This window comes from Muscardinus avellanarius, assembly GCF_963383645.1.
Source record: "Muscardinus avellanarius genome assembly, chromosome: 7".
Lineage (NCBI taxonomy): Eukaryota > Metazoa > Chordata > Mammalia > Rodentia > Gliridae > Muscardinus > Muscardinus avellanarius.
The window spans coordinates 75,174,086-75,246,174 of NC_137793.1; positions in this window are offsets into that span (position 1 = coordinate 75,174,086).

A 72,089-nucleotide genomic window follows, 5' to 3' on the forward strand; every position below is an offset into this window, starting at 1 on the left:
AACAGAAGAGTATACAAACTCCCTAAAAAATAAAAAAAAAATATTGTATATCCAAAGACAATGTAAACAGAGTTAACAGTTACTAATAGAATGGGATAAAATATTTCCAAATGCTATATCTGAAGGTACATTAATATACCAACTAGAAATCCTAAAAATTAACAACAATAAAGGCAAACAATACCATTTAGAGATAGGTAAAAGACTAACATAAGTAATGAATCTCCACAGATAACCAATCTTAGTTGTCTGTTGGATGGAAACTCTTGTTTCTCTGGTTCTGGTGTGTGTTATCTATTTCTTCTTTGTAGTTAATCTCTTTGAGTATTTTCTCTAGTGCTGGTTTTGAAGACAAAAATTTCTTCAGTTTCTGTTTGTCATGAAAGCTTCTTATTTCCCCATCTAATTTGATAGAAAGTTTTGCTGCGTAGGAAATTTTTGGCTGGAAGTTGTTTTCTTTCAGAGTTTGGAGTATGTTACTCCAAGCCCTTCTGGCTCTCATGACTTGGTTTGGGAAGTCTGGAGTGATTCTAATTGGTTTGCCTCTGAATGTCACTTGGCCCTTTGTTTTTGTTGCCTTTAAGATTCTCTGCTTGGCTTCCACATTGATCATTTTGACAATTATGTGGCGTGGTGATCCTCTTCTCTGATCCTGTCTAAAGGGAGTTCTATACGTTTCCTGGACCTGTGTATCAACCTCTTGCTCTATGTTTGGAAAATTTTCTGCTATTACTTCCTTGAAGAGATTGTTGATCCCTTTGGTTTCACTTTCTTTTCCCTCCTCTATTCCAATTATTCTTAGGTTAGCTCTCTTAAAATGGGCCCATATTTCTTCAATATCAGATTCCTGCTGTCGCATATTTTTTCCTAGATTAGAAACTATGCGTTCATTTTTGGAATGATCATCTTCTAAGAGCGAGATTCTGTTCTCCATGTGGTCTAATCGGTTGTTTGTGCTTTGAATTGAGGCCTTTACTTCATTAATTGCATCCTTTATCTCTTTTTGGCTCTCTCTCTGAGTTCTTTTCGAAGCACCTCTATTATTTCTACAGTTATTTTCCTGATTTGATCTTCTAGAAATCCCTGAATTTCTGTGTTATCAGGTTCTGATGTTGTGGGGTTGTGGGCATTCATTGCTCCAGTGTTATTCCTCTTTCCCATGATTTCGGAAGTTTGTGCCTTCTCTGGGTGCTTCCCTTGGGTCACTATGACTTCACTTAAGGTGTTCTGGATCTCGAGTCAGTAGTATCTCAGACCCCACTACTCCTTTACTGTGTTGTATCACAGAGTCTCCGACCCAGAGAGTCGATAGAGGCTGCTTTAGACTGTGGGGGGTGCCAGGTTGCACGTTCTCCTATGGTGTGATATCTTTGCCACCGCCCCTCCCCCACTGGGTCAAGTCCCAGGGAGTACAGTACTGGGATTTCTCCTCTGTGGCCCGCAATTTGACTCACTGTTCTTGAGTATGCAGATGTAGCTGTACTGGATTCAGTGAATTCTCTGCTGCTGCCGCCGGTGGCAATATGGCGCCGCTGCTACGCCCTTGGCCGTGAGGCTGGCGTATTTCTTCTTGGTTTTGATTTCCACTCTGAATCCCTGCAGCGTGTGCTGAGCTCAGCCACTGGGAGCTTTAGATTTTACCTGATGCAGGAGAAATCCCTGCAGCGGCTCACCTCAGCTTGCTGTAGCTGTCTGGTGAATTTGCCGCTGCCGCCGGCAATATGGCGCTGCTGCCTCGTGTGTATCTCCTCTGTGGCTCTGAGCTCTGTTCTCAGTTCGCTTTCTCTCTGGAGCCTGGTGATTTTTTTGTTTCTCTGGTGATGGTGTTTTCTGGCTATGAAAGGAGCTGATTTTGTGGTAATGGCGATTGGTGTTAGCAGGGCTCTTAAGCCCCGCTTTTCTCGGTCGCCATCTTCCCGGAAGTTTTATTCCATTAATTTTATATGAGAGCTTTTCTGAAAATAGCAATTTTGGTTAGAAATTTTTTCCTTCATATCTGTTCCTCCTAACATTCATGACTTGGCTTGTGAACTCTGGGGTGATTTTAATGTTTTTCTCCTTAATGTTAACTCTTATTTTTTCTTCGCTTCTTTTAAAATTCTTTCCTTGGGCTCTACATTAGCCATTTTGATTATTACAAGGCATAAAAGAGGTACTTTTTTTATCTTGTCCTAATGGTGTTCTGTATATCTCCTGTGAATGGATGTTCAAGTATTTTTCCATGTTTGATAATTATCTGATAATATTTCTCTGGAGATTATGGATACCCTTTGCCTGTGTCTTTATTTCTCAATGCCCTTTATCCATAAGTTAGAACATTTGTACAGTCCCATAATTTTGTTGGATGTTTAGGTTTTGTTGCTGTAATGTCTTCTGTATATGGTTGGCTATGTTTTTGGTCTTGAATGAACTATCCTCTAAGAGTGATATTCTGCTTTCTATTTCATCTAGCCTTTCAGAGTTGTCTTATTATAGTCTTAAATTTATTTATTTACTCCTTCATTTTATTCAAGTCCTCTTTATAGTTTTTCTTAAAAACTCAATTTCCTCTTTTATTTCCTGTATACTTACTATGAGGCCTTTCATCATATTGAAGATCAAAATTTAGAATTTTCATTCTTGCATTTCTTGTAGATTAGTATTGGTGATCTCCCTTCTTGTTGAGTTGTGGGGATTTGTTGTTCACTGTTTCTCCTCATGTTTTCTAAGTTCTGAGGTTTGTATTTCTGTTCTCTTGTCATGTTCTTCCTCTTTGTGTATAACTCATTGTTAATAGTTGCTGCTCCAGATCACTGCCAAAAAAGATGGGTCCAGGTGTTGCTCACACTTTGATATTAACCTTGAAGTCTTTGTCTACTATCACCCCACTGTTGTTTTACCTGTAGATCATCAGTGCTTGATGGTGTTTACTCTAGGATTCCTTCTGCCTACTGTTATAATGGTGTTGATGGGTTTCAAGTTTAAGGTCAGGTACTCTGTATGTCACCACCTTTATAGAAAATTGGCTCAGAGGTGTGTGTAGAAGAGATCATGACCTATGTGTTTATAATCCTTAATATGTGGGCTATTGTGTGTTTTATTCTATCAGTTGTGGTTAGTTTATCCTTAGTGTCTGGTAGTCCTTTCTTGTGGTTCACCTCTCTGGTCCAATCTTAGCTGTAGGTATTTAGAGGTATCAGCAGGTATATAAAAGTGGATGTTATGTTATTTTCAATGATGAATGTTGGGTGAAGAAGGAGAAGATAGAGAGATAGGTGCAGGAATAGGGTAGAGAGTATGATCAAGCTGAATAAGAGTTTAACTGTAGTAAGGTAATATATGGTAAAGATGAGAGAAAGTGAATATAGGAGAATTCTATTAATCTATATATTTAGGTATAGTGATATGAGATAGATTGACTACAGACAAAGGCAAAAGTTTAAAGGGAAAAGAGTAGATAGGAAAGAAGTAGCTTATAAAAATTATGGGGAAGAAAGCAAACAAACACAGAAAATAACAAAACAACCAACCAAACAAATAACAACAGCTTCAAATCAAATGTTTTAAAAATCCTGAAAAAATACAAGTACAAAGTAGACTTGGCCTCTGCAGTCCTCCTGGATCTGCATGGATACTTTCAGCCATTTAATGTCTACTTGCTATAGTAAGTTCTTGAGCATGTTCCAAACCCTCTCAGTTTCTCAGTAATCTATAGTAGTGATATCAGTTTACAGCCCCACTTTGGGTCTCCTGCAATGCTTAGGGCCCTGAGCTAGTGTCTCTCTGCCAGTGCCAGTACCAATGTACCTGAGTCTTGCTGTTACCTCTCACCACTGCACGCTTGGGTCTCCAAACTCTTCAGGGGACCCAATTCTAAGTCTCTATCTATGCAGGCAGCAGATGTCACTAGGAATGGACTCCATGTAAGCACTGGGCTTTGTGCTTTCCTCAGGCCCTAAGAAAAAGCACCTTTTTCTCTCTCTACCCACACTGGTGGTGTGTGTCCAGTTTCATCTCAGGGCAATCTCCAGAGACTCTGTGTGGGTACTGTGTTCTGATCACAATGGATCTCTACCTCACCTCTGCTGTGTTCAGTAGCAGCTTGTGACCTGACGTCCTCAGGGGTGGACCACCAAGTCTCAGATCCCACGAGTCTGTTTGCTGTAGGAGTCCCTATGGCCACTTTCACAGGCTCCTGCTGAGAAGTGCAGTTAACCTACTCTCAAGTGCAGTTCTGGGTCTCTGGAGGACAATGCACAGTGCTGCAGGTGCAGGTTCTGGACAAGTGTGCGAACTATTGGATCCCTGAAGCAAGTTGTTGACCACTTAAGATCCTGAAGCTTTGCAGTTGTTTACTTTACATCAAGTTGTTGGATTCTTTACTGGGGTTGCTTGGGGCCACAGTGATGGCAGTCCCAGCTTGAGTGGATGGGTCAAGATGGTGTGGCTAGCTATAGCAGTGGTGTTTACCAGGTCAGGTGTGCACACAGGCACTTTGCTATTCCTTGTTCTATCTTCTGGTTTTATTACACTGTGGCTTAGTGTTGCATTGTTTAATTTGTCTCTTCATTGTTTTGTTTCTCTTGTCAAGAAACTGCCTTCACAGTAGTTGAATAACATTTGTTACAGTGACTGAGATGTGCCACATCCCACAGTAGCCATCTTGCCACTTCTCAGAAATAAATTTTAATTTACACTATACTATTCTAGTTGAGTATAAAATTAATGAAAAAATAGCACCATATTCTCTTATTTTATTTTCTATACATGTCTCAGTAAAAAAAACATAGTAGCACTTAACATCTGATGAAAGAATGAATACGCAAGAAGGAGAAAAAGTATGATTAGGGGTTAACTGATGGGATACTAGTCCTGACCTTGCCACTAACTTAATGTGTGACCTCAGATGTTACACGTAACCTCTCAATTTATATTAGGTGAAAAGTTGATTTTTAGGTAACTTCTCTATTACATGCTTCTGCTAGTATGAATTTTAAAAGGTATTTGTGTGCAATTATTGTAAATAGACAAAATTTATAAGTAAAATTATCCATTACTCTTGTTACAAAAGCTTTGTCCTATGTCCAATTTAGTGAATTGGAGAGTTCAAAGTTTGAAAATAATTGGGAGAAAAATCTGTTTTCCTCAAAGGCTGATTCTCTGTGAAGGTGGTCATTAGTTTTATTTTTATTTTTTTCAATTATTTTCTGAGTATATTTCAAATAGTTTTGATCCTCTTAATTACTTGAGTAAGAAACTTCATTATTCTGAAAGTGGGGTAATGATTCATCCAACCATACCATGCTGGAGAGAAATTTTCTGATATGTGCAACATGGTGATCAAAATAAGATTGCTACTTGTTATGGTTAGAAAGAGAACATCCCCTGAGAAGCTCATGTATTAATGCTCAGAGTTGATACAATTAAGTCATGAGAGTTGTAATCTAATTGGTAGACAAAACCATTGTAATGGGTTTATTGAGTCTTATCTAGTCTGGTGGGGTGTGGTTGGGGAAGGTGATTCCCCAGGGGTGTGACCTTAGGGACTGTGCTTTTGTGATTGGATCCTCTTGCTTAGTCTCTGCTTTTGGCCTCTGTTAAGTGAGAGCAGAGCCCTTGTTCCCTTCCTCTCTTTCTGCTTACTGTGACCAACACTGAGATCTGTAGACCCTGATCTCAAATAGAACCTAAAATCTTAAAAAAAAAACAAAAAACAACTGTGAGCAAATAAATGTTCCTTCCTACAAATTATGTGGTTAGTTTTTTGGATTATATCAGTGAGAGTGTAGACAAGAGACACTAATAATCTCAAAAATTTAAAAGGCAAAATTTGAATTACCCTCTTAATTTGTTTATTTATTTTGTTTAACAGAAATCAGGTTGTTTTATTTATTTATTTATTTATTTATTTATTTATTTATTTATTGTACTTGGGATTGAACTCAGAGGTATTCTGCTTCTGAGCTATTTATGAGACCTATTTTATTTTTTAAATTTGAAACAGAATCTCACTAATAGCTAAAGGCCTTACTAAGTTGCTAAGGCTAGTCATGAACCTATGATCCTCCTGCTGTCTTAGCCTAAAAAATGCTCTTCTAAACATAGACTTTAGACACTGTCATTTTTCTTGAGAACATTCAGCAATAAAGCCTGCCTGAGTTAAGATTCTGAATTTGCTTTCCAGAGATAAAAAGAAACAAAGATATTTTCTGCTCTAAGTTGACCTCCTCCTGGAACAAAACATCAGTAATGAAGTTCCCCAGAGGCAGAAGAGCATCATCTCTCAATGACTTCTTCAATGTCTGCTACTGTGCTCATTATCTGACTAACAAAACTAATTTTGTTGCAGCCATTGAGAGAAGTTAATATGAGTCCCTGAAACCTAATAGATGATCCTAAATTCAAATGTGTTTTATATACAGAGCAGCTGTGACCCTCTTGGCTATCACTGAGATGTATGAATCTGAAAAATTTATTTCTTTAGATAACATGAAATTTTTATCTCAACAACAATTTACAAATATGATGCTTAGCTCCATAGCGGGAGAGCATACAATTACTCAACATACATATAAATAACATGACTAAACCATTCTTAGTCCTTCATGCAGTGTTCATATGGCCCATGGTGGTTGTTTGAACCACAGCTAGTGTGCAACATGGTATATGACCAAAAAAGCCTTTTCTCTATCAGTTGATCAGATGTGGTACTTTCATTTGTGCTTAACAATATAACAGCTCTATATACTGATTTCATATAATGATTAAAAGTGAAAGACACAGTTCTATATATACTTATTTATTCCTAACATCATTTTATAACAATCATATAATGAATTTAAAAAATACTTTATTCTAAAAGAAACATTTATTATCTCTCATTTGATGATAAAAACAGTCTTTATGAAATGAGAATTGTGAGAGAAGAGGAGCATATCATTCCATAAATTGAATGAATTTATTTAAACAAACCATGAAAGTGGGTAAAACAAAATACAAGTGAATTGAATCATAAAACAGCAAATCTACCTAAACCTCTCTCTTTCCTTTGTTCATCTCACCATCCTTCTTCTCCTCCTCCTCTTTTACTGTCTATATATAGCTCAATATTTTTGCCTAGCCTTTACTGTTACATAGGATGCATTTTTTTGAAGTAAAATTACTGAGTCAAAGGAAAAATAACAACTTTTGGAAATTTTAGCAATTATTTTATTAAGTTTGCCAGTAGAAACTATACCTCATCAGCCATAGAACATATACACAAGAGCCAGAAATCATATAAAGTCTATATTAATAAGAAAGGCAATGATTAAGAACTCTTTTTTGTCTGATATAATATCAGGTATTGTGGTAAATTCTCCTGGAGAAAGTTTGATATCTCCAGATGAAATAAACTGAGAATATCTCAATTGAAACATTCTGGCATGATATGTTTGGGCAAATAAATACCCTACTTTTAGCCCAGTGGAGTTTCCTATGCAGATTATAAATAGGCTGAAAACTTTATTAATTATGCTAAGGAATCAATTGATGAAATAAAAATTAAAGTTATGACTACTTCCACAAAAAAATAAACAAAAATATCAATAAAAGGGTGTTATTTACCATAATGTCTCCACTTCTTAGCCTTAAATTCGGAGGATACAAAGAAACTTTTATGCTCAAGTCTGAAAAGTGCTAGGAGGTTTTGTTATTATTATTATAGCTAAGTAGAAAATCTTAAGAATCAGTAACTCTACCTCGGCACCCAGGTAGCACTCAGACCTGGAGCGACCAGCTCAGCCTCACTTCTCCTCTGGAACCTGTGCCAGATATAAATTGCTCTAAAACCTCAGCCACAATGCTTGCCTCAGATTTCTCCTTTTCTTTTTTCTCTCTTTTTAAAAAACAAAAAACAAAAACAAAAAACAAAAAAAACCCTTTCACTAGCCTTTACTGAAAAATCAAATTAACATTCTTCTATAAATGTAACCTCCTTTCCATCTTCTCAACCCCCATATTCAATTTGTCAATTTATTTCCAACATGAAGATATTACATAATTTGGCACTATTACATGAAGTAAAATATCACATTTGCTATATATATTCAGAAACATCAGTGAAGGTTGGAATCATCTTGGAAAGTTTAAATGAAAGTATAAGTGTGTTAAAATTAGTCTGTCACAGAGACAACTCCTAAGACCAATTGATCTATTAAAAATTATGAGAAGGGTGAACTTCATAGACAGTAGGTAGATATTACAGAAGCCATACATATTGACTCACTTTAGCTTCTTCCCATATTTGCATAATGAATGAGGAACTATCTTTAAATGGTATATATACCATTTTATGATATCTATAGCTAGGAAGAAGTTAATTGAATTCATTGAAATTCATGCAAAATAAGATTTATTGTATATGTGTATAAAATATAATAATTTAGTCAAAAGTTTGATATAGCCTAATTTAACAGATAAACATAATATCAATTTATCAAGGGGCTTATTATTAGTGTACTTCTGAGATTCTAGCTGTGCAGTAATCCCAAGTAGGATATATATATATATATATATATATTTTTTTTTTCCATCCTGGCATTTGAAAATCCACACAGATTTTTAACTTATTTTTCTTTTTTTAGTGAGTATTTTATATATTTTAAATAATAATTTAGCAGCAATTTAAGGTTGAGTACTTTTGTTCATTTTTAACATTTCATTGGTTTCTGGAGTATTTATATATAATAAAACTTACCAATTGTACATACATAATTTTATGAAATTTTTAAAGGCAGTCGTGTAACTACTACCAAAATCATTATATAAAACAACTTTATTAGGCATAAAAATGTTAATTGCACTTTTTACTCAGTGTTCTCCACCTCCACTCCAACCTCATAGTAATAACCATTACTTTATATGCTTTTCTATCCACTATAGTTTTGCATTTCATAGAATTTTAAATGTAATTGTATAATATAAGGGTCTTTCATGATTAAGTTTTTCCAATGAGCATTGTGCTTTTGATGTTCATTCATGCTACTCTGTGTACTGGTAATTTTTTTTTATTACTTAGTAATGTGAAAATATGAAAAATTATGCTAAAAAGTATATATAAAATGATAATTTCTGATGACAGTTTTGGAGTAACTATACTCAGTACGGTAAAAGAGTTAATTCATAGTTCTACTTGCAACTAAATAGTCAAATGAGAAATGAGCTTATTGTTTGGCAAGGAAGTTATCAAAAAGATCAATGTGTGAAGCGGGGCATGGTGGCGCATGCTTTTAATCCCACCATTCAGGAGGCTGAGAATGGAGGATCACGGTTCAGGTTCACGGACAGCCTCAGCTACTTAGTGAGGCCTTCTGCAACTCAGTGAGATCCTGTTTCAGAATAAAGAATAAAAATAGGGCAGGGGGTGTGGCTTGGAGTTGAAACGCCCCTGGGTTCCATCCCCAGACCCACACACACAAAAAAAAAGATCAACATGACTTAAACAAATTTATCTTAACTTCTATTATTTCTCTAGAATAGACATGTCTGGGTTTTTTTTTTTTTTGTTACTGAATTAATTTGAAAAGGTCTTTAATGCTTCCAATAAGTTTATGTTTTACTTCTAAAGGTTTAAAGCAGCTTTTAGGAAATTCTTTTCATAAATTGAATAAAAATGCTCTTCCTAGGAATAATAACAAACACTTTTACCTTTTTCATGGCTTATTCTGCTGTGCATGTTAATTAGAATAGATATCTGTGCTTACCTGTGTTAGCTTTTCTATCACTGTGACAAGATACCTGGTATAAACAACTTAAAAAGAGAAATTATTTATTTTGGCTCATGGTTTCAGAGCATAGTTGGCTAGCTACACTACTTTTGGGCCCATGCTGAGGCAGAACATCATGGTGAAAGGCAGGGCAAAGGTACTCACCTCATAGTGGTAGGAAGGAGGGAGGGAGGGAGGGAGGGGGAGAGAGAGAGAGAGAGAGAGAGAGAGAGAGAGAGAGAGAGAGAGAGAGAGAGATGAAAAACCCTTCAAAGGCACATCTCTGTGAATTACTGCGAAGTACTCTTTTTATTTCCTAATGTTTCTGATTCCTCTTAATAGTGCCATCAGATGTAAACCAAGCCTTTAGCACATGATCTTTGAGGAACATTTAAGATTCAAACCATAACACGGACATTCTAGTTTTCTTTCTTTTAATATACATTTTTATTGGTACATTGTAATTGCACATCACAATGAGGTTCAGAGTGATAAAAACACATACACACAGCAGTTGGTGTGCTTCCTTCCAGATGCCTCCCCCTCCCATATATATTATTTAGATTAGTGTTGATAATCTACAACACTACAACTTTCCCCCTACAACTTGCTCCCTTAATCTCTTTTACTATTTTACTGAAATGTCTCCTCATTTATCTAAAGTCTCTTTTGTTTCCCAATTACCTTCCACATATGAGTGAAAACATACAACCCTTCACTTTTGGAGACTAGAAAATTTCACTTAGGATAATATGTAGAAGGTGCTGGTGACATATGATCTGTACAAATATTAAAATTCATCTGATTTTTTATCCTGATTTTGTATCCTTCCACTTTGCTGAACTGAGCTCCAGTTGTCTTTTTTTCTTTGTTTTTTTTGGGTTTTTTTTTTTGTTTTTTTGGTCTTCTAGATATAGGATCATGTCATCTGCAAACAAGGATAATTTTAATTCCTTTTATCCTATTTGAATTCCTTTGATATCCTTCTCTTGCCTTATTGCTCTGACAAGAGTCTTGAGGACTATATTGAAAAGGAGTAGTGATAGTGGGCATCCTCATATCGTTCCTGATTTTAGAGGGAATTCTTGCAGTTTTTGCCCATTCAATATGATGTTGGCTTTCAGCTTATTGTATATTGCCTTAATGATATTGAGATAAATTCATTCTATTCCAATTTTTTGCAGTGTTTTTAGCATGAATGGGTGTTGGATTTTGTCAAATGTTTTTCCAGCATCTATTGATATAAGTATGTGGTTTGTGCTCTCAGTTCTATTTATATGGTGAATAATACATACTGATTTGTATATGTTGAACCAGCCTTGCTTTTCTGGGATGAAACCAACTCAGTCATGTTGTACAATTCTCTTGATAGGGTTTTGAATAAGTATACCTAGTATTTTGTTTAGAATTTTTGCATTTATGTTCATCAGATATTGGTCTATAATTATCTTTTCTTGAGGTATCTTTATTTGGTTTTGGTATTAATGTTATACTGGCCTTGTAGAGGAGTTGGAATAATTCCATCTCTTTCAATTTCCTGGGACAAGTTGTGAAATATTAGTATCAGTTCTTCTCTGAATATATGCCATTGTCAACATGATCCACATTATAACATGAGGCTATAGTGTACCAATTAAAAAAAATAAGTTTTGGGGAAAAAAGAAATGAAAAAATTTTAATGAATGTTAACAAAATAATAATAGAATAAGCAATGGGAGCACATACATAAAACAATAACTAATGAAAGTACTTGTAAATGTCAAAAAATAAAATTTATCTGATTATACAATTTAAATGTCTACAATGTGCCATATATAAATTATGCACCTATAAAGTTAAATTAAAGGTGATAAGATGGCTGGCTGAATATATACTGAATTATCCTTTATGGTTAAAACATAACAATATTCAGAAACAAGAAAGGGGTATTTTAGAAATGGAGAAGCCTTACAAATAAATAAAAGAAAACTGATGGGAACCAAAATAATAATTGAGAGAAAGACACAGTGATTCAAAGACAGGAAAATCTTTTATGGGATCTATGCCAGTCAGGTTATATCAGGGCTGGTGTCTTAATGTCTTTGTGCATCATATAGTCTAAATGTGATATTGTAAAACATGGGGAGGAGAAACTGGCAATATTTACTTGAGAACAGACACACTCATTTGCTCATAAGTGTAGCAAGACATCAGGCTCTATTCTAATACAGGTAGCAAGATAAATATGGCTTACATGTAATTATGACTCAGACCTGTGTTAAAAGTTCAGTTTGGGGTCCAGAATTTTCTCTACCAATAAGTAGCAACCACCCAAAGCACAGTTTCCAGAATATAATGGTCTTAAATCTGTGTCCCACAAAGACTAAAAGACTCACTCAAAAAATCTCTATTATATCAGTATGCATACAAGTAAGTGAGATGGAAAGCCACAGTTTAAGATAAGCCAGTACAAGAATCAACAAATGGGAGAAACATATCAAAAGAAAAGATAAAAAATCTTTCAATAAAGGCTTAAAAACTATTTTTTAAATATTATATAAATTACAGGAAAAACAGTATCTATGAAATGTGATGATATATTTGGTAGTCATCCTCAGATAACAAAACTACTAGCAACAAGTATGGAGAGAATTTCCAAAATAATATAATATTTTATTTATTTTTTATTGGTGCATTATATTAATACATCACAGTAGGATAAAAAAAAAACTTGTATAGACATGCATGCACATATCACCCAGTCAGCCTCCATTCAATCCCCACCCCCTTCCCTCCCTAACCCTCCCTCCCATGCTTGGCTTAATGATTGATATCGATACATTTGTCTAAATACCTCATGTGCCTCAGAGCACTAACCTCCCCTCCCCTCAGTCAGATTGCCTAATTTGCTCCTCTATAGGTTCTCCTTTTCACCTGAAGCTCCTCCTATGACCCATTTCATTTTAGCTTTCACATATTAGTGAAAGCATCCAATTTCTTACTTTTTGCGACTGACTAATCTCACTTAGCATAATGTCCTCCAGTTCCATCCATTTCCCTGTAATTGTATTTTTTTTATGGCTGAGTAAAATTCCATGTGTACATATCCCACAGTTTTGTAATCCATTCATCTGTTGATGGACATCTTGGTTGGTTCCATATTTTGGCAATGGTGAATTGCACATCTATGAACATCGATATGCATGGATTAGTTTGAAAGTTTGGTTTGCTTTCTTTTGGATAGATACCCAGAAGTAGTATTGTTGGGTCAAATGGTAGATTTGTTCCCATGCTTCTGAGGATCCTCCATTCTGTTTTCCAAAGTGGTTGCACTAATTTGCAATCCCACCAACAATGTATTAGAGTTCCCACTTTTCCACATCCTCACCAGTATTTGTTGTTGTTTGTGTTTTGAATGATTGCCATTCTAGTTGGAGTTAGGTGGAATCTCAGAGTAGTTTTGATTTGCATTTCTCTGATTGCCAATGATGTTGAACATTTTTTCATGCATCTATTGGCCATTTGAATTTCTTCTTTTGTGAAGTGTCTATTTAGTTCATTTGCCCATTTTTTGGTTGGGTTATTTGTTTTTTGTTTTTTGTTTTTTTTTTTGGTGTTGAGTTTCTTGAGCTCTCTGTATATTCTAGATATTAGTCTTCTGTCTGAAGAATAGGTGGCAAAAATCTTTTCCCATTCTGTTGGCTCTCGGTTGGGGATCTTGGCAGTTTCCTTTGCTGAACAGAAGCTCTTCAGTTTCATACAGTACCACATATTGATTCGCCTTTTAATTTCTTGTGCCTTTGGATTCTTGAGAAAGTTATTATCCGTACCAATGTGTTGGACCTATGCTCTCTTCAAGGAGCCTCAAGGTCTCTGGTTTAATTTCCAAGTCTTTGATCCATCCTGAATTGACTCTTGTGCAGGGTGAGAAAGTGGGATTTAATTCCATTTTTCTGCATATGGATAACCACTTTTGCCAATACCATTTGTTGAACAGACTGACTTTCTTTCATTGTATGTTTTTGGCCCCTTTGTCAAATATCAGTTGGCTGTGAGTGTGTGGTTTAGTTTCTAAGTCTTCTAATCTGCTTCATTGATCTATCTATATATTTTTGTGCCAGTACCATGCTAGTTTTATTACAGTGGCTTTGTAGTATAGTTTAAAGTCAGGTATTGTGATTCCTCCTGCATGGTTTTGTTGCTGAGAACTGCTTTGGCTATTCTGGGTTTTTTGTTGTTCCATAAATTTAAGGACTGATTTTTCTGTCTGTTGAGGAATGATCTTGGTAATTTAATTGATATTGCATTGAATCTGTAGATAACTTTTGGAAGTATGGCCATCTTGATGATGTTTATTCTGCCTATGCATGAACATGGAAGATCTTTCCATCTTCTAAGGTCTTCTTTGATTTCTTTTTCAATGTTTTATAATTTTCTTTGTAGAGATCTTTTACCTCCTTGGTTAATTTTATTCCTAAGTATTTTATTTTTTTTTGGTGGGAAATCCTGAGTGGAAGTGTTTTCTGAAATTCTTTTTCAGTGGATTTATGGTTGTTGTACAGAAAAGCTTCTGATCTCTTAAGATTGATTTTGTATCCAGATACTTTGCTGAATTTTTTTTATCAGTTCTATAAGCCTTTTGGTTAAATTTGTTGGGTTTTCTGAATGTAGTATTATGTCATCTGCAAATAGTGAGAGTTTGGGTTTTTTTTTTTCCCTATTAGTATTCCTCTAATTTCCTTTTCTTGCCTTATTGCTCTGGCTAGGGTCTTGAGTACTATATTGAAGAGAAGTGGTGATAATCAACATCCTTGTCTTATTCCTGTTTTTAGGGGGAATTCTTGAAGTTTTTCCCCATTTAATATGATGTTGGCTGTGGGTTTATTGTAGATTGCCTTTATTATGTTGAGGCATGTTCCTTCTATTCTGATTCTCTGCAGCACTTTTATCATGAATAGATGTTGGAGTTTATCAAAGGCTTTTTCAGCATCTATTGAAATGATCATGTGATTTTTATCTTTGGTTCTGTTTATATGATGAATTACATGGATTGATTTTCATTTGTTGAACTAGCCTTGCATCCCTGGGATTAAGCCTACGTGGTCATGGTGTATGATTTTCTTGATGTGGTTTTGAATGTGTTTTGCTAGTGTTTTGTTTAGCAGTTTTGCATCTAAGTTCATCAGAGATATAGGCCTATAGTTTTCTTTCCTTGAACTATATTTCATTTTGGTATTAGTGTGATGTTAGCTTCATAGAATGTATTTGGGAAGAGTTCCATTTCTTTCTATTTCACGAAATAGATTGAGGAGTACAGGGATTAACTCTTCTATAAAGGTTTTATAAAATTCACTTGGGAAGCCATCTGGTCCTGGGCTTTTCTTTTATGATAAGGTCTTTATTGCTGTTTCAATCTCTTTGATCGCTATTGGTTGGTTTAAGTTTTCTATATCTTCTCCACTTAGTTTAGGAAGGTTGTATTTATCTAGGAAGTTGTCAATTTCCTCCAGATTTTCCATTTTGTTGGAATATAGTTTTTCAAAGTAATTTCTGACAATCCTCTGGATTTCTGCACTGTCCATTGTGATATCTCCCTTTTCATCTTTTATCTTCAAAATTTGGGTTTATTCTCTCTTTTTTTTTAGTTAGATTGGCTAGAGGTTTATCTATCTTATTAATTTTTTCGACAAACCAGCTTTTGGTTTTCTTGATTTTCTGTATTTTTTATTCTCTATTTATTTCTGCACTGATTTTAACACTTTCCTGTATTCTACTGGCTTTGGGGTTAGATTGTTCCTGTTTTTCAAGGGCTTTGAGGTGTGTCATTAAGTTGTTTGTTTGGTGATTTTCTGTCTTTCTTATGTGAGCACTCAGTGCTATAAATTTCCCTCTTAATACTGCTTTCAATGTGTCCCAGAAGTTTTGATATGTTGTATCTCTATTTTTCATTTGCTTTTAGAAATTTCTTGATTTCACCCTTTACTTCTTCTATGACCCATTCTTCATTCCGAAGTGTGGTATTCAGTCTCCACATGTTTACGTGGTTTCTCTGAGTCTTCTTATAGCTGATTTCTAGTTTCAATCCATTGTGGTCTGAAAAGACACAAGGAAGTATGTTACATTTTTTTTAACTTGCTAATGCTTACTTTGTGGCCCAGGATATGATCTATTTTGGAGAAGGTTCTGTGAGCTGCTGAGAAAAATGTTATCTCTGCTGTAGTTGGGTGAAATATTCTGTATGTGTCCAATAGGTCCATTTGATTAATGGTGTTCTTTAGGTCTGAGGTGTCTTTACTGACCTTTTGTCTAGAAGATTGATCTAATGATGTGAGAGGCATGTTGAAATCTCCCAGTATTATTGTATTGTATTGTATATGTGGCTTGATGACATAAAGAGTTTGTTTTATGAAAGTAGCTGCACCTGTGTTTGTGGCATAAATGTTGATTTTTATTATTTCCTCATGCTGGATTGATCCTTTTACCAGTAAAAAGTGACTATCTTTTTCTCTTCTGATGAGCTTGGGTTTGAAGTCTACCTTATCTGATATCATAGTTACAACTCCTGCTTGTCTTCAAGTTCCATTAGCATGAATTACACTGCTCCAGCCTTTTACCTTGAGTTTGTTGCTATCTTTACTTGTAAGGTGTGCTTCTTGCAAGCAACATATAGAAGGATTCTGGTTTTTAATCCATTTTACAACTCCATGTCTTCTTAGTGGGGAGTTGAGGCCATTTACATTCAGTGTGACTACTGAGAGATGATTTTTAATTCCTGACATGTTGAGATTATACTTCTGTTTGAAATACAGTTTGTTCTTCTCTTCTTTTTTGTTGGATAGAAATTTTTGTTTCTCTGGTTCTGTTGTGTATTTCTTGTTTCTTCTTTGTAGTTAATCTCTGTGTATTTTCTCTAGTGCTGGTTTTGAAGACATAAATTCCCTGAGCTTCTGTTTGTCATGAAAGAATTTTACTTCCCCATCTAGTTTGAGAGATAGTTTTGCTGGGTAAGAAATTTGGGGCTGCAAGTTGTTTTCTTGTAGAGTTTGGAATATGCTACTCCAGGCCCTTCTGGCTTTCATGGCTTGGTTTGGGAAGTCTGGGGTGATTCTGATTGGCTTCCCTCTGAATGTCAGTCTTTTGTTTTTGTTGCCTTTAAGATTCTCTCTTTGGCTTTTACATTAGTCATTTTGACTATTATATGGTGTGGAGAATCTTTTCTCTGATCATGTCTAAAAGGGGTTCTATAAGTTTCCTATACCCATGTATCAATCTCTTGCTCAATGTTTGGAAAATTTTCTGCTATTACTTCTTTGAAGAGATTGTTGAGCCCCTTGGTCTCACCTTCCTTTTCCTCCTCTTTGCCAGTAATTCTTAAATTGGATCTTTTTAAATGGGCCCATATTTCTTCAATGTCTAATTTCTGCTATTTAATTGTTTTTCTATGTTATGAAATATTTGTTCATTTTTAGAGTGATCATCTTCTAGTGAGATTCTGCTCTCCATGTGGTCTAAGCGATTGTTTATTGTTTGAACAGATGCCTTTACTTCAATGATTGCATCTTTTATTTCTTTCAGACTCTCTAAATTCTTTTTTAATTCCTGTATGAATTCTACATTTACATTCCTGATTTGACCTTTTGGAGATCTCTGCAGTTCTGTGTTATCATGTTCTGTAATTGTGGAGTTGTGGGAACTCATTGTTCCTTTGTTGTTCCTCCTTTTCATGATTTCAGATGTTTGCTTTTCTTGCTTTTGGTAGACTTCTCTCAGTTTCTAGATATCTGCTCGTATATCTAAGGGGAGTTTGTATTGTGTTCAATAGTGAAGATTTAGGAAGAATGGAAGTGTAGGAGTGAATGGTAGAATAGGGTAAAATCTCAAATAGAGTCAAATAGAATGAAAGTATGCATTTTGTAGAGCAGAATATACTAGGGTTTAGAGGTAGTTATGATGAATAGGATGAAGTAGTATTTTGGTAACCAATGTAGTATTTGTGGTATAATGATATAAAGTATGTTTTATACAAGACAGGGGAGGGATAGAAAGCAGGAGGAAGATGGAAAAGGTACAGTGAGAGGAGGGTTGGTATGTACAAAGGAAGAAGCTTGGGAGAGGGTTTGAGAATAGCTTAAAAATAAAAAACAGAACAAAATCATAACAACAATAAAACCAACGAGGTATATACACTCATATACAATAAAAAAAGAAAAAACAAAAAAACAACAACAAAAAAAAACAAAAATAAAACAAAAGCAAAACAAAACAATCTCTATTACAATTTAATGTGGGTCTAATTAAAAGTCTATTTAGCAGATAGATCTGCTGCAGTCTCTCTGTGTGCAGAAACCAAGTACCACCTATCCCTTTCCTATTGTGGGTTTGGTTCTCTGCAATTTTCACAGTTTATGTAGATGGCTGATACTGTTTGGGCTGTTTTATGCACTGTGCACAGGTTGCTCTCATGCTTTCCACCAGCTTGGAGACTAGGTATCTCCCTGCCACCACTGGTGACACTTACCTCTGAGACCAAACTCACCATTGAAGAATCTGTTCTCCACAGCTAGTGCTGGTATGGTCTTACTTCCTGCTCACCCTAAATGAGAGGTCTGTGATGATCCCGGAGCTTCTATTAAATGGGTCTAGCAAGATTTTCCTGCCCTCCTTTTCTGCTGATCAAAGCCTGAGTCTGCCAGAGCTTCTGTTATGTCTAACAGCAGCCTCTTCTCTCACTTTCTCTGGGCTGTATCTGGAAGTCACAGACCTGAGCTGTGTTGGAGTCCCTTGGGGAAAGGTGCTGAGCAATCTCTTTTGAAATGCAAATCACTTACACTATAAGAGCTGCTGGGCTGGGACTCTGGGGGGCGGAGGTGTAGAAGGCTGGGCTGTAGCTCTGTTAATGGCTTTGATGGTGTTATGTCTGTGCCATGAGAGTGGTGGGTGCTGAACTCTACTCAGCTTCCCTCGGTGGCATGTTTAGCTCCTTGGGAGTTGTAGGAGGTCTACCCGCAAGCTGGCTAGCAGCCCGGGCCTGCCGTCTCTCTCTTTGAATCCTTGTCATTGGCATGCGGTGCTGTGCAGGAAAACTGTGCCCCAGAGGCACCTGCCCCTGTGTGTTGGTGGGTGGGGCTGTTTATCCGCTGTTCCTTTTTTTTTCCCTTCTCTGTAGGCCTTTTTTTTTTTTTCAGTCTCTTGTGTTTATTATTGCTTTTCCTCTGCTAAATGTATTATCTGGTTTTGTAGTGCTCTGTTTTTGGGACAATGGTGACCAAATGTTAGCAGGATTTGTAAATGCTGCTGCTCTAGGTCGCCATCTTCCCCGCCTCTCCCATATAATATTTTAAAGTACAGCATAAAAGTACTCAAGGTTATTCCTTGGACATGTTTGCTGCATGCGTGTGTGTGTGTGTGTGTGTGTGTGTGTGTGTGTATGTGTGTGTGTATATGTGTGTGTGTATATGTATGTGTGTGTATGTGTGTGTGTATGTGTGTATGTGTGTGTATATGTGTGTGTGTGTATGTGTGTGTGTATGTGTGTGTGTATATGTGTGTGTGTATATGTGTGTGTGTATGTGTGTGTGTATGTGTGTGTGTATGTGTGTGTGTGTGTGTGTGTGTGTGTTTTCCAGAGTACATAATGATGATAAAATGAATCCTTGAAGAGAGAGAAAAAATGATTTTAAAGGTAGACTACATCTTATTTATAGTTTTAGTTGATTTTTTGGAGTACTGGAAATGGAATCCAGAAGCATTCTCCCTCCGAGCTATACCTCCAGCCCTTTTTACTTCTGTTTTGAAACAACAAAGTTTTGTTAATTTCTGAATCTGGCCTTGAACCTGTGATCTGCTTCTCTCAGGCTTCTAAGTAATGGGATTACAGGTGAGCTTCACCATGCTTCACAATTTTACTGCCTTCCTTTTGGACTCATCTCTCCCTGCTTGTGTGTGAGGACAGAGACTCAATCTGCTCACAGCCTAACCAGAGCAGGCAACATAACATGCTCAGAGAGTAAAAATTCTGATTATTTAGACATCCAAAAAGAGCCAGAAAGCACAGACTTAATAATGTTTATATTAATTTTAACTTTCTAATATCATCAATGAACCTAAATAAGAAGCTATCTTTGCTTATTCTAAAATAAACTCATTTTCATAAACTTGAGACAATGAAGTTTTCTCTGAAACATTTTTTTGAGACAAAAGACCATCCAGCAGATGAAAAATATCGAGATTAGAGGGCATTCCAGGATACGCAGTGAGCATTTTCTATAAGAGAGTTATTCGTCTTCAGCATAGAAAGGGTTTGACTAGCTTCCTGAAGTCATAAAATTATACAAACTGAAGCTATTAGGTTGGATTAAAGACATTGAAGCAATATTCTAAAATGGCCATTATATGTGTATGCACAGCACACATGGGGTTTTGTGAGGTGACTGGTAGAATCACTTTTTCTGCTGTCTCTTTTGGGATTCTGGATAGAATGGGGTCGTGGGGGTGGGTATTGTATTACTACCATTGAAAGCAGCTCCAAACTCTGGAACAATGCATTTGAAAAGCCCAATTTTTTCTTGGCAGTTTCCAAGTTAGTGAGTGTGGGTGGCACTTAACTTCCCATTTTCATTTGGTGCCAAATTCCTCAGGGTTTGATTTGATCAAAATAGCAGGTAATTTCAGCTGAGTGATAAGTTCAGTTGGAGAGGAAGAAGAGAAAGAAAGAGTAGAGGTACCTTTAAGCTACTGTTTTTGTTTTGCTGAGAAATATAAACACCAAACACGATTTAACTAAATGAATTACATTTGTTTTTGTTGCATTGAGGTGGCTATATAAGGTCCTCCTTAAATGTATGGGAACTTGTGAGAAGTTCTTATATCTAATCTACTTTTCCATAGCATTAATTCAAGGATGATAGGGTTATGTGTGAGAGAGTAGAAGACAGGATGATAAGAATTCCATATAGGGACAACCCATTGTCTAGGAAAGTGGTTCACTTGGTATCAAATACGGGCGGATATGCCAGATTCTTTCTAAGGGGAACAGAATTCAAGACTCATCAGCTATTTTATTTATAACTGAAAACCATCCATTAGTGTGAGTGGAATCCTAGATTTATCGGTAGCAGTATTTCATGTGCATTGGTACTACTGTAAAGTCCTTTGCAAGGGAGCTCACTAAACAACTCTGTACTGTGTCCAGCAAAGTAACTGGGCTGGTTTTAAGCTTGTGTTAATTAAACTACATTTGCACTTTAGTGGAAGGCTATTTACCAGGAGGCTCTTTCCACTGTGGTCTAATTCCTGTGTGGTATATTTTCCATAATAGTATTGGAAAGACTTTGTAAGAGACCTTATACTAGATTACAGAGATGGTTCTACTGAGAAAAGGAAGTGTTGAATAATAGCTTAAAATTTGCAACAGTATTTCCCAAGGACTATTTTTTAAATTAAAAAAGGCATGTCTGAGGTTATGGACATAACTACTAGAGTTTCAAGAGAAAAAATAAAGCTTTACTGGTCTCTTTGAAATTGCAAGAACATTGAAGTATGCCATTTATTTATTTATTTACATTTATTTATTTATTTATTTATTTATTTATTTATTTATTTTTACGGTACTGGGGATGGAACCCAGGGGAATTCTACCTCTAAGATACACACTCAGACCTATTTTTTATTCTTTAATTTGAAACAGGGTCTCACTGAGTTGCAAAGGGCTTCACTAAGTAGTAGATGAGGCTGTCCTCAAACTGCAATCCTCCTGTCTCAGCCTCCCAAATACTGGGATTACAAGCGTGCACTACCACACTGGGCTCAAAGCATGCCCTTTAAAAACACAGCAGAACAAGAACTGCTGGGAGAAAATAGCAGCTGACTGACCATCAGTACCCAATATAAAGAAGTCTTGCAAAAATAAAGCGATATTCTCAAGAAACTACTTTTGAGGGCCAACAGGTAGTAATTCAGTATTTCTGTGGAATTAAAGTAAAATCTTTAAAAGAGTTTTGAAATTCACCTAACAGAGTAACACCCAAGAGGACTCATTGGAGACATGAAATACTGTGCCTGGTATGTTTTACTCACTTTGTAGAAGGTAATGCAAAAAGACAGGTATTCTTCAATAGCCCCAAAACACTGTCTCAGAGGAGATGAAAACACCAACATTTACAGCAACGTCATCTGCTGAGCAGACTGCAGGGCCAAATGTATGTGATCAGGACCCTCTTCATCTACATCTGCACACTGACAGGATAAAAGTCAGATGTGTTAGGAATTCCATTAATTATGCAATCAGGCAACCATCTGGATGGTGACTAATATGATCCAGGAAATTGTACAACTATCTTATATACAACATTGCTGTGGAAAGATTCTTTGCATGAAAATTTCATGTTTGAAACTTTGGTGTCAGAGACACCAATTGTTTCTACCCTTTCTTCAGGGCATAAAATTTACTTAGACTCATGTTCATACTAGTTTAGGCACTACTCTGAGTCTCCTGTGTGAAGGGAACAAAATACGTCAAAGGGTGACCCTTCCCTCTTATCCTCTGGGCTAAAAGTTGGATTTTTCCCTTTTAGTTTCCCTTACTTATTCCCTTAGTTATTACGTGGGTTTTATTTTTCCAAATTATCATGTTTTGTTTGGTTGTTTTGTTTTGCTTTGCTTTTGGCTGGGGAGTAAGCTTTTAAATATAAACCTTCCAGGGTTACTCATCAAAATTGGAGCAAGATCTGGATGCACTGGTACATGCCTATAATCCCAGTACTTGGGAGGCTGAAACAGAAGCATCATAGGTTCAAAGATAGCCTCAGCTACTTAGCAAGACCCCATTTCAAAATAAAAAATAAAAATGGTTGGGGGTATAGCTCAGCAGCAGGATACTTCTGCATTCCATCACCAGTACACTCCACACACACCATATAGCAAATGATTATCAAGATATTAAACATTAGGAAACAACTGAGATGTGGCAACTAGGAGATGAGAAAGAAAATATAGTGAATCTCTATGATTACCCAGATTACTGAATAGAAGCTGTTTCCAGGGCACAGTGTATTAAAGAAGACCCTAAGAATAGCCTTGTGGTCTTCAAACATGAGAAACGAATCATGGAGTATAAGAGAATAAGTTGGCTATTGTACATGAACAGTAAAGAAAACAAGTGTATAAAAGAAGCTGGGCATGATGCTGCACTCTTGTAGTCCCAGTAATTAGGACGTTGAGATGAGAGGATTGAAGGTTTGAGGACCCAGCCTCAGCAACTTAGTAAAAATATTGTTTAAAAAAAAATACAGAAAGGGCTCACTGAGAGTGTAGCTTGGAAGTTGAATACAGCTGGGTTCTGTTATCAGTATCATAAAAAATTAAGAGATAGCCATAGAAAAAGAGAAAATATGTGTTATTTACTCTTCCAACAAATAAATAATAACCATAATATATAAAAAACTCAAAAAAACTAATATAAAAATGAATAACCTAATCAAACAATGAATGGGTAGGTGAACCAAACAGGCATTTCTCAAAAGAAGAAAAACAAATGGCTAACAAGTATGTGAATGACACACAAACACACACTGTTAGGAGATTGTAAATTAGTGCAACACTATGGAGAGCAGTGTAGAGGTTGCTCAACAGACCAGGGAAAAAACACCATATGATCCAGAAAGATCACTCTTTTAATATTTGCCCCAAAGAATTGAAAGTCAGCATATTGTAATGATAGATACATACCCATCTTTCACAACAATCAAGTTATGGAACTAACTTAGATATTAGTCAGCAAATGAACTGATAAAGAAAATGTGGTATATATACACAATGGAGTTTTATCTCTGCTATAAAGAACAAAAATGTTATCTGCAGAAAAACAGATGAACCTGGAAAATATTATGCTAAGCGAGAATAGCCAGATATAGAAAGTTAAGAGTTACAGGTTTTCTCTCATGTGTGGAAGCTAAAGAGATAAAAAATGAGGGTTGTCATTAAGAGGACCAGTAGACTGTAGGAAAGAAATCACAGGAGGGAGAAGGGAAGGAAGAGAACAGTGCAAGGGAATAAAATGATCCAATTGTCCACATATGAATACATCACAATTAATTTCATTATTGTATATGATGATAATAACCACCCCCCTGAAGAGTATTAGTGAGAACAGAAAGTACATGAAGAAAACGCTGGAAATCTGCACAGGTCCCCTTAAATTAAAAAGAAATTCACTTTGGAACTGATCGACACATGCAGAAAAGGAAAATACCTAAGGCTAAAGAAGGAGCCGTGACAAAATATTAGAGAGACATATGCCTGATGCTCATATGGGGAAGAGTTTAGTACCTGTTACCATCAGTGGAACAACCTCATAATTCAGAGGGCATTCAGTTAGATTACTGAATCCTGCCTCAGAAGTAGCAAAAATTAGCTATAAAGATTGCTCTGGTTTTGCTCAACAAAATTTTAAAGCAAAACTCAAAAGAATAAAACAATCTTAAATAATTTATCCATGTTCTTTGATCTTCATTTTTTGTAATATTTTAGAGTTTCATATACTACCAAGTCCTTTTACCTGAAGGAAAACATCTAAAATTTCTTAGAATATAGATACACTGGCAATAAATTCTTCCAGCTTTTGAAAACCTTAAAGACTATTTTTGTCTTTGTTTTTAAAATTTGTTTTTTTTTATTTTTGGATTTCATGTTTGTTTCACAGTGCTGAGCATCATTTTGTTTTGAAAGATATTTTTACTAGATAGGGACTTCTGAGCTAACAGTTTTGTATTCATTCTATAATTTAGGAATGTTCTAGACTTTGCACTGTTTCTAATAGAAAGTATGTGATCATCCTTATCAGACCCTCTGTATATGCTCTGTCTCTTTTCTGGTTGATTTTTTTCTCCAATAACTAATTTTAAGCATTTTTATCTTAATATATCTTGATGCAATTTTCTTCTTTCATTCTGCGTGTGTGTGTGTGTGTTTGTGTGTGTGTGTGTGTGTGCGCGCGCGCCTGCAGGCATCTGGTGTTTTCTGAGTTTATGGTACATCAACTATGGAAAATATTCAGCTATTATTCTTTCAAACATTGGCTGCTTTAAATTGTGGCACTGATCTCAGGTGTTTTATTCATTTTTGTAATGTTTTCTTGAATCTGTATAGTTTTTATTATTATATCTTCACATTTATGAAACTTTTTTCCTATAATACCTAAACTACCGTTAATCTCATTTAGTATAATTTTCATTTCGGACATTTGTTTTTATCCCTCCACATTTAATTTAGATCTTTTTATCTTGTATTTCTGCTTATTGTTTTTCCTGTAACTTCATGAATATGTAAAATACTGATAAAATAATTACTTTAATATTTTATGTATTAATTTTATCTTTGTGTCATTCCTGAGTAAATTTCAGTAGATTAACTTTTCTTCTCACAATTTTTCCCATGAATTAGAACTATACATCTATTAGAATAGCAAAAATAAAAAAGAAGATTGATTATTCCATGGTTGGTGAGGATACAGAGTACCTGAAACTCTCACACAATGCTGGTACATGTAAATAATATGATCACTATAGGAAATGGCTTGGCAGTTGCTTACAAAGTAAATATATGACTACTATATAATTATAGTTATTCTGCCCCTAGATATTGACCCAGAAGAATAAAAGTATATATTTACACATTCATTTGCCCACAAGTACTCACAAAAGCTTTTATTTTAACAAGGAAAATTTGGAAACAAATGCCCATGAGCAAGTGACTAGTCAGATAAACAAATCAAAGTATATCTACACAGTGGAGAAAGTGAATGTTACATGCAACCATGTATATAAAATCTCAAAACAATTATCCTAGTGTAAAATCCCAGTTCAAGAATACAGACAAATAAACTTGACATACATACAGTATGAATCAATTTATGTTAAATAAAAAAAAACTAATTCATAGTAATGCAAAGCAGGTCTCAATGATGTGTGAAGGGATGAAGTAAAGTAGAAAACTGCAAATGAGAGGGATGACAAACTTTTGCAGATGATTGTTATGTGAACTACATAGGTTATAGTGACAGTTTTATGTATGTGTATATGCTGGAAATTATAAAATTATACAATTTAAATTTGTATGGTTTGTTTGTATATCAATCATATCTCAATAAAGTGATTAAAATGTGAAAAAGGCAACAAAAAAACCCCAAATTTTCTCTTTCTCTGCCTCATTTTTTTCCTGCTCAAAATGTCTTCAATGCATATGGCTACAAATTTTCCTTACCAGTGCCCATATGAATATATGGTAAGCATTCAGTTATTACTGTAACTTTACATTCAATTACAGGCCGACTTGATTTTGCTGTCAGCCTATCTGTCCTGTGACTGCCAGAGATGACGAATCTCTCAAAGCCATCATTGGGGCCTTCTGGGTTCTTCTGGCATATTCTTAATTATATATTCAAAAATGTTAATTTCTAGCTGGAAGTTGTGGCACATGCCTATTATCTGAGTACTTGGGAGGCTGAGGCAGGAGGATCTCAGGTTCAAGACCAGATTCAGCAACTTAGTGAGACTCTTAGCAACCTAGTAAGATAGTATTTCAAAACAAAAAATATAAAAGAGAATGGAGATATAGCTCAGGGGTAGGTTCAATCTTCAAAACCACACACACAATTTAAAAAAAAAAAAATTTGTCCTGCTGGGCATGGTGGCGCACGCTTGTAATCCCCACGCTTGGCAGGCAGAGACAGGAGGATCGCGCAGGTTCGAAGCCAGCCGCGTGCGCTGGCTTAGGAGACCCTGTTTCCAAATAAAAATGTAAAATAGGTCTGGGAGTGTAGCCCGGAGGTGGAAGGGCTTCCAGGAACCCCAGTACCACCACCAAAAAAAAAAAAAACTGTCCTTTGATGTCATAATTGTCCTTTGATGTCATACATGCTCAGGGGGGTCATAATTGGAGAGCAGGAGAATTTATGTTACTGTAGAAGGTACACTGCATGACCATTAATTTTCCTTCCCTCTTTCTTCTACTTGCGTCTCATTTCCTGTTACATCAGTAATAATTTGAGTGTTTGGGAAGCCTATCTTGCAGTCAGCTTTTTGAGTAAATTACTGAAACAATGGTTTAGTTTAGCTACCTCTAAATTATTGGATTTAGATTTAAGTTGTGGATTATTGTTGCTCTTTCAGCCATAATCGACAATTACTAGAGTGTAGCCATGGTGATGTGATTAATTTTTAAGAGGGAAAAATGTCATAATTTGTAAGCTTAAAATTAAATCTCATTCTATCAATAGGATTTTCATATATTTGGAGAGGTGAAGGAGCAACAATCAAAATTCTTAAAAACCGGAAAACTTAATAAAAAAAAGACATAAAAAGCTATTCTAACTGAAAATTTTTCTTTCTTTACCTTAAATTGGTAATAGCAAGGGGATCAAATGATATTTAAAATAAGTGTTTTTAAACTACATGGAAATTTTGAAGCACTTAATCCTAGGAAAATAAAAGTTAAATATCAGCACAGAGAGTGAAACAAAACATTTAATGCAGTAAGATGTAATTACATCTTAACAATCATTTTTATCTCATTTTCAAGGCAGAATAATTATGAACAAGACATATCATTAGATAATTCAGGCCTTGGCTTAGGTATTACTTCCGCAGACAAATATGGGGTTCCTCTTAAGCCTTGTTACAATAAGGTCAACTAGAGGTGAATGTCAAAGAAAGAATATTGCTTTCCAAAATAATGAAATAGGAACTCAAATTCCAGATGTTTCTAGAAAGATAGAGAATAATAACAGGATTTGTGCTTCCAAAAGTGTATTCAGTCTCTGGTTTGAAGCTTTCCTTATTAAAAAGAAATCCATGTGTTCCAATGTACAACTTCAGCAACTGGCCCCAAATCAAAAGGAAATGTTTTCATTAGTATGTATTTTCCTTGATGGCAAGATTAGAGCATCTTTTCTGTGCTATGAGAATTCTCAAGGTGCCTAGAGGTTGACCAAAAATATAATGGGTTTTCAGAAATGACTGCTGATAATGACATCATGCTGAATAGAGAGAGAGTTCTTGGATTTGCACCTGAGGACCCGTGGATGCCCTTGAGTGGCGATGCTACCTCCACATGTTTGGAGTAGTGTATGCTCCGCTCCTAGAAATGGATTTTCTTTGTTTATTAGCTGAGATTTTAGATTGTTGTGGAGATCATCATCTTAAAGATGCAGAGAAACTTCACTTACCTTAAGAGAAGTTCATAATTAAGAGGGCAGTTCATAATTATGTCTGCAACAAGAGAAGGCCTTACAATGCTCACACATGACTCTATGCTTTATTGGGCATCAAATCTGTTTAATTGTATACCTATACATTTCTTTTCCTCATTGTTTACGCTAGATAAATGGAAAGCCTTTCCATTTTCTCATCCACCCCAAAATTTCTATTTGATATTCTATTTCTCATTCTAGATTCTCTAAACCTCAAGATGGGCTATGTTTGAGGCATTTCACAATCTTGGCCTTTATACTTTTCCAGAACATTTATTATCAATATGATTTGAATTTAGCAATGTGATAATTAAATTCACTGGTAATTTCTGGACTTCTCTTATATTTGGGCTTGTGATTTTTATGATTTTTTTTTTTTTTTTGTACTGGGGTTCCTGGAAGCCCTTCTACCTCTGGGCTACACTCCCAGACCTATTTTATACTTTTTCATTTTTGGAAACAGGGTCTCTTAAGCCAGCGCTGCTGGCTTCGAACCTGTGTGATCCTCCTGTCTCCGCCTCCCAAGTGCGGGGATTACAAGCGTGCGCCACCATGCGTGGCTTGGCCTTCTAATTTGATTCCCTGTCCGACTCCTTTCTCATTTTAGCAGTAAAACAAAGACAGTAATATTATTCTACAGAGTTTTTTGCATAGTAATTGAGTCAATATATATAAAAATCAAAGAATGTTGCTTTTTTGAGAGTATTGTGTTAATATTAGATACCTCTAGAAACTATACAAAGTTATATAGTAACAATATGCATTTTTATGTTATACATATGTTAGTTTTTACATAATGTTCCCTACTTGGATATTCTGGATTTTTTTTAGTTCAATTTTGTTTTTTTGCATTTAAGTCTAGGAAATTTCCTTCATTTTATTGTGGTGATAGAGATTGAACTCAGGAGCATTCTACCTCCAAGCTACACCCCAGCTCTATTTTTTATTCTTTAATTTGGAACAGGGTCTCACTAAGTTGTGAAGGGCTTCACTAAGTAGCTGAGGTTGGCTACGATCCTCCTGTCTAAGCCTCCCAAGTACTGGGATTACAAGCATGCACCACTATGCCTGGCTCTAAGTTTAGGAAGTTTCTATTGACATATCTTCACTGATTTTTTCTTCTGGTCATGTCAATGAGCCATTCAAAGTCATTCTTCATTTCATTTATAGAGATTTTATTTCTAGCATTTTTCTCTTGATTCATTCTTAGAATTTTTATCTCTCTGGATGGAGCTCATTAATGTTGTCTACTTTTTTTTAAATCCAAGCCCATGACATATATATAACATATTATATTATATATATAATAGTTGTCTTAAATTCATCAACTGATAGCTCCTAAACTTTTGCCATATTGGAGTCCTCTAATGTGTCCTTTTCATGTTCATTGTTTTTTAATTTTTTTCAGTATGTCTTGTAATTATTTACTGAAAGTTGGGTATGATTTTTCCAGTATGGAATATGAAGAAAATAATGCTTTTGTATTAGGTTTTGTGTTAATCTGACTGGACTTAGATTGTGTAATTTTGCTGTATTTGTTGTTATCTGATATGTTAAATTCCTTTAGTATTCTTATTTTTGTCTTCATAGTTTTCTTTGGGCTTCATTCAAACCTCCTCCTTAAAGAGATGTTGCATCTTGCTGCTCTTTCAGCCATAATCCACAATTACTAGAGTGTAGCCCTGGTGATGTGATTAATTTTGAAGAGGGAAAATGTTATAATTTGTAAGCTTAAAATTAAATTTCACTCTATCAATTTACCTAAATTCCTGCCAGTGATCTTCAGAAATTCTTCTCAGCTTTCCTCTACTTAGATGGGATGCAAAGAGTAGAGAGAGCTATAATTGGGTAATTGTCCTTTCCCCAAGAGGAATAAGGCTCTTCTAAAAATTCTCACCTGCATAATAGGCCAAATTTATGGAGAATGTGATGGCCATATTTCATAATGGTTACTTTTCCTTTACCCTGTCAGAAATACAGAAAATAATTTCAGCTGTTTTCCATGTGAATCTGGTGAGGTTCCTGGTGGCAAATAAATTAAAATAAAATTGTTCTTCAAGACTTTCAAAAGTTTCTCATACCCCCCCCCACTAACTTCACATTCTCAGCTTTCAGTAGTTTGCAAAGTTTTCACTTAAGTTATACTACCAATTGATGGCTCCTACAATTTATGCTCAAGGTAGCCACACCTCAGCTATGATTTTCAGTGTTTTCTTGCCTCTCCAGATTTGGTGAAATGATAGGTGGCCTTGGGTGCAAAGTCTCTGATACTCAGTTTGCTAAACTTTTTTTTATAGTTGTAAGAACAGGACTGATAGCTTCTAAGTTATTTTTGTGTCAGAGATTAGTAAGTGAGAGCACTAATTCAATAGACAATTCAATGCTTAGCTTTTCCCCCTGGTTGCAATGTAGTGCTTTGGTACATTTTGATCCCTTGGTCATGGTAATATCATTAGAGCCTCAGCTCAGGTTTGTGTTTTTGATGTTCACTGAGTGTCTACTATATTCCTGGCTCCCGGCTCTGTTTTAGATTCTGGAGACAGGTATGGTCATCTACCTTTCATTTTGGCCAACCTCCCTGTCTCAGCTAGAATTCTCACTGATATAAGCCTTAAAAATGAGGCAACAACAATATAGAGGAAGAAAGAATTATTTGTCTATTGTTCTGGAGATTTTAGGTGTTCAGTCCATGTTAGGCTGGTTACATCTGTGGAGTTAAGGGAATGGTAGCATGAAGAAGGAGGAAGAAAAGGAAGAGAAGGAGGAGAAGGAGGAAGAGGAGGAGGAGGAGGAGGAGGAGGAGGAGAAAGAGGAAGAGGAGAAAGAGGAGGAGGAGGAGGAGGAAGAGATAAGGAAAGTGAGTAAAGTCTGTTTTTATATCAGAGTCTGGAATCATGAGAGCATGTGAAAGGTGCTATACACAGCTTCTAAGGCCACACTCCTAGGGAACTACCTCCTCCAACCACACATCACTTGCCTAGGTTACATTTACCACCAATGATATCATAGCCCTCATAATTTCATTTTATCTACTCTGAATATCAATATATGAGCTCTTTGAGGCTACATTCTATTCCAGAGATCAAGATCTATACTTATTAGATCTCTTTTTGTGTAATTCCCAGTCTTTGGTCATATATAGTAAACACTTTATTATGAAACCATGATTATAATATCTCAAAGTATGGATTGTGTTATAATCAATCATTTTATTTACAATTTTTTCCATCCACAATAAATAACTTCAACTCTTATTAAAAAAAACAACTACATGTTTAATCGATATTTCTATAAATACATTCAATTTTACAGTGCTTTCCATATATAACCAATGTGGTTTCTGCACTATAGACCATAAAGATACATATGTGTTCTGTACCATTTGCTTAGATTTTCCAAGATGTGTTCTTGATGAACGTGTGGAATTATTTTTTTTTTCCCCAGAGGCAAGCATATTGTTTTGGTGTCAATTTTCAGGCCAGTTCTGTACTCAGCAAAAAAATGGAATGTATTGGATTTGCTTGGGTAGAAATTGCTCATGCAATCCACATTTCCAGCCTTGAAAAAATTTATTTAAGTTGGTTTTAGGTATGACATAGAATCAAGAACAATACCATTTCTCACCTATGTAAGGTCTTTGCCAGTGCTACTATTCCATATTAATAATTATATTACAAATTTTTTATGTTGCAGAGGAAGAATTAACTTACTAGTGGTTTCAAATAATGATAGACAGCATGTTTCAGGCATTTCAAGTCTTGGAGTTCAACTGATGGGAAGACTGCTTCTTGGCAAGAGAAGAAAAGCAGTTAGAACTCAATACAGTTGAGATGAAACACAGTGGAATTGGACATAGTACAGAGAGCAAAGGACTGAGAAGAACTCCATGAATCTCACCTGGTGAGCAAAGAGCAGGGTGGTGCCATTTTGGTGCGCTCTTACCAGGACTGGCAGCTGCTGGGACCAGCAGCTCTCAGAGATCAACTCCAGCAAAGAAGGAGTAGCATCCCACTGAGCCAGTGACATCAGAAACTGTCAACAAAAGTAACTGCACTCTCCTCTCCAAACTTCCCAGATGGCCCAATCAGAAGATGTAGTGAAATACTGTGGCTGTAGCTGAACTTATCTCTACCTGCAGGAACCCAAGTGTTATTTTGTCAAAACCATGAGTTAACAAACTGTCCCAGCAGGAGCCTTCCCTGTGTGGCCACAGGGATTTACATGGTAATAAACAGGCCCACAGTTTTCTGTGGGTTTGCAAATCATCCCTGCAGAGGTGGGTGCAGGGGCTACAGTCAGACACAACAGGAATGTGAATTAGCAGACAGCTTCTAGGAACATCTGGGTGGGAGGAACCTAGAGTCAGCAGTTCAATGCACTCCTGCAGGGTATCTAGCAGTCACCACAGGACTACTAACCATGATATCTGTGAGGTAAAATAATTCAGCCAATTATGTTTCAGGCTTGGAAGGCTATAAACTAGCCCCCCACCCTCACCACGTGGTGTTGGGGTGCTACAGGCATCAAGGTCAGTGGCCACCAAGGTCTCATGTGATCATAGCCACCCAGAGCAGCAGGGGTTTCCCTATGGCTAAGTAACTGAGCCACCCAAGCCTCAGGCGTACAACAATAGAATCCCTCCCACCCAGAGCTTGGACTCTGAAATCAGGGAGGCCAGGAGCCAGCAGGAATTCATTTGATCATAGCTAAAGACTGGGAAAGAGTTTGGTCCTGGTATGTATGCATGCCAATGACTGACGATGCTCCATGTGATCACAACCAGCAGATAAGCAGTGGTGTCTCTGGGCCAACAAAGTTTAGTCAGCTGGGCCACAAGTCTGAACAGAGTAAATTCTGCTAAGATTATTCCCAATGTCCACAGAGACCACTCTGCATATTTTCAGAGAATAACAATCTATAGAGCAGTGGAGGTGCCTGTGAGCTACTTAGTGAGGCCCTCTGCAACTCAGTGAGACCCAGTTTCACAATAAAGAATAAAAAGTAGGGCAGGAGGTGTAGCTTGGAGGTCAAATGCCCCTGGATTCCATCTGCAAACCCGCAAAAGTTTGATTATATCAAACAGTTTAGTAGAGGCAAATAAACAGCCCCAGAATAGACCTTATTATGAAGGGAAAACAAATAGACATAGGATACTTACAGAAAAAGGAAGAGCATGCCAAGACAACAGAAATACAAACCTGAGAACTCTGCAAACATGAGAATAAAAACCAGTTAGGAAACAATAACCTCCAACAAATCAACAGCAAAGAAGATCACCTGCAGGAAATGCCAGAAGAAGAATTCAAATTTTTAATTTTCAATATGCCCCAAATCCTCAGAGATTAAATCAGAGAAAGTGCACAGTTCTGTTTAAATGAAAGAATGTATGAATAGAGAAATTTAGGCCATAAGTAATATCCAAAAGAGGGTTTGAGTGGAATAAGGGAGATAAGAAAAAAATTTAAACCTCAGTAGACACTAACCTAGGCAGGCTAGCTTACATTGAAAATAGAGGCTCACTTTTGGAAGACAGCTTATTTCAAACTGACCACACGGACAACAATAAAAAGAAAATATGACAAAACAACAAGAATATCCAAGAAATATGAGATAATATGAAACCACCTAACTTATGATACTACTCATTGAAGAAGGTCTAGAAAAATAATCCAAGTGTATCATAAACCACTTCAGGGAAATAATAGCAGAAAATTTCCCGAAAAGAGAAAATGACTTGGACACCAATGTACAGGAAACATTCAGAAAACAAACAAGATAAAATAAAAAAACTTTAAACAGGAAGACAGCTTATTTCAAACTGACCACACAGACAACAATAAAAAGAAGAAAATATGACAAAACAACAAGAATATCCAAGAAATATGAGATAATATGAAACAACCTAACTTATGATACTACTCATTGAAGAAGGTCTAGAAAAATAATCCAAGTGTATCATAAACCACTTCAGGGAAATAATAGCAGAAAATTTCCCCAAAATAGAAAATGACTTGGACACCAATGTAGAGGAAACATTCAGAAAACAAATAAGATAAAATAAAAAAACTTTAAAACAATCATCTAATAATCAAAATGACTTACAAAAAGACCAAAGAAAGAATCATAAAAGCATTAAGAATTAAAAAGTATGTGACATTTAGGAGCAAAACAATAATAATTACTCCAGACTTCTCAACCCAAGTCATGAAAGCCAGGAGGGGCTGGCATGATGTACTCCAGATCCTAAAATAAAACAACTTCCAACCCAAACTGCTATATTCAGAAAGATATTTTTTAAATTGATGGAGAAATAAAAACTTTCTAAGATAAGGAGAAACTAAAAGAATTCGCTTTTAGTGACTTTTAGTCACTTAGAAAAACTACTTAAAGAAATAAAAAGAAAAAAAAAATGTGTATACCAGAAATAGAGGAGGGGTGAATTACAAAATATGAGTAACTAAGGGAAGGAAAAATAATACTTTACAAAATAGAAAATATAACTCAAAATTATAGGAAACAAAAATTATCTCTCAATAATATCATTGAATGTCAAAGGTCTAAGTTCCCCAACTAAAAGGCAAAGACTAGAAATGCTAGAAATGAGGATTAAAAAACATAATCCATCTAATTGCTGCTTGCAAGAAACTCATCTTATAGCCAAAGATATCCATACACTAAAGGTGAAAGGATAAAGTTATACTATGTAAAGGGAGACCAAGTCAAACAGGGGTAACAACACTCATAATGACAAAGCAGACTTTAAGCTACAACATATCAGAAGAGACAAAGTGGGTCACTTCTTATTGATAAAAGGATCAATCCAACAAGAAAATTTAATGATAGTAAATATTTATGCCCCAAATGTGGGTGTGCCTACTTTTATAAAACAAACTCTTGGGAACATTAGGTCACAAATAAACCCAAATACAGTAATATTGGGAGACTTCAACACACCACTGATCTTCTGGTCAAAAGAGGAGTAAAGACTCTTCAGACCTAAAAAAATACTATAAACCAAAAAGACCTAATAGATATATAGAGAATATTTCAAACAACAACAGCTCAATACATATTATTCTCAGCAGCTCATGAAACCCTCTTCAAAACAGACCACATTCTGGGACACAAAGCAAGTACCAGAAATTTTAAAAATTTAATATAATTCCCTGCATCTTTTCAAATCATAATAAAATGAAAGTAGAAATCAACTACAGGAAGACCAAAAGAAATTTTTAAAAAATATATGGAGAATGAATGATACAATCATAAATGAGGACTAGATTAGAGAAGAAATAAAGGAAAAATTTAAATTCTAGAATTTATTAAATATACAGACACAACTTACCAAAATTTGTGGGAAACTTTGAAGGCAGTTTTAAGAGGAAAAATTATGGCACTGAGTGCACACATTAAAAAAAGAAAGTTATTAAATAAATAACCAAATGAAATACATCAAAGACCTGGAAAAACAGAAACAGTCTAATCCCAAACCCAGTAGAAGGCAGGAGATTATTAAAATCAGAGCAGAAATCAATAAATCAAAAATGAAAAATAATACAAAAGATTAACAAAGCAAAAACCTGTTTTTTTTTTTGTTTGTTTGTTTGTTTTTGGTTTTTTTTTGCGGGTCTGGGGATGGAACCCAGGGGAATTTGACCTTTGAGCTACAGCCCCTGCCCTATTTTTTATTCTTTATTTTGAAACCGGGTCTCACTGAGTTGCAGCGGGCCTCACTAAGTAGCTGGAGCTGTCCGTGAACCGCGATCCTCCAGGTCTCAGCCTCCCGAATGCTGGGATTACAAGCGTGCGCCACCACGCCCGGCTTAAAAGCCTGTTTTTTTTAAAGAAAAGCAAGATTGATAAACCTTTAGCCATCCTAACCAAAAGAAAGAATCAACTGAAATTATTAACATAAGAAATGAAAAAGAAGGTATCACCACAGATAGTGAGAAAATGCAGATGCTATTTGGAAATTTTATACTTCAATAAAATGAGAAACACAGAAAAAATTGACAGATTTCTAGACATGTACAACCTACCTAATTGACCCCAAAAGATGGAAAATCTTAAATGGCCAACAGCAAGGGAGAAGTGGGAACTCTAAAGCATTGTTGGTGGAATTGCAATTAGTGCAACCACTTTGGAAAACTGTATAGAGGATCCTCAGAAGAATGGAAACAAATTTACCATTTGATACAGCAATAAAAATTCTGGGTATCTACCCAAAAGAAAGGAAACCAAACTACCAAACTAACGCATGACATCTTGGCTGGTTCCATAGTTTGGCAATGGTGAATTATGCAGCTATGAACATAGATACACATGCGATAGTTTGGTAGTTTGGTTTCCTTTCTTTTGGGTAGATACTCAGAAGTTTTATTGCTGGATCAAATGGTAAATTTGTTTCCATTCTTCTGAGAATCCTCCATACTGTTTTCTAGAGTAATTGCACTTATTTGCAATTCTACCAACAATGTATAGAGTTCCCACTTCTCCACATCCTTGCCAGGATTTGTTGATGTTTGTGCTTTGAATGACTGCCATTCTAGTTGGAGTTAGGTGAAACCTCAGAGTAGTTTTGATTGGCATCTCTCTGATTGCCAATGATGCTGAGCATTTTTTATGCATTTATTGGCCACTTGAATTTCTTCTTTTGTGAAGTGTCTATTTAGTTCACTTGCCCATATTTTGGTTGGGTTATTTGTTTTCTTAGTGCTATTTTTTTTTATTTCTCTGTGTATTCTAGATATTAGTCCTCTATCTGAGGTGTAGGTGGCAAAAATCTTCTCCCATTCTGTTGGCTCTTGAGGTTCTTGACAGTTTCCTTTGCTGTACAGAAGTTCTTCAGTTTTATGCAATCCCACATATTGATTCACCTTGTGCCTTTGGGGTCTTGTTGAGAAAGTTTTAATCTGTGCCTATGTGTTACAGTGTTGGACATATGCCCTCTTCAGGGAGCCTCAAGGGCAGTTGATTTTTTACAAAGGAGCCAAGCACATACATGAGAGAAAAAACAGGCTTTTCAACAAATGGTGTTGAGAAAACTGGTCATCCATTTGTAGAAAAAAATAGAATTAAATTCTTACCTCTCATCCTGCAGAGAAATCAACTTTAGATAGATTGAAGACCTAAAAATTAGACCAGAGACTTTGAAGCTACTATTGGAGTGCATAGGTTCAATAATTTAACATATAAGCACCAATAGAAACTTCTTCAAAAAGACCTCAAAACTTAGGAAATTACAATAAGAATTAATAAGCTAGAAAGTTTCAGCTCATCAAAGGAAACCATCAAAAGTCTAATGAGAAAACTTGAAGAATGAAAGAAGATCTCTGCTAGCTATTCCTCTGATAGAGGCCTAATATATAGAATATGAAAAGTACTAAAAAGACTTTAGACTAAAAAAAAACAACAATAAAAAATGGATTATTGAACTAAGTAGACACTCTACAAAAGAAGAGCTACAAATGGCCAATAAATATATTAAAACATGTTTAATATCATTAGAAACCATGGAGATGCAAATAAGAACTGCACTACCCCAATCAGAATGGCAAGTATAAAGAAGTAAAAAAAATGTTGGCAAGGTGTGGGGAATTTGGAATTTTTCTACACTGTTGGTGAGATTGCAAATTAGTTCAGCCACTATGGAGATCATGTGATGATTCCTCAGAAAATTTGGAATGAATCTACCATATAATCTAGCTTCAGCACTCCAGGGTATCTTTCAAAAGGGCTGAAGTCAGGGAAATACAGTAATATCTGCATATTCATGTTCATAACAGCACAGTTCCCAATAGCAAAATGATGGAAAGCACCTAGATGAATGAATTACAAATCATGGAATTCTACTGAATAATAAAGAAGATAAAACGATGTCATTTGCAAGTAAATGGATAAACCTAAAACATTATGCTAAGTGAGATTAGACGCTTACAGAAAGTGAAGTGTCATATGTTTTCTCTAATATATAGAATGTAGTGAGCAATTGGGATACCAGACAGTCTTCAAATAATGAAAAAGAAACTTCAGTGGAGCCAGATGTGTGGTCTAGGGGAAGGGGAGGTGACGCAAGGAGGATCAATGAGAATTATTTCCATCAACATTATGTACATATATGAGAAAACCAATGTCAATCTTAATATCCCGTACAGAGAAGGAGACTGGAATAAGGAGGAAGCCCAAGGAAAGCTGACCAAATACTGTGTATATGTATGTCACTATCACTCTGATTTATCTTATGATGTAAGACTATAATATACCATTAAAAGCAGATATATTTTATACCATACATTATATGTACATAATGATTAGCCAAACAATTTGCACATTGATAAACATGAGAAAATTTGAATGTTTTAAAAATTGCAGCAGCAACTGACTTTCACAAATTTATTTTTATTAGACTATGTTCTGATGTAAAAATGGAAAACATAATTTGGGAATTTATTGTTGTTGGTACTATCTATATAACTAAAAAATGGTCACTGAAATCCTAATGTTATTAAAGTCTTTAACTTATATTAAATAGCCAGTGGTGAACTGTACATATCTGCAAGAGTTCCTGCCAAATTTGCTAATGTCATTTTTGTATAAAGAAAGAGATATTGAGGTCTAACTGTGTTGATCGCCATAATAAGTGCTAAGGTTATAGCCATAAACAAAATAAAGCTGCTACAGAAAATAAGCCAGGAGGGGCACAGACAATAAGAAATAAATGAAAAGATAAATATATATTAAATAAGTAATATGAACCAAAATGAGAATGAAAGGATACTGATAGACAATGTGAGTAAGTCAAGTGATTTAGAATTTGAGAGTGAGCCAACCAAACAACTATTTGGGAAAAGTATGGAATGGGCTGAAAGAGATAGAGTGCAGAGTAATTTGAAATTGAAGCTTCTTCAACTTATCTTGCTGGAAACCAGTAGAACTATGTGGCTATAGTCAAGTGAGCTAGGGCAAAGGAGGTAAAAAATGGAATCAGAGAAGCACAGTGGTAAGATCCCTGTGGTAAGATTCCAAAGAAAGGACTCACATTGCCCCTATGTTAAGGTGTTAAGGGATGTATGCTTAGAGCCTAGCAGAGCAAAATTTAATCTACCCCATAGTAAATGTCCACTGAATGAAAAAAGATGAAAATTACTCAGTATATAAATTACTTAAAACAGTGTTTTGAATTTGTATAATCAATAAGAACTTTGGCAGAACAAAGTGAATGGGGTCATATCTTGTTTTCTACCCTATGTTCTCTGCATCTATTTTGAGTATATATTTTATTCTTCCATACTCTCAATTAAACGTTAAAATCCTTCATGGGCTAGAAGAGTGGACAATATTCATTTGCATCTCTATGGGTAACTTGCTTTGGAAAGGCTTGGACCCTTTCCATTTCAGTCTACTATTTCTTTATAATTCTCAGAAACACAATAGAGGTAAAAAGAAAAAAAATGGAGCAAGCTATCTGCTTTTACTTTGCCAAATCAAGAGTGTATGCCTGTCCTGTTCATGTAATCAAGGTGATGTTTTGAATTTTAGTTTCACTCTATTTTTAACTGAAATAGAGGAAATAGCAAGAATATATTTTGACATTCTTACAAAACATAAAGAGGAAAACATAGGCTTAAATGTTAGAAGAAATAGGTTGTGTTCTGAATCATGTCTCTAGTGCATGGGGAAACAGTAAGTGTGCAGGTCTGAAGTCCCCCACAGGAGTCAGCCATCACATAAAGGCAACTTAGGAATATTTGTTTATATTTTCTCAACTTTAGCTTTCTCATCTACAAAACATGAAAAGTGATAATAGTACTTTATTGACAGAGTTGATGTACCAACTAATAAATTAATGCTATGGATATAGAATACTTATAAAGCACCTATACTATCAATTACAATAGGTGCAAAATAAAGAGTAGTTGTTATTATCATTATCATACTTAACTACATGCTCTTATACAAATTGCTTAGTTTCTGTGATGCTCATCTGAAATCTGAGGGCTATTGATACCTGCCATATAACATTAATAAGAGAAACAAGACAGACTTCCGGGAAGATGGTGACTGAGAAAAGCGGCGTTAATGAGTCCTGCTAACAATCAGTCTCTAATACCACAAAATCAACGCCTTTCATAGCCAAAAAACACTATCAGCAGAGAAATAAAAACTGTAAATACAAGAGAAAGTGAAAAAGAGAACTGGAAGAACAACCAGACACCAGAAAAGAAACCAACCTACAATGCTGCGGCCGGAGCTGTGGTGTGGTGCCGCGCCAGCACCATCTTCCCTCGCAGCACCAGGCTCCAGAGAGGAGGGGGACTCAGAACAAAGCTCAAAACCAGGGAGGAGATAAGCTGGCCTCATGACCAAGGACATGGCAGCAGTGCCATACTGCCGGTGGCAGCGGCGACTTCACTAGATGGCTCCAGACCAGCGCACTCAACAACCAGGTTCCAGAGAGGAGGGGTGGACAGCAAGCTGAGGTGAGCAGCCGCAGATCAGCCAGGCAGAATTCAGCAGTTTTTTTCAGCACCAGGAGCATCTAAAGCTCCCAGGGGCCATGCTCAGCACACCCTGCAGGAACTCAGAGAGGTATCAAAACCAGAAATGAAATACGCCGGCCTCACGGCCGAAGGCGTGACAGTGATGCCATATTGCCAGAGGCAGCAGTGGCAAGTTCACCGAGTCCACTACAGCTCCATCAGTGCACTTAACAACCCTGAGTCAAATTGCGGCCCCTAGGGGAGAAATCCCAGTACTGCACTCCCAGAGACTTGTGCAGATAGTTTCCCTGGGTCGGAGATTTTTGCAGTCCAACCCAGTTGGAGAGTAGCGGCGGCAGAGATATCACACTATAGTTGCAGCTCCCCATGGGAGAACGCCCAGCCTGGCACCCCCAATGTCTAAAGCAGCCGCGATTGACTCCCTGGATTTCAGACTTTGCAATACAACCCAGTAAAGGAGTAGTGGTGAAAAAGATACCACATACTTGAGATCCAGATCACCTTAAATGAAGTCATAGTGACCGAGGGAAGAACCGAGAGAAGGAACAAACTTCCTAGATCATGGGAAAAAGAAATAACAATGGAGCAATGAATGCCCACAACCCCACAACATCAAAACCTGATAAAACAGAAATTCAGAGATCTTTAGAAGATCAAATCAGGAAAATAACTGTAGAAATAATAGAGGACTTTCAAAAAGATTTCAGATAGAGTCTAAAAGAGATAAAGGATGCAATCAATGAAGTAAAGGCCTCAATTCAAAGTACAAACAACCAATTAGAACACATGGAGAATAGAATCTCACTCCTAGAAAATGATCACTCCAAAAACGAATGCATAGTCTCTAATTTAGAAAAAAAAATCCTGCAGCAGTAATTTGACATTGAAGAAATATGGGCCCATTTAAAGAGAGCTAACCTAAGAATAATTGAAATACAGGAGGAAAAAGAAGGTGAAACCAAAGGGATCGACAATCTCTTTAAGAAAGTGATAGCAGAAATTTTTCCAAACATAGAGCAAGAGATCGATACACAGGTCCAGGAAACTTATAGAACTCCCTTTAGAAAGGATCAGAGAAGAGGATCTACATGCCACATAATTGTCAAAATGACCAATGTGGAAGCCAAGTAGAGAATCTTAAAGGCAACAAAAACAAAAGGCCAAGTGACATTCAGAGGCAAACCAATTAGAATCACTCCAGACTTCCCAAACCAAGTCATGAGAGCTAGAAGGGCATGGAGTAACATATTCCAAACTCTGAAAGAAAACAACTTCCAGCCAAAAATTTCCTACCCAGCAAAACTATCTATCAAATTCGATGGGGAAATAAGGAGCTTCCATGACAAACAGAAACTGAAGAACTTTATGTCTTCAAAACCAGAGGTAGAGAAAATACTCAAAAAGATTAACTGCAAAGAAGAAATAGGTAATACACACCAGAACCAAAGAAACAAGATTTCCCATCCAGCAGACAACTAAGCAAAGAAGAATAAACAGTATCTCAAACAGAAATAATATCTTAACATGTTAGGAATTAAAAATTATGCCTCTAAGGCCAGGCGTGGTGGCACACGCTTGTAATCCCGGTGCTTGGGAGGCAGAGACAGGAGGATCATGCAGGTTCGAAGCCAGAGGTGCTGGCTTAAGAGACCCTGTTTCCAAAAATAAAAAGGTATAAAATAGGTCTGGGAGTATAGCCCGGAGGTAGAAGGGCTTCCAGGAACCCCAGTACCAACAAAAAGAAAAAAACAAAAAAAAAAGTATTTCTCTATAATCACACTGAATGTAAATGGCCTCAACTCCCCAATAAAAAGACATAAAGCGGAAAAATGGATTAAAAACCAGAATCCATCCATCTGCTGCTTACAAGAAACACTCCTTACAAATAAAGATAGGAAGAAACTCAAGGTAAACGGCTGGAGCAAGGTAATCCATGCTAATGGAACTCAAAGACAAGCAGGAGTAGCAACTATGATATCAGACAAGTTAGACTTCAAACTCAAACTTATTAGAAGAGACAAATAAGGTCATATTTTACTGGTAAAAGGAATAATCCAGCAAGAGGAAATAACAATAATCAACATCTATGCCCCAAACACAGATGCAGCTACTTTCATAAATCAAACTCTTTGTGACATGAAGTCACACATAAATCCCAATACAATAATACTGGGAGACTTCAACACAACTCTCACAACACTAGACCAATCTTCCAGACAAAGGGTCAGTAAAGATGCCTCAGAACTAAAGAACACCATTAACCAAATAGACCTGTTGGACACATATAGGACATTTCACCCAACTACAGCGGAGTTTACATTTTTCTCAGCTGCTAATGAAAACTTCTCCAAAATAGATCACATCCTGAGACACAAAATGAGCACTAGCAAATTCAAAAAATGTTACATACTTCCCTGTGTCATTTCAGACCATAATGGAATGAAACTAGAAATCAACTATAAGAAGAACCAGAAAAACAATATAAACATGTGGAGACCGACCACCACACTTCTGAATGAGGAATGGGTCATAGAAGATGTAAGAGGTGAAATCAAGAAATTTCTAGGAACAAATGAAAATAAAGATACAACATATAAAAACCTCTGGGACACTTTGAAGGCAGTATTGAGAGAAAAATTTATAGCACTGAGTGCTCATATAAGAAATACAGAAAACCTACAAATAAATAACCTAACGACACACCTCACCTTTGAAAAGCAGGAAAAATTGAACCCCAAAGCCAGTAGAAGACAGGAAATTATTAAAATTAGAGCAGAAATTAATGAAATAGAGTATAAAAAACAATACAGAAAATCAACAAAACCAAAAGCTGGTTTCTTGAAAAAATTAACAAGATAGATAAACCACTAGCCAACCTAACTAAAAAAAGAGAGAGAATCAACCCAAATTATGAAGATAAGGGATGAAAAAGGAAACATTACTACTGACAGTGTAGAAATCCAGAGGATTATCAGGAACTACTTTGAAAAACTATACTCCAACAAAATGGAAAATCTAGAGGAAATTGACAACTTCCTAGATAAATACAATCTTCCTAAACTGAGTCAAAAAGATATAGAACACTTAAACCAACCAATAACAATCAAAAAGATTGAAACAGCAATAAAGAGCCTGCCATCAAAGAAAAGCCCAGGAACAGAAAGTTTCCCAAGTGAATTCTATAAAACCTTTATAGAAGAGCTAACCCCAATACTACTCAAACTATTTCACGAAATAGAAAAAACCAGGACTCTCCCAAATACATTCTATGAAGCCAACATCACACTAATACACAAACAGAATAAAGACAGTTCAAGGATGGAAAACTACAGGGTTATATCTCTGATGAACTTGGATGCAAAACTATTAAACAAAATTCTAGCAACACGCATTCAAAACCACATTAAGAAAATCATATATCATGACCAGGTAGGGTTCATCCTAGGGATGAAAGGCTGGTTCAACATATGAAAATCAATCCATGTAATTCATCATATAAACAGAATCAAGAACAAAAATCACATAATCATTTCAATAGACGCTGAAAAGCATTTGATAAAATTCAACATCCATTTATGATAAAAACACTGCAATGAGTTGGAATAGAAGGAACATATCTCAAAATTATTAAGGCAAGCTACAATAAGCCCACCACCAACATCATATTAAATGGGGAAAAACTTCAAGAATTCCCCCTAAAAACAGGAATGAGACAAAGATGTCCATTATCACCACTTCTCTTCAATATAGTACTAGAGACCCTAGCCAGAGCAATAAAGCAAGAAAAGAAAACCAGAGGAGTACAGACAGGAAAAGAAGACCTCAAACTTTCACTATATGCAGATGACATGATACTATATTTAGAAAACCCAACAAACTCAACCAAAAGGCTTATAGAACTGATCAACAATTCAGCAAAGTATCTGGATACAAAATCAATCTTAAAAAATCAGAAGCTTTCCTGTACACCAACCATAAACCCACTGAAAAAGAAATTCAGAAAACACTTCAACTCAGGATCTCCCACAAAAAAATAAATAAATAAAATACTTAGGAATAAACTTAGCTAGGAAGGTAAAAGATCTCTACAAAGAAAATTATAAAATACTGAAAAAAGTAATCGAAGATCTTAGAAGATGGAAGGATCTTCCCAGTTCATGGATTGCCAGAATAAATATCATTATAATGGCCATCCTTCCAAAAGTGATCTACAGATTTAACACAATGCCCATTAAACTACCAAGATCAATCCTCACAGACATAGAAAAATCAGTCCTTAAATTTATCTGGAATAACAAAAAGCCCAGAATAGCCAACGTAGTTCTCAGCAACAAAAACCATGCAGGAGGAATCATAATACCTGACTTTATACTATAAAGCCACTGTAATAAAAACAGCATGGTACTGCCACAAAAACAGATACATAGACCAATGGAGCAGAATAGAAGACCCAGAAACAAGTCCACATACTTTCAGCCAATTGATTTTTGACAAAGGGGGCCAAAAACATACACTGGAGAAAAGATAGCCTGTTCAACAAATGGTGTTGGCAAAACTGGTTAACCATCTGCAGAAAATTAGAAATTAATCCCACTGTCTCACCCTGTACAAAAGTCAATTCAAGATGGATCAAAGACTTGGAAATCAAACCAGAGACCTTGAAGCTCCTTGAAGAGGGCATAGGTCCAACACTATAACACATAAGCACAGATAAACACTTTCTCAACAAGACCCCAAAGACACAACAAATTAAAAGGTGAATCAATACATGGGACTGCATGCAACTGAAGAGCTTCTGTTCAGCAAAGAAAACTATGAAGAGCCTCAATAGAGATCCAACAGAATGGGAGAAGATTTTTGCCACCTACACCACCTATAGAGAATCTATATCTAGACTATACAGAGAACTCAAGAAAATCAACACTAAGAAAACAAAGCATCCAATAACAAAATGGGTAAGCAAACTAAATAGACACTTCACAAAAGAAGAAATTCAAATGGCCAATAAGTGCATGAAAAAATGCTCAACATCACTGGCAATCAGAGAGATGCAAATCAAAACTACCCTGAGATTTCACCTAACTTCAACTAGAATGGCAATCATTCAAAACACAAACAACAACAGATGCTGGTGAGGATGTGGAAAAGTGGGAACTCTAAGACATTGTTGGTGGGATTGCAATTTAGTGCAACCACTTTAGAAAACAGTATGGAGAATCCTCAGAAGAATGGGAACAAATCTACCATTTGATCCAGCAATACCACTTCTAGGTATCTACCCAAAAGATAGGAAACCAAACTACCAAACTAATGCATGTGTATCTATGTTCATACCTGCACAATTCACCATAGCCAAACTATGGAACCAGCCAAGATGTCCATCAACAGATGAATGGATTATAAAACTGTGAGATATGTACACAGTGAAATTTTACTCAGCCATTAAAAAAAACTCAATTACAACATTTTCAGGGAAATGGATGGAACTGGAGGACATTATGCTAAGTGAGATTAGTCAGTCACAAAAAATAAGAAATCAGATGCTTTCCCTAATATGTGAGTTAGGGAGAAATGGGTCATAGGAAGAACTCTAAATGTAAAAGGAAATCCTATAGAGAAGCAAACAAGTCAACCTAAATAAAGTAGGAGAAAGGAGGGGGGAAGAGGAAAATCTCTAAAACACACAATGTACTTAAACATATCAAAGTCAACCACTAAGCCAAGCAAGGGAAGGACGGACAGGGAGGGAATGGGGTTGGAATTGGGTAGGGGTTAAATCAGTGATGTGTACATGTATGTACACACAATTTTTTTTTACCCCAATATGATGTATGAATATAATGCACCAATTAAAAAATTTTTTAAAAAAAGAGAGAACCAAGTGAAATCTGATATGCAAAGAGTCTATCATATTGCTTGTCACAGAATGATAATTTTGAAATTATTATTTGAGTTGATTTTTAAGAATTCAGAATATGACTCATGGATCCCTCATATACCACAAAAATATCATTTTTGTCATTTCTGCTTTTGAGTATGATTGAATGTTAGATTCTATAAACCATACTTTAATTGTTTTCTTTCAATATCCTATGTTGAAATGGCAGACCCATAAGGAAATAACATGCAATTGTTTTTACCTTTAAAACATTAGATTTATGTCAGGTATGGTGGTGCATGCTTGTAATCCCTGCACTTGGGAGGCAGAGACAGGAGGATCTCGCAGGTTCGAAGCCAGCCATACCGACTTAAGAGACCCTGTTTCCAAATAAAAATATAAAAAATAAGTGTCTGGGAGTGTGGCCGGAGGTAGAAGGGTTTCCAGGAACCCAGTACCACCAAAAGAACAAAACAAAACAAAACAAACCATCAGATTTAATCAACAAGAGGAGAATATATTACCTCCCAAAAGTGGTCATTCATAGAAATGCAGGTTTTGGTATTACTGAGTTTGCCAGCTCCAAGTAGTTTAGTGATGCAGGATTTTCTGTCTTCTATTTGGGTATTTGCCAGATTTGCCTTTCAATAAACTATTCTCATGGTTGGAAGAGGTGTCATAAATAGGTATCACAATGTCCAGAGGCAAAAGGAGAAAATGGGGACTGTATCTTAGAAGTCCTCAACACACCTTCCTTCACATTTATTTGGTCAGATCTGAGTAATCTACCCTACAATAAACTAATCCTTGGCAAAGAGAAAGGTGCACAAGTATTTACAACCAGGGCTTACTTCTGGGTCGAATCATCTTCTACAGGGTAGAGAAGAACATTGGACAAAATCAGAGTTCTGTTCTCAAGGACGAAAGACTAGGTTACAGGATTGACAACAACATGTTTGTTATAGACTTCCTATGAAACCTTGCAAAATGAGTTCTATAACTATCAATTAAAATTCAGTCATGCTGAGATCCTATTCATGTGGGTTCAAAGCATTGACTGTCCACTGGAACAGTAGCTATTCTCATGTTTTTCTCCCCAGACTGTTACATAATGGGCGGGTCCCAAGCCCTTGATATTCACAAAACAACCCTGTTGGTTTTTATATATACCCCCAAGACAAAGAGTTTTCAAAGAATCTCCTATGCCAGATTAATTGTATTTTGCCCTCAAGCCAACTTTCCACCTTCTAAGATGCCAGTAGAATGTGGGATGATCGATGCAATAGAGAGAATTTGTTCTTAAGCTTGTCAGTTTTCAATAGTAATATTGTCAGTGATTTAAGAGGAAAGAAAAAATGCTAGCTTTGCTCCCTATTTATGGAATACAGCCTGCCATAAATTCATCTTTTTTTTCTCTTAAAAGCATTTGATTTTCTTCTTTGTTGGTGCCTCAAGTAGTGTCTGGCAGGATCAACTGGGGAGGATTTGATATCAATAGGGATTGCTTTCTGAACAACAGTTGAATGTGAGAAACAAAGTTAAAAACTAGACAGCAGGAAATATTTCTTGCCAAGAATACAAACTGACCATGAGCTGGCTACAATCACATGTTTAGCAATAGAGAGTACACACACCTCAATTTGAAATTTGCAAAATAGAGTTCTTTTAAAAAGGTGTTATATAAGATACTGAAGAAAACTCCCTTAAATAAGTGTTTGCTTACATAAACCTAATTTCTATAAGTGGAGAAATCTATTCTTCATCTCCTTATGATCTTTCTTCTGCTCTCAAAAGTCTAGTATCTTTACATATTCATTATTCATTTTCAAGCCCAATAATCCTTCCTCTATTCATGAATTCTTTTTCCATTATTGATCACTCCCACCACTGCTCAAAAGCATTAATTGTCTTTCCATCATTACTGCTGATGCTGATGCTTTGTGCCATCAATTTCTCACGTGGATTACTGAAATGTTTCACTTAGCCATTTTATTCTTGAACTTTGTAGACTCTGTATATATTTTTATTTATTTACTTATTTTTTATTAAACAAATTTTTTATTGAACACAAATGGTATACATTTAAACTATATTTGGTGCCCTCTCCCCTCAGCCCCCGTTTTTTCTTTCCCCCTCCCACCAATGGTTGTCCAGGTTAACCATGTCATATTCATAATTTTACACATATTTGGATGTAGACCCTCATTAATCAAGATCAGCTTTCCTCCTCTCCTATCTTTCCATTCAAACTTTGCTGATATTTCCCCTCCATTATTTGGTCCCACTGGTATCCTTTGTGTTTCCTAGTTTGGGCATATTAGAGGAAACCTATGTACCTTCTCCTTCTGTGCTTGGCTGATCTCACGTAACATAATGTTCTTTAGGACTTTCCATCTTCTTGCAAATGATATAATTTTGTTCTTCTTTATGGCTGAATAGAATTCCATTGTGTGTATTTCCCACAGTTTTGCTATCCATTCATCTGTTGATGGAGATCTGGGTTGGTTCGATATTTTGGCTATTACAAATTGTGCTGCTCATTCATATATTCTTTGGGAAAAAAGTTGTTTTAGATGGTATGGTGCATTTCCACCAACAGTGTAAAAGAGTTCCTCTTTCCCCACATCCTCGCCAGCATTTGTTGTTATTTGATTTCTTTATGCTTGCCACTGTGACTGGGGTTAGATGGAATCTCAGTGTAGTTTTGATTTGCATTTTCCTGATGGCCAGTGATGTAGAACATCTTTTCATGTATCTATTAGCCCTTTTTATCTCTCCTTTTGTGAAGTGTCTATTTAGTTCATTTGCCCATTTCTTGATTGGGTTGTTTGTTTTGCTAGTATAGAGTCTTTTAAGCTCTTTGTATATTCTAGATATTAGCCCCCTATCAGAATGGTGGCTGGTAAAGATCCTTTCCCATTCTGTAGGCTTCCTCTTTAGGTTGTTGATAGTTTCCTTTGATGAGAAGAAACTTTTTAGTATGATGCTATCCCACTTGTTTATTCTTGCTTTAATTTCCTGAGCTTTGGAGGTTTTGTTGAGAAAGTTACTGCCTGTGCCAATATGTTGTAGTGTTGAACCTATGCTCTCCTCTACTAACTTCACAGTCTCAGGTCAAAGCAATTCTCAGCAATAAGAAACATGCAGGAGGCATTACAATCCCAGACTTCAAACTATACTATAGAGCAATAGTAGTAAAAACAACATGGCACTGGCACAATAACAGATATACTGACCAGTGGATTAGAAGAGAAGATACAGAAACAAATCCACACATCTTTAGTCAATTAATCTTTTGACAAGGGGGCCAAACTCATACGCCAGAGAAAAGACAGCCTTTTCAACAAATGGTGCTGGGAGAACTGGCTAACCATTTGTAAAGAGATGAATCTAAACCCCTATATCTCACCAAGCACAGGAATCGACTCTGTATATATTTAAACGAAGATGTTATTATGGTTTTGATATATAAGGTTTTAAAAGAGGTCATCTTTTATCAAAAATATTCATTTGATGTAATTTAATCATGAAGGTTCAAATCTCATCAGTAGATAAGTACATTGATGGATTAATGGATTTATTAAACAGTACAGTTGGCAGGCATGGTTTGGCTGGAGAAGTTAGGTCCCTGGGGCTGTGGTTTGGGGATTATATAAGTCACTTGTCTCCCATCCTTGCTCTTTTCTTCCTGAGACCATGCCCTTGGTTCCATAGATGTGAACCAGCTAAGATGGACTGAAACCCAGAACTGTAAGCAAATAAATCTTCTTTTCTCTAAATTGTGGTCATCAGGTACTTTTGGTCACAACAGTAAGAATGCTGACTGCGACAGCTGACAATTATACATTCTAAATAGACTAATGGAGCCAATGACCACTAGAAATCAGAAGAGGGATGGTGATAGGCATAATTACTAATTAAAATAATGAGCATAAGCAGTTTAAATTTACCATCAAGTCTATAATATAATCTTAAGAGATGAATTCCTTTAGTTCAGAGAAAAAGGTATAGACATGGGCATGGAAAATGGAGGTTTATTAGTTCAATCTAGAGAGGAGCAACTGGATCAATGTGTGGTTTAAGTCTCCAGACTGATGACACAATGAAAATGAAGAAAAAGTAGGTAAACCAGAGGAACTAAAGGTAAATAATGAAGCAGAGAATACTTCACATAGCACAAATTCTAGCTAGAAAGAGATGTGAGGTTCTATGGCTATACTCTGATTCACTGTCCAAATGATCATTTTCAAGGTACAAAATTAGTCTGGCATTTGAGAAAATTTTTTCTTTCATCACAACCAAAGAATCTTCTTTCCCTTTATAATTTGAAAACTCAGCTAAGTTGGAAATATCTGAAGGGTTCTAGCTTGAAGGACATAAGTGGTGGGGGATATATACACAGGATTGTTCTGCATGGGCCCTGTGACACTGGCCACTCCTGCTAATCTCGTTCTATCTTTATTGAGGGTCAGTCTTCATCTCTTTGATATGCCTCATCCTCTATCATTTTTGATATAATAGTAGATGTTCTATCTTCTTAAAAATTTCATTCACTTTTCCGGGTTCAAATCTATATATTCATGACAGCCTCCAACCTAGGACACAGTTCTGAATTTTATAATCACTTGTCAAATATCCACTGAGCTGCATTTAGATATCACAAACATCTCAAGGTGAACTCTCCCTTTTCATTAGAGCTAAATTTTCTAATGCAGTTTTTTCTTTTGATAGTATTGTCATTTTAATAATCTATCTTGACACCTTTCAGTGAACCTTTCTTCTCAGTCTTTATGCAAGATCCTCCAGTCCCACAGCCATCACTCATGTTCAGGTCCTCATATGTCATGTAGTTGATTATAACTGTTTCCAAACTGGTCTTTTGTCTTCCAGTTGCTTTCACTTCTACTTTGTCCCATACAACCCTGCATAGTAATTTACCTAAAGTGTATTCTTGATCATTACTATCACTATTCAAAACATTCATTTTCTCATTTTCTCTCCATCATCATTTCTAATGCAATAGGCTATCATCAATTTCTCACCTGGATTACTGCAATAGACTTTTTATTGGATTATCAACTACCATGACTCAATCAAGTTGGTAATTAGTGATTAAAGTGAGTGTTTTTAAACTCAAATGTGAACATGAAATTCCATGCTAATAGCACTGTAAGGGTTCTCTGAATCCCTTAACATGGCTTCATAGGCCTTTAAAGATCTAGTTGATTACCTCTTTCTATCACTTCTAACCCTACCAGCACTCCACAACCCTCTAAGAGTAGATAACAAAGAGATAACCAATAGCAGATGTCTCCTCCTATCAGACATGCATCTCATGTGGGTATAAACCAGTTAATTACTTAGCAGTTGACTTAAGGCCACTGTGTAAACAAATCTGATGCTTTGTTTCCATGATGCCAGAAAAAATGTTGGTTGAAAATGAAAAATCCAGTCAATCTGGAAGCATCTCAAATATCCAGATGTTTGGTATCATGTTGACAAAACAGCCAGATGATTGAGAAAGAAATTTTCACTTTTCCAATTAAAATATATTTGGTTTCCAGTACTTATCAAAGGGACAAACATACCCAAGTGGCTTTCTTGAGAAAATAAATTCCAGGTTGAATTAGAACCAACAAAGGGTATGAAGGGGTAAGTCCTACAAGTTATTGAAGTTATAGGACTTCAAAGGCAATAAAATTTTCTGAATTTCTATAAATCTCTAACAATAATCTGAGCTGTTATTAGTTGATTCTCCTGACATTAACTGTGGCAATGATGTCTCTGTCTAGAAATTTCCAGAGATACCCTAAACTACAATAGGCATGAATCTACATAAGTTGCTCAGGAAGAGTACCTTTTGTGTACAAGCCAATTTAGTTACCTAGAATATTACATTATCTATGTATGAAGCTGACACTTCAATGTGTACATTATAGTCAAGACAAACCAAAGAGGTGAGGAAAGACTGATCCAATGACAAAATTTTTCTCCAAGCACAATATAGGCTACATGTAAACATTCAGTAAAAAAATGAATTGTATTGTTTTTGGGTCACCTGAAGTGAAAAAATAAACAATAATTTAACTTACCCATCAGATTTATAAGAAAGTAAGAACTACCAAACTAATGCATATGTATCTATGTTCATAGCTGCACAATTAATTCCCAAACTATGTAGCCAAGATGTCCATCAACAGATGAATGAATTATAAAACCACAAGGTATGTACATAATGGAATTTTACTCAGCCATAAAGAAAAACACAATTATGTCATTACAGTGAAACGGATGGAACTGGAGAAGATTATGCTAAGTGAGATTAGTAAGTCACAAAAAATAAGAAATAGGATGTTCTCCCTAATATGTGGAAGCTAGGGAGAAAATGGGTCATAAGAGGAATTCTAGATGAAAAAGGAGATACTATAGGTGAGCAAATAAGGCAACCTAACTGAGGGGGATGGGAGGAGAGAAGAGTGAAGTTCCTTAATGTACATGATGGACTTTCACAAACATATTAAAGTCAATCACTAAGCCAAACATGAGAAGGAGGGAGAGGGAAGAAATGGGGCAATATTTGGGTAATGGCTAACTGGGTGATGTGTACATGTCTACCTCTACCATCTTGTACTCCATTAAGATGTATGATTACAATGCACAAACAAAAAACAAAAAAAGAAAGTAAGAGGATATGGTACACTCACCCAGAATACTATAGAGAATTTTAATATGAAAATTTAGCACAGGAAATGCTGAGAAGTATGAGCAAACTCAAGGAGAAACTATAGAAGGTATCTGCATAATTTGTGTCCAAATGTACTAAAAATAGTTTATTTATAATTGAAGCCTATGAAGTCTATTACCAAATTCCTCCCATGTACTAGAGATATTTGTTAGTGATATATTACCTAGGCAAACATTTATTGTTGTGGGAGTCAGCTGTTACAATTTCTGACTTGAATAATGTTGGTTAAAAAGGGCTGCTGTCTTAAATGTGTGCCCCCCAGGCAATGTGTATACAATTACTCAATTTTCAAACATGAAAAGGGTCCATTGCAAAACTTAACATCAGCTGGTTGAAGTTCATGGAGAACTTATTTTCATCGAGGAGAAGTAATGGGAACACTTTCAAGGTAGGAAGTTACTGATACACATAAAGTGGAAGATGAGCAAACCCAGTCTCAAGAGCTCATCTATAGGTGAACAACAAGGATAACAGCAACAGCAACAAAAAAACTCATTACAAAATATGATACATACAATCTAAGCAGAAAAGAGGTAACTAGTTATATCTTTTCTACTAAATAAAGGTGTTATCCTATTAGATTGTGTGGGAAATCATATTAATACATGGTTTAAATGAATGTAATTTTCTCTTATCAGAAAATTAATTAAATAAAATCATTTGTGGGATTATTGTACCAATTGCTTTTATAGCTACATTATTTATATATCTTTTAAATTTTAACTGGCTAGAAAAATGGGGACTTAAAGAGGTTTCAGACATCCTTTCAGCTCTAGAATTACATGATTATGGTATAGAATAGTCAGGTACATCTGTTCCATATACAGGAACATGATAGGTTTCATGGAAACAGAATATTTTTTTTCTAAGCAATGACAACACTAAGTTTTGAAGAATTTTGTGAATTCTAAGAAAGAACACGTGGCCCTGATTTTATGAGGCAGAAGATGGTATTTTATTATTTTAGAAGGAAATCAAACGTTGAAAGCTTCCTGTGGGTATGCTATTTCTTGGGAATCAGGATGTAACTCAGAGCGCAATTAATTTCCACAGATATATACATCCTGTCCACTCAGGCATATGCATAGCAGTAGTTAAAATTTCAAGTGGAAAACTCTTTACCACATGGGAAACAAATACAATGTTGAGATCAAGTATGTGGAATTTATCCTCAAACATTTGGTTATGATTAGCCCCAACTAGTATACAATAAAAATATATTCAAAGAGCTAGGGTGCGTGCTCAGCAGAAGGCTGATAGTTCTTTAAAGTTCTGTTCTATTATTAAATTTCTTCTGCTTTCATATTAAACTTCAATTAAACAGTCTTACTGGTTCACTGGTTTAGGTTTCCATTCAAAATGAACATTTGTCAACAGATGCATTTATAAAGGGCTGTGGTTTTTTTGGGCATATACAGTGTTATTATCCAGACCATCTGGCTATTCTATGATGGTGTTTCTTATTTGGGCTCTCTCCTTGACATAATTATTTATTATACTTAATTTGCTCAATTTCTTCATAGAGAATTCTTTCTTCTCTCATACCTCCTGGAACCAAAATAAAAGTAAGCTGACAAATTAAAAAGGTTACAGGAGGTGAAGAGACCTTTCTACACGACATGGCCTGACTGCTTTTTTATTTTTATTTTTACTACTAAATGTACCCTGATTAGGGAGAACGGTCAATTTAAAAAGAGAAATGTGACATTAACATTTTTAAAAGAAATTGTTTCCAAATATGAATACTTTCTAGGGTTTATTTGCTTCTTTAATTTTAGAAACCTTGGCTACTTTTCAAATGCTTAAGAAACATCAGCTTTATTTTCCAAGGTTTATCAGGCTAATGAACTATGCTTTTCTTACCCAAAGGTTTAGTCAGGATGTGTGTGTGGTGGGGTTAGAGAAGGCAGGGAGAAGATAAAAGCATGAATGTGTGTACCTAAAGGCTCCATACAGGAACAACATGAGGACCTAAGAGCATGTGCCTTTCTCTTATTCAGAGACAAGAAGCAAGTTAAAAATGCAGGGTTTTATAAAGAAGTGGCATTTTCTCATGAGTGTAAGCCAAATATATAACAAGGATGGTAGTAATCAAAGAAAATTAAAAAAAGAAAGTATGTCACATCCTGATAATTATTTTATTATGAATACACAAATTACTAAATTTGTTGTTAAAAGCAGTTATAAAGTTTTAAGAAAAAATGTATTGGGAAAACAAATCATTGAACATTAAATAAGTATTTGTTGTTTCCAAAGTGAAACTGTCTATAAATGATCTAACAAACATAGCAGGAGAGCTTGGTCACTATAAAAAAGACCAAAACAAATAATTAAATATAAATACACAAGTAAATAAGAATATCTGCCCTTTATAATATCAGAAAATACTTTCAGTGAAATTAGTTAGAAAAATGGTAGAAATTTATTTAAAAGAATAATGGATAGGCTGGGCGTGGTGGTACATGCTTGTAATCCCAGCATTGGCTGAGATAGGAGGATCCCACAGGTTCAAAGCCACCTCAGCTACTCAGTGAGGCTCTCAGCAACTTAGTGAGACCCTGTTTCCAAAAAAATAGAAAATAGGTCTGGGAGTATAGCACAGAGGTGAAAAAGCCCCTGGGTTCCACCCCCAGCATCATACACACACACAAAAAGAATAATTGATGATACAGAAAGAACAAAGGAAATAAAATACTTTAAGATAAACTTTGTGGAACTGCACTCAGTATTTATATTGCATTTTATGTGATATAAAGATGCAAATACTTAAATGCTCTTTTGTTATTTAGATTATTTTATAAATTCTTATTCTTAATTTATTTGTTAAATACATACTTTAGGGGGCAAAGCTATGTCATAAAAGATAAACAGAGGAGTGTTAAACTTATTGCAGTTCAAAGCTCCCTGAAGTGCTGAAAATTCAGTTCTGGCATTTCCTTGTGAATAATATATTCTATGAAAGTTTACCCTTGGAAATGATCCACAATTGTTACTAACATCACGAAATGAGACAATCAGACATTATGATTCTCCTAGTGGAGCAAAACACCACCTATGAAGTAGTTTTGAGTAAAAGAAAATTGAGCCTAATGCTCATTAAACCACTTCATGTCTCCAAGAACTTACATGAACTGTGGAGGAAAGATACACATGTAAAATGACACCTACAGGCAGGCCATCAGCAAAGTCCAGACTATGGGAAACTCGAGGACAAAATAAGTCTCCAACAAAACTTGGGGGGGAAAAGATCATAGAAGTCCTTATAGATCAACGTAAATTTAGGAAATATTCCAATCAATTGCAATGTATGTACCTTATTTACATTTATAAGCAAAAATAGTAAATTATAATGAATTTGTGATTATATTTTTAAAGACTACATATCTTTTAGAGATAAGCTATATTCTGAAACATTTTGAGATAACGTATAGATTTCTCCAAATAAGTGGGTGCTAAGGGGATAGGCATTAAGGTGGTAGGAAAGAGATAAGACAAGACTAGTCATAGTAGATAATAGTATATACTATTCTTTTTACTTTTGTATGTGGAAGACATTAAACATTTAATACAATACTTGACTAGCTGGCCATAGTGATGTATACGTGTAATTCTAGTACTTGGGAGACTGAGACAGGTGAATTTTAGGTTCACAGTCAGCTTCAGCAACTTAGCAGAGCCCTCTGCAACTTAGTGAGAACCTGTTTCAAAAAAAAAAAAATAGGCCTGCGGGTGTAGCTCAGAGGTAGAATGCCTATGAGTTTGATCCCTAATACCCTGTACACACACAGAATTGTCTAATCACTTAAGAGAAATACCATTTTATTATATACTATTTAACAGAGTATTATTTTAAAATGATATGCTAATTTAATATAAAATTATCTAGTGAATATTATAGAGAAATTTAATTGCTCAGAGAAAGAGAACTTACTCTTTTTTTTTTTTTTTTTTGGTGGTACTGGGGTTCCTGGAAGCCCTTCTACCTCTGGACTACTCTCTCAGACATTTTTACATTTTTTTTGGAAACAGGGTCTCCTAAGCCAGTGCGCGCGGCTGGCTTCGAATCTGCGCTATCCTCCTGTCTCTGCCTCCCAAGCGCGGGAATTACAAGCGTGCGCCACCACGCCCGGCAACTTACTCCCTTTGAAACCAGGGCAGGACTTGCTACAGTCATACTACGATGCAATAATGACAAAATCTAAAAACCTAAAACTTGTTTTGTTATTAATAATGTATTGTAAAGGAATCATCAGAAAGTTAACAAAAGATAAAGTAATGTTAATTTAATGATCTTCTCAGAATATACCACAGAAATGGCAGAAAAGCTTCTCATTCCCTCAGGCCATAACTTTGCACATCCTTAAATCATTTCTCTTTAGGTAAGACTCTCTGGATGTCAGAGAAAATCATCTGTAAGGAGAGGACAGAGAGCCTTCTCACCTGCCTCCAGGATAATTCCATCCAGGATTGTTTTAGTTCCTTTCTAACTCAGGTGTATTATAGCTCTGGATCTTTCTTTTTCTCAATTGCAGTTGTAATCTTGATTGAACTTTGTCAGTCCACCCTATTTTTCTAGCCTTTCCAAATTTCACATCTGGGTCATATTTAATTGCCAAATCCTCATATTACTTACAATACAGATTTTCTTTTTTTTCAATTAATAATACCAATTTAAATTTTTCCTATAAATTCTAATTTCTTAATGAGAGTTTCAGACTTACAGAAAAACAGGGTAAATGCAATAAGATATCACATAACCATGGCCTAAATTGATAATAGTTTGTCATATTTGCTTATCTATATGCATATCCATCTTAGATGGATAACTTTAAAACAAATGACAAATATCAATTCATTTTGCCACAAAATACTTCAATGTATATTTTATATATTTTGCATATCTTTCTTGTTATAAATATAAATTTATTTATATAAAATAACTACTTACTTTTCTCTCCTTTCCCGTATTACTTACACATATTGGCTGGAAGTAAACTTGATAACTTAGTCATCATATAACAAAATATTTGGTAAGACTGGTACTGAATTTGTTGAATAATTAAAATAGCATGTAATAATTCATGCAATACTTGTCAAGATGATACAATACTGCATTTTGGAAAAAGGGAAGAATATCTTCACTTGTGTAATGGATAGGTGCATCGTGTTAAGCGGAACATAGACTTCATTGTATTAATGTTCAAACATGTAGAAATCTATGCATGATTCTAAGAAATAAAGGGATGGAGTGTACCAATTATTAACTTTTTGCCTCTTAGATGCAATTCTACTACTCTTTATCCTGTTATGTGATACTGAAGATTGTTATAAAAGCATCTGGAGCCCCTCCTCCCCTCTCTCTCTGTATTGTTCTACTATTCTACCATGCATGGAACACCATGAAGCTCACACCAGAAGCTGAGTAGATGCTGAATACATCCTGGACCTCCAGAATTTTGAGCCTATAAAAAAACCTCTTATTTACTCTTTTAAAAATATTTTATTGCTGCATTGTAGTCATACATCCTGTGTGTGTGTGTGTGTGTGTGTGTGTGTGTGTGTGTGTGTTACTGGGGATGGAAAACAGAAGATTTCTACCTCTGTTCTACACTCCTAGACCTATATTTTTATATTTTATTAGAAACAGAGTCTAAGTTGCTGAGAGCCTCACTAAGTAACTGAGGCTGGCTTCGAACCTGTGCGATCCTCCTTGCGATCCTCCTGTCTCTTCCTCCATAGTACTGAGATTACAAGTGTGTGCCACCACACCTGGCTTGTAGCCATACATCTTAATGGGATAAAAGATGGTGGAGACATATATGCATTCATCACACAATTAGCCCTTACTCAATTACCTCCTCATTCCATCACACTCCCTCCTTCCCCATGCTTGGCTTAGTGATTGACTTTGATATTTTAAGTACATCATGTGCTTTAGAGAGTTTCTCCCTTCCCCCCTCCCATCCCCTTAGTTAGGTCACCTTATTTATTCAGGAGGAACTCTAGACGAAGAAGGAGATTCTATAAATGAACACTCCAGTTTTTCTAACATGATAACTTCATCACATCATCCTATACTCAAGAGCCTCCAAATGTTTTCTAATTATATTTTGCTGACCAGCAGTCGAGATTCTTCTAAATATCTGTAGAACTGAATTGGCCAAATTATGTTATGAGCATGTTCAAATAGGTAACAATGAATCTCACTCTTATTTATAATTATAATGCATAAAATTTTTTCAAAGATTCTTCTAGATTTGTCCCCAAGTCACCAATAAGTATTGCTTCCTTCTCCACATTCTGAAGTATTGCTTTGTTCTCAAGTTACACTGTCCTATCTTCTGTACTCTGTTGCTTCCAAGGCTCTTGTGTGCCTCCCTTGACTTCTAAGGAGTTTGAATGTTTATTTTTATTATTATTATTATTATTATTATTATTATTATTATTATTACAGTACTAGAGATAGAACCCAGGGACATTCTACTCCTGAGCTATACTCTCAGTTCTATTTTTTATTCTTTATTTTGAAACATGGTCTCACTAAGTTGCAGAGGGCCTCAATAAGCAGTGAGGCTGTCCATAAACTCGTGATCCTCTTGTCTTAGCCTTTCAAGTACTGGGATTACAAGTAGGTACCACCACACCTGGCTACAGATATTGCTATTAAATACAACCTATAGGCATTTAAAGTATATTTATCTTCAAGTATATTGGGCTTTAAGTAAAAACCCAAATCATTTGTTCTCTGTACTAATCAGAATCACAGTAAATTATATAGGTTCTCCAAGAAAAAAGGGACCAAAACAGTCACATGTCTTTCTCTTCCAAAGCCAAAGTGTTCTTTAGAGTGGTCTCTAGCTCATGTTTACTTTTTTCCCCCCTGTGAAGTCCTTCAGTCCATGGCAGTTTTCAATTTTAGAAAGTTTCTTCTTATGTCAAACTTTCTACCTTCTCAGAGTTAGGTCCACTGGTTCTATGTACTATGTTGGGTCCTAAAATATAAAAGCTCAATCTCCCTCCTAATGGCAGCTCTCCAGATATTTTACGACAGCTATTGCTTGGACTATTTTCTAAGCTAGGCATTTCTAACGTGTGTGTCTGTGTGTTATTAGGGATTGAATCCAGGTGCATTTTACCTCTGAGCTATACCACCAGTCTTATTTTTATTTTTTATTTTGAAATAGGGTCTAAGTCACAGAGGGTTTTGCTAAGTTGCTGAGGCTAGCAGTGAACACACAATTCTCCTGTTTCAACCTTCCAGCTGCTGGGATTATAGGCATTTGCCACCATGCTTGGCTAGGCATTTCTAACTTGACAAATGTGTATGAACACATTCTTTTAAGATCCATTGTTTCCTTGACCTACAGACCCTACTGGCCAGCTTCTTTTCAATGTTCATGTTACCTCGAGAGAGCTTTCCTGGGAAGGCCCCCAGGCTGCATGTTCCATCTTTATTCTTTATCTTTCTCTGTCTTAGTTTTCATCAGTTTTCTATTGATTGCTGTTTTAATATTTTTAGTGGTTCATTATAATTACACATCATAGTGAGATTCAATGTGATTCATCAACACACGTACACATCACTTGGTGAATCTTCTTTTAAGCCTCACCTCATTCCTTGTTATTCCCTCCAATACTTGTCAGTGAGAATGAGAGTGATGCCTTCACGTATGGACATCACATTCCTTGAGCTGTTTCCTCAAGCTTCTTTTTATTCTTTTCTACCTCCCTTCCCCAATCCTCTTCACTATTCTCCTGGTTTCTTTCCTTATTTGGCCGAAGTCCCATTCATTTCCTACCTTCTTTCTAGTTTCCACATATGAAAAAGAACATACAATCTTTGACTTTCTGAAACTGGCTGATCTAGCTTAACATAATGTCTAGTTTCATCCACTTTCCTGCAAATTACCTAATTTTGTTATTTTTTATGGCTGCATACAATTCCATTGTATGTATATACCACATTTTCTTTATCCATTCATCTGTTGACAGACCCCTACATTGATTATATAATTTGTCTATTGTGGATTGTGCTGCTATAAACATGAGTATGCATGTATCACTATAGTATTTTGTGTGTGTGTGTGTGTGTGTGAGTCTGGGGATGGAACTCAGGGGCATTCAATATCCAATCTATACCCCTTGTCTCATTTTTTATTCTTTATTTTGAAACAGGGTCTCACTAAGTTGCAGAGGGCCTCCCTAAGTAGCTGAGGCTTTCCGCGAACCATGATCCTCTGTTCTTAGCCTCCCAAATGCTGGGATTACAAGAGAGCGCCACCACGCCTGGCCCATTTCTAGTCTTTTGATGAACCTCTATACTGATCTCCACAGTAGTTGTACTGATTTACAATTTTACCAACAGGAGTTTTTTTGTCACCACACCCTCTCCAGAATTTATTATTGTTTGTATTTTTGATGATGATTGGCAATATAACTGGAGTTAGATGGAACCTCAGGGTACTTTTGATTTGCATATCCCATCTTAGATGTCTGGCTCCTCTGTTATAGGGAGATCCTTAAAATCAGTGAATGTGTCTTTTTCATCCTTATATTCCCTGTGCCTTGTCTCAGTTACTAGAACATTCATTTTTATTTATTTTTAACAAATAGATAAATGAAGAATCCAGGTTAATTCCTTTTAATGCTTTAAGTATGTCTCTCCCTCTGAAAAATTAATTGTTGAAGTGAAGTCCAACTACTATAAAAAGGATTGGAATCTTCTTTTTTTAAGATAGAATATACTAAGTCCTAGAATATAGCATGTGATTATATTATCATTTTCCCCAATATCTACTATTGACTAACAAAAAATGCATTTCAAAATAAAGCCCAATTCTTTCTTTGCATATTGTATAAAAATCTTATTTTTCTAACATAGAGAAGTATAGGAATATTTCTTTTTCTTATTCATATACAAGAATCAACATTTAACCATGTTAAATTTATTCTCACTGGATCTATCAACATCCTTTGCCATCTTGAATTATTAGATTTTCATTAGTATATTATTGCTCTCAGTTTTGAAAATAAGAAATATTTATAATTTTTCTCCAATGTATTGATAAAATGAATTAATTTAATGATTATTTATGGACCATCTAATAAATACAAACACTTATTCTACGTGCTGAGAATTCATTGATGAGCAAAAGAGACATGGTCTCAGCCCTTATAAAGCTTATTTTCAAGGGAAGTGATTTTCCAACATTAACATTCATCACAATAACTTGGAAGGCTTGCTAAATTGCAAATTATTATTATGACCCTACCAACAAATTTTCTGATTTAATAGTTCTAGTTGGGGGATTGTTTTGGTTGTTGTTGTTTTTGGTAGTGGTATTAGAAGTTGATCCCAGGGGGATCCTACCTCTCACTTACACCCCCAGCCCTATTTTTAGTTTTAGTTTTGAAACAGAGTTTCACTAAGTTGCTGAGGGTCTCATTAAATTTTCAAGGCTAACCTCAAACATGTAATCAATTATTCTGTCACAGCCTTCTAAGTACTAAGATTACAGGTTTATGCCACCATACCTGGTGGGATCATATTTATTTAGTTTTATTTTTCTTGAGGGGAACACTAAGTATTGAACCAGGGGCATTTTAACTCTGAGCTACATCCCTAGCCCCATTTCACTAAATTGCTGAGGCTGGCCTAATCCTCCTGGTTCACCCTACCTAATACTGGCATTACAGTCATGTGCTCTTTCCCCAGGCTGTGGCAAGATTGTACTTCTAACAAGTTCCTAGATGATGGTGTTGCTGATGATGTTGATATTGCTGATCCAGGGAACCACAGTTAGAGAATTACTGTTCTGACACATACATTTAAATGCCTAAGACTTCATTATATGTGATTTTTTTTTTTTAGTGGTAATAGGTTTCCTGGAAACCCTTCTATATCCAGGCTACACTCCCAGACCTATTTTATACTTTTTTATTTGGAAACAGGGTCTCTTAAGCCAGCGTGGCTGGCTTTGAACCTGCGTGATCCTCCTGTCTCCTCCTCCCAAGCACGGGATTACAAGCATGCGCCACCACGCCTGGCTGTTATATGTGAATTTGAGTTCACTGAACTGAAGACAAATTCTTGCTTATAGAATATTCCAAGATTTATTTAATCCTATATGTTGTATCTAAATATAATAACACAATAGTTTGACTTAATTATGGTAAAAGATAATCAAATATACTGGAGAAGAATGAAGAGCATATTGACAGAAAAATCAAATCTCCTGTTAGATAAATTAATGAGTTTATTCAGCTGAAATAAAATATTATAATAAATGCTGCTAATGTGCTATTTATGCAGCTAGAGTAATTCTTAAAGTGACTAACACATTAGAGTAAATAATATTCTCTCATGTACTCTGTTCAGAAAATAGTAAATTTCTAATGTGCTATTAATATAACTGTGAAAAATGTAACTGTGAATGAATGAATGAGTGAGGATCAGAAAGTTAAGTGATTTTCAGAGAAGTAATTCATACATAAGTGGCAAAATTGAGACTTGAACTCAACTCTTTAGAAGGAAACAAATTTGAGAATATATGACAAGTGAAAGCTCACCTCTATGTCAATACCTATCTCCCAGGAGCATACATTACAGAAGTTTGAGCAATTATTTTCACAAGAGCAATTAGGCTTAGGTACCCTGCAAGTATGAACAACGATGCATCTGAATGCTTTGGAAATATCCTCTAATCTAAGATCCTTAACTGTTTCTTGGGAGAAAGCCAAAGATTTGTATAAATGGTACTATCAATAGCTGATCTGGCAGATTGGCTTTTAGGAAAATGAAGGACTGGCCAACCCAGATGGGACCTATTTGGCTTGTTGAGATGTGTTCCTTCCATGCCCACTGAGCAGCTGAGAGTACACTGAGGAACTGTGTGGGTGGCTTCTAAAGACTGCAGCTCAAGGCCCTCCTGGTAGACTGTGCTCAGATGCTTCACTTCCAAAGTGACAGAGACACCATAGACTTTCCAAACTGGTTTGTTTGAACCACTTCTTATGCTGTACTGGTAATCAGCTCAATAAATTACAAATCCTACTTACTAGTGAGTTAAAATCTATCTATGTTCTACCTAAAACTTCAGCACTTATTAGCTCTTTAGTTGAATGATTTATCTCCCAGTCACCCAAATGATTAAGCATTCTTGAAATCAATGACTCCAAATTTTTTGAAGTGGAACTATTGTAGTTTTATTTATTTTAGTTCTTCCCTGTTTTGAGCCCACTTATAATTCTTTATTATTTCACAAGTAATTATTTTTCTTTTTATTCTCTAAGTTTCTCCAACATAGAAGCTACATACTTTACATAATTTAAATAATTTAAATAAGTAAAATAAAACCAACTGCAATTAATAATATCACATTACTCTTCCAAAATATTGGAAGAGTCTGAATAGTGTATACAATCAGAGGTGAAGTTTTGGTTTATAGGAATTAGGTCCTCACCAAACTCACATGTTAAATTCTTAATATACAATGTGATGTATATTTGAAGCTTTGAGGAATAAAGTTTAGACAAAGTCATGACAGTGGGACCTTCTTAATGGGATTAGTACCTTTATAAGAAGACACTGCAGAGAGCTTGCACTCTCTCTTCCTCTCTCCATCCCACCTGTGGGTGGTTTCTAAAGACTGCAACTCAAGGCCCTTGGTTTAAACATTAGAAATAAAAATTCAGTTTGGTTTTCTAATGTTTAATTTTGCTAAAATTAAGGACATTCTAAGTCATATATGATTATTTTTTAATTGTATATCACTGTAGATATAATTTAATAAAATAATAAGGCAAATCTAGTAGACTTTTAATGCAGTATACAAACTAACCAATAACAAAAATGGTGGGAAACACATTTCTTCTGCTTTCTTCAAGAAAATCATGTTAAATCAGAACAATGCGCAGAATTAACTAACTTGGACTTTCAGTCCTTAGAGTATATAATTTGAAATGCCACACACACTCCCCTGAACTACAGCTGTATCTTAATAAAACATGAAAGAAAGCCAAATTGTATTAAAGGTTCCAAGGGTTTAGCAATATACTGATTGGCAGATAACCAAACAAAGCCATCCTCAGAATCAGCCAGCTGTTCAGATTTCCGGTAAAAGTTCCGCAAACAACTACCCAAGTGCACTGACAATCAACTGCCAAAACAACGGCTTCTCTGTTTTCTAAAGCAGTACTTCTGGACAATCCATAAACAAACTGTCAAAGACACTGTACATCTGGACAACACAATCGCAAAGTTAATTTTGGTTGGAGAATAAAACTACACCCCTGGTTTTAATTTGGATGGAATTTTGATGAGTACAATAATAACATTGTGGGTATTTCTATGTTTCTATGGACGTGTACAGTAATGCCCAAAGTTACCAAACATAAAAGATTCTGATAAATCAAAACAGTTTTTGAGCAGTCTAGGAGAGTCTACAGGTTTTATCTCATTGGCTGTTTAGTTACATGAATCAGCAAGTGAACTGGAACATTCCCCTCACATTATAGACTTGGGATTTCAAGATCCACCTTAGATAAATAACTTCATTGCTCTCAATGATTAGTTCCTATAATTTAGGCAGGTTGCTACCAAGTAGTTATTGCCACCCAGCTCATAAGAAAAAATGAGCAGTTTCTCTACTTTACAAAATCGTAGTGAGTCCTGTACTTTCAGAATGGAGTAACCACCATTATGAAAATAAGTCTTCTAGCACCTTCAATTAAAGCATTTAGAACATTTAGTTTGCCTAACTAATCTTTCTCTTATTCCTGATATTATTGACACCCATTTAAATTGAGCATCTCCAAGTAATGATGTCAGGAAATTGAATATCTTCTTTCATTCCAGTCTTTTTTCAAGTAAAAAATAAGCACATTCATAATGACAAGAAACACTGAAAAGTATGTCCAAGTGGGGAGAAAGAAAAGTGAGTAATATTCATATTATTTCACAACTGAAGCCATATAAAAGTCGCATTCTTTCTGCCATGTCCTTAATCTTCTGTGCTTCTCCCTTGAGCAGGTGATGGTCAGTGGCCTTCCACAGCTGCATGTGCTCAGTTGCTGCAGTAGATGGTTTCCATCTGCAGTCTGGACCACCTCTGAAGTCAGATCCATTCAGATTACTCCCAGACAGAGAGTCTGAGCCGCCTTCAGCACTCAGCTGCCAGGTTCGCTCCAAACCTCTCATCCTAGAAGCTTTCATCACCCTCCCAAGAAAAGCAGTCTTCCACCTACTTAGAGTGGGGCTACAATGTTTTAATAACCTGGGCTCAAGACACTGACTTTTAAAATCTGAGTAAAGCCAACATACAAAATTAAACATTAGAAATAGATGAGTGAGAGAAATGGTTTATTTATTTTATTTTATTTTATTTTTATGTGGATCATATTGAAAATAGCATACATTCACACAGTGCTTGGAGCCCTTCCCCCTGCTTCCCCCTTTTCCAAGTTGACCATGCTACATTCACACTTATACACATATTCAAATGTAGCTCCTCCATTAATCAACTTCGGCTTTCTTACTCTCTTACCTTTCTTTTCTAGCGTTGCTGAGGTTTCCTCTCCATTATCTGGAGTTCCTCTGGTATTCCTAATACTCCCTAGTTTGGGAATATTAGGGAAAACATATGTCTCTTCTCTTTCTGTGCTTGGCTAATCTCACTTACCATAATGTTCTCCAGGTCTTTCCATCTTCTTGTGAATGACATTATTTTGTTTTTCATAGCAGCACAACTTGTAATAGCCAAATTATGGAACCAACCTAGGTCTCCATCAACAGATGAATGGATTGCAAAATTATGGGAAATACACACAATGGAATTCTACTCAGAAATGGTTTCTTTTTACAGGAGCTGAAAACTTCGCCAAAGAACCATGACTAACTAAATAACAATAACCTCTAGTATAAAATGTATTAGTTTAAAGAAGCTACTTATAGAAAGTTTTACCTGTAACTGTACAGGAACACAACAATATCAGTGTTTAGGGAATAAAAATCAAAACTCAGGTTTCCATTTTAAGATGTGTGACTGTCTTTCAATACAGTGTCTATCTTCTATGTCTTTGTACCTAATCAAAACATCCAGGTGGATTAGGAATCCTATGTATTCAGGCTTATTAATATTAACTCATAATACGATGAATATATTTCTTTAATGCCATACTAACTATCTGCCTTTTGATGTTAACATGTCCTGACTTCACCTTAAGCACAAGGTCTGGCTCCAGCTCAGTCTGAGAAATCCAAAGGCCTATAGATTTCCCACTGGGACAGGAGGTAAAATGAGCATTAATCTCATTTCCACCCAAGACTCATTTCTAAAAACTAGGCTCTGATTAATCTTCTTAAGAAGCTGTTCTTCTAAACCCATGTTCTGTGATTGCTCACCCACATCCCGTTCCTATCTTTACTTCAGTGTTGAACACTTTAGTTCCTCCAGTTTAAAGATTTTTTTTTTTTTGGTCTGGTAGGCCCTATATCTCTAAACCTCACCCAAGCAAGCATTCTTTTTTTCTGCATTTCCTTCCTGCAATTCCTTCTACCAATATCACCCTGCGTTTGGAGCTAGGCTGGGTTGTGGTGGAGACACCACAGACTTTAGAGTCTGAAATGCATTTATTTATTTATTTATTTATTTATTTATTTATTTATTTATTTAGTGCAACTGGGTATTGAAAAGCTATCCCCCCATCCCTATGTTTTGTTTTAAAACAGGGTCTCGCTAAGTTGCAAGGGCCTCACGAGATTGTTAAAACTGGGTACAAACCTGCAGTCCTGCTATCTCAGCCTCCCAAGCACTGGAATTTTAAGTATGCACCACCACACCTGTGTTAGTTTGCAATGAATTTTAGCCACTCATCTTTCACTCCTATCCACAAGCTTTTGTCCCCAATACAAGCCCATGAGATAAGTATTAAATTCCCATTATACACATTATGAAATCAAGGTAAATCACTTACCATCCTAAGGGCTTGATGTCATAGTCATAAGTACTTCTATTACTATTATAACTTAACCAGTCCTTCTCTAATACTGACCAGAGATTGAACTTCCCTCCATCGCTGCTTTCCAGGCTTTGTGGATTCCCCATCATGGGTCCTACAGTATGTGAAATTGTTGACTTAGGCTCAATTTAAATTTCCATATATTATTATTACTCTTTGTACTTAGAGCAGGCTCAGGTTCAACCTGCCTTATTTTCCATCCCTAGTGCTCACTAGAAGGAGCTCTCTGGCATTGAGCTGTAGATTGATTTACATATTGTCAGAGCCCCCATCATGAACAAAGGTTGCCAATTCAGGAAAGGCAGGTTTTCTGTTTTACTTTCCTCTTTTACCATAGGATATAAAGAACTCCTTGGCAATCAATACTTTTTCAGTAATGGGAGAAAGAAAGGGAGGGAAGAAAGGAAGAGAGGGAAGGAAGAAAGAAAATGAAGGAAGAAAGGACTGAGCATGCTTGAGACAAGTTTATAAAAGTTTATAAATATAAAAATTTCTTTTTTTTTTTTTTTGGTACATAGGATTGAACCCAAGGGCATTTTACCTCCAAGCTACAAACCAAGCACTTTTTATTTATTTAATGGGTTTTGTTTTGTTTTGTTTTGTTTTTTGGTGGTGGTACTGGGGATGGAACCCAGGGGCCTTCTACCTCTGGGCTACACTCCCAGACCTATTTTATATTTTATTTGGAAACAGGGTCTCTTAAGCCAGTGAGGCTGGCTTCGAACCTGTGAGATCCTCCTGTTTCCGCCTCCCAAGTGCGGGGATCACAAGCATGCACCACCATGCCCGGCTTTATTTAATATTTTTATTTGGGCATTGTAGTCATACATCTTAAGGGGCACAAGATGGTAGAAACATATATACACACATCACTCATTTAACCCTTCTGCAATTCCCACTCCATTCCCTCTCCCATACCTCCTTCTCATGTTTAACTTAGTGATTGATTTTGATATATTTGTGAATGCATGCTATGTACATTAAAGAATTTCCATTTTCCCTGCCCCTATCTCCCTCAGTTAGGTCATTTTGTTTTCTCTCCTTCTTCATCGATTTATTTAATTTTTGAAACAGGGTCTAGCTAAGTTGCTGAATTTGGCCTCGCACCTGTAATCTTTCTGTCTCAACCTCTTAAGCACTGGAATTACAGGTATGTGCCACTATATCTGGCTGAGAACTTCAATTTTGTCAATATGATTTTAAGACTTACTGAGTGATCATTTTATGTACCATTCTAAGAAATTGATATGCGATACTAATCTAGTGGAGCAAATATATATTGAGATTGGGAAAATGAACGATATAGTTAGGCAACAAATCCATGAGCACACATGTTAAATTCTCTTGTACTTTCAATTTCCTCAGGAAGAAGATTTTAGGAACTAGATCCTAGGCTTTAATGAATAATATCCCCCACAAAAATTTTGTATTAGAAATATTCTCCATGAATGTAGCATGGTTAACCTGGACACTCATTGTTGGAAGGGGAGGAAAGTGGAAGCAGGGGCAGGGGGTGAATGAAGGGCACCAAGCACTGTGTAAATGTATGCCATTTTCAATATGATCCACATAAAAATAAAATAAAAACTCTCTAGGGCACATGATGTACTTAAACAAACATATCAATCACTAGGCCAAGCATGGGATGGAGGTAGAGGGAGGAAATGGGGTGAGAATTGGGTAAGGGCTAATTAGGTGATAGGTGCATGAATATCTCCACCATCTTTTATCCCATTAAGATGTATGACTACAATACACCAATAAAACTTTTAAAAATATATATAAAAATTAAAAAATGGAAAAATAAAACTAAGTAGTAAAAATAAAATTAACCCATCCCCATAAAAAAAATAAGTATTCTCTGCAATGATAGACTTTGCAGTGTTTTTGTCAGTATTTTAAGGTTGTACACAAGTTGTAGAGCTTTAAAATTAATAATTAGATGCACATTATAGTATTTTATTACCATTACTTTAGAAGGCCACCTGTGCAAAATAGACTAATAGCTGTTTATTGTTACAATTAAGTAAATTGAGACTAATTTAAGTGTTCTTGCTCAGAAAGATAAACACTTGTGTTAGAAGTAGAATTGCATTCCAATTTGCAATAGCTGGATTATAAAGCCAACCTAGGTGTCTGTCAACAGATGAATGGTTAAAGAAAATGTGGCATAACCAGGCGTGGTGGCACACGCTTATAATCACATCATTTGGGAGGCTGAGACAGGAGGATTGCGGTTCACGGACAGCCTCAGCTACTTAGTGAGGCGCTCCGCAACTTAGTGAGACCCGGTTTCAAAATAAAGAATAACAAATTGGGCAGGGGATGTAGTTCGGAGGTTGAATGCCCTTGGGTTCCATCCCCAGACCCGCAAAAAAAAAAAAAAAAAAAAAAAAAAGAAAGAAAGAAAGAAAGAAAGAAAATGTGGCATGTACACAAAGTGAAATTTTACTCAGCAAGAAGAATAAAATTATGTAATTTGCAGGAAAATGGAAAGAACTAGAGAATATTATGCTGATTGAGAAAAGCCAGTCTCAGAAAATCAAGGGTCAGATGTTTTTGCTCACATGTGGGAGCTACAAAGAAAATAGGAAACGAAAAAGACTTGATGAAGGAAACAACTTAAATAATCTACGTCTATATATGAAGGTATCACTACCAGCTCCACTAACATGTACAAGCAGGGTTGGGTAGTGTGGGATTCAGAGAGAATCATAGTAAGTGTTATGTGCATATATGTTTGTATAATATTGAACCTCACTATGAGATATAATTATAGTGCATCAATAAAAGTATATTAAAATAAACTTTAAAAATAGTGAAATGAGCATTCAAACCCCAGGACATTAACTCTACATCCTGTGCTGTTAACCTTCATGATGTTTTGCTTTTCATTAGTAGCATGTAATAGAGTCACTGAATAAAAAAAATCAACAATGAACATCTATTCCTGCAAGCAATTGACGTAAACAATTCAAACAAGGATTTTAGCTCTGTTACTAAACTGTGTAAATTTCAAAATTTTTCTTATTCTGAAAAATTTTTAGTGAACAGATATGAGAATTTGGAGAGAGAGAGAGCATGAGAAAGAGAAAATGACTCTGTGTCCAGGCTGCATCATACATTTCTTACCCAAATTCAGCAGTATGAATCAATAAATCACACAGAGATGAATTCAAAGGACATCCTCTTGCAACTCTAAGGGTATTTCAAGGAAACTTCCCATCTGGATTCTGCACTGATTCTTTTCATATTGTATTTCCCTAAGGATGATTCACAGGAAATTGTATTTTAAATGTTTGTTTAATGGCATTTCTCTATCTTTAATTGCAAAAGTTTTAAAGAAAAGTGGCTTTGTGGTTGCGTTTTATATCATTAAGTTAAAAAACTCACTTTTCTACTTTTTCTACTTTTCTAATCATAATATATATGCTTTGGTGACAATGATGGTGGTGATGATCCTGTTGACTGTGGTATGAATATTCTAGTAAGTGAAGATAAATGTGAGAGCAAATGAAAAAACTGGATGACAGGTAAGTTTGCTATCAAAAAACAGTTGATAGATATCATGTGTGTACTGAGTTTGGTTCATATTGAAGGGGTTTGAAGATATATGGCACTCTGGCCAGGAAGGGCTCTGTTACTCTGTTACACAGCTGGAGAGGCAGAGCTGAGTGAATGTCTCCAGCAGAAGAAGGTTGTGGGTGTAAAATAGACACCCCATATTCACTGGGGAATTATTCATTCCAATTGGAGTATCACTAGAGCCTTTGTGGAAGGCTGGCATTTGAAATAGAAGAGTTTCAAATAAGAGACTACAGTCTGAGGATACTGTATAAACATTCTCTAAAAATACCATGAAGAATATGGAAGAAATTTGTAAAGGTGGAAGTACTAGGGGTGTCTCCTTCTCCCCTTCCATTCTTTCTTTTTTTTTTCTTTATTACAACACCTTACTAATAAACAACAAATGGGCCAAAAGAGAAGCTTGTAAATCTCT